We start from the raw sequence: 71,896 nt of genomic DNA, 5'->3' as shown, positions 1-71,896 counted from the left end.
GCCCTGGGAAGCGGGAGCAAGTGGAAAACACAACTTGGCCAATACTGCCTGTGCCGGAAGCAAATGGAAAGAGAATTGGGGTGTGAAAACCCAAGGTTGTTTATTTACATAAGAACAGCAATGAAAACACAGAACACATTTACTTTTGTAAGAATATTTGTAATAACAACAATTTATAGAATGTATATACCTAAGAACATATCTAACAACAATATTTGAAATGTATTTACAGAAGACAAAACGAAGCCCTAAAACCTATATGGCAAAAACAAGAACAAACTCTAAAAACTATGTACAAAAGGGTGCCATTTCAGTCCAGGATCTCCATCAGTCCGGGAAGAAAAGCAGGTGCCATGGTCACTCCAGTCAGGCACAGAGGGCTCTTCCGTGTGTCCCCAGGCTGGCACACTGGGACTCTGCTGCCAGAGCTGAGGCTGGCTGGGTCTGGGGGCTGGGCCCCAGGCACTGCCATGGGGCTTGTGTGGCCCAAAGCAAGCACAGGACAGGCCGGGCATGGCCAGCAGAACCCAAGGCACTGGGTACCACGTGCCTGAGCAGGGACCACCCAGCCCAATCCCGCCCCAGCCTGGCTGCAGGGAACCCATTGTGCCTGTGGGGACCACATGCCTGTCGTGCTGCTGGCATTGCTCTTCATCCCAGGACCATGGCCTCCTCTTCATCTTCCTCATCAATGTCCATCTCCTCGGTGTACTCTTCCATTTCCACGTCCATCTCCTCATCCTCATCAACCTCCATCTCTTCCTCTCCAGTCTGTTCTCCATCCACCTCCATCTCCTCCTCCGTATCCATTATTGTGTCCACCTCCATCTCTTCATCTCCTCTCTTTTCTCCCTCCACTTCCATCTTCTCCTCTCTATCAGTCTGTCTGTCCACCTCCATCTTGTCTTCTCTACCTGCAACAGCCTGCAGAGGTAGCAAAACCTCAGAGTGGGGTCCCTGTCCCACCCCATCCCCCCAGAACTCCAGCCCACACCCGGGCAGCTGGGGGGATCCACCTCCATGGAATGGCACCGTACCTTCCTCAGGACAAATGTGAGCATCCTGCAGGGATGGATGACACAATCCAGGCCTTAGGCAGCTTTTGAGACTGATGAGATGAGGTCTCGGGGACAGGAACAAGAAGGGTGACAGGAGCAGCAGGAGCAGCGTGCAGCGTGTGCTGAGCCCAGGGCCAACGGTCGTGTTGTGCTGCTTGCTGGCTGCTGGCAGTTCCAGATGGGACATGGATTGTGACATGACCACTGAGCTAGAGAGCCTTTGGTTCCATGCTTAGCAACGTTCCCCCAGACCATGGTGCTCAGAGCCCTGTTCCCAAGGATGGAGCATCCACAGCCTGGGCCAGTGCCTCAGCACCCTCAGTGGAAGAGAGCAGCTTCCTCAGATCCAACTTCAATCAGCCTCCTGCAGCTGAAAGCCGTCCCCCCTTGTCCTGTTGCCACAGGCCCTGTGGAACACCCTGTCCCAATCTTTCTTGTGGCACCCTTGCAGTCCTGCAGAGCTGCAGTGAGGCCTCCCCAGGGTCTCCTCTTTCCAGGCTGAGCATCCCCAGCCCCACGTGGAAAGCAGGCAGTGTGATCTGGGGGAGTCCAGGCTGGAGTCAAATGGCATCAGGAACTGAGAGACGGAAGCTTTAGGCCCAGGTTTGCCTCTCAATGTACAAAATTAATAAGAGTGGAGGGCAAGATGGTGGGACACTGCTTCTGCTCTAATTGGTGAATATAGTCTCTGTTTTTTTTCTTTTTTTCTCTCATGCCGTTGCAGTTTTGGCTGTTTGAAAGGAAGCTTGGCACAATATCCATTGTCTTCTCCATTTGTGAATCACCGAGCAGAGTCTGGGCAAGCTGATGTTGCAGAGCAAATCCTGCAAATGTACTGGTCATCCTGAGCCTGGAGAATGCAGTTAAACCCAGCCAAAAGTAATTTCTGGAAAGTCAAGCCTGGTGTACATTCTCTTGACTTCGGCTATGCCAACTTCACCTGAGTCTTATGAAAAAGCAAACAAAAGACTCAAACCAAAACAGACAAAACCTAGAAACAAACAAACCCATGCTAACCAATCAAACAAAGAGACTAAAAAAACCCCAAATAAAACCAAAGGGAATGAAGAGTTAGTATTAGTTTTGAGTTCATCACAGCAGGTAAATGGCTGCTTTCCACAGGATCACCATAAAAAGCCACAGATAACAGCTGCTCCAAAATACACCCAACAGGAGAACCATCAAAGTGATACATAGCAACTCTGGGGGCAGCTCCCCATTAAGGTGAGGGATGAGCACACAGTGCTACAGCTCCAGCCTTCCCCACCCTGCAGGCTGCTCTTTGCTCCTGATGTAAGAGCCTTGCAGGACTGTGGCCCCTCTCGGTGCATTATAAATCATTCCCACAGCTCTCACTTGAGCCACTGGCATGTCCAGAGCGAGATCCAGGCACAATCCTACTGCCCACTGAGCCTCTCTGGGAGATCCTGAGCATCTTCCTGCCCAGAGCCACAAAAGAGCTCAGGCTCTGCCTGAACTGGGTTTTCAGGGGAGGTTTCCATATCCCTGCGAGATGTGCTCATCCTTCATCAGGCTGTGCCCAGCCTGGATCAGGGCAGGTTGGATGCCACATGGGATCCATCCTTTGCCCTGCCATGTGATCCTCCATGCAGTGGGGATAAAAAGCCCAGCACTGGGGAACCCCAGGTGCTGCAGCAGTGATAGTTTTGGGAGAAACATGGAGCTGTGCATGGCCAGCTTGAAGTGTGCACTGCTGCGAGCACCAGGCCTGTCATGCTGAGCCCAGGGCCACAACCAGTGCTCACCCGGGCTGGGACATTGAGTCCCAACATGGGATCCCATGGGACAGGGCACGCTGGGATTCGCCCCTGCAGCTCCCCAGTGTGTCCAGAGAGACAGCAAGGAGACAGTGACCTCTGTCAGCGGGACCCTCTGAGTGGGACAACCACTGCTGGGGTGGCTGTGCCAGCTCCCCCATGAACCTCCAGCCCTGGGAACCGGGAGCAAGTGGAAAACACAACTTGGCCAATACTGCCTGTGCCGGAAGCAAATGGAAAGAGAATTGGGGTGTGAAAACCCAAGGTTGTTTATTTACATAAAAACAGCAATGAAAACACAGAACACATTTACTTTTGTAAGAATATTTGTAATAACAACAATTTATAGAATGTATATACCTAAGAACATATCTAACAACAATATTTGAAATGTATTTACAGAAGACAAAACGAAGCCCTAAAACCTATATGGCAAAAACAAGAACAAACTGTAAAAACTATGTACAAAAGGGTGCCATTTCAGTCCAGGATCTCCATCAGTCCGGGAAGAAAAGCAGGTGCCATGGTCACTCCAGTCAGGCACAGAGGGCTCTGCCGTGTGTCCCCAGGCTGGCACACTGGGACTCTGCTGCCAGAGCTGAGGCTGGCTGGGTCTGGGGGCTGGGCCCCAGGCACTGCCATGGGGCTTGTGTGGCCCAAAGCAAGAACAGGACAGGCTGGGCATGGCCAGCAGAACCCAAGGCACTGGGTACCACGTGCCTGAGCAGGGACCAGCCAGCCCAATCCCGCCCCAGCCTGGCTGCAGGGAACCCATTGTGCCTGTGGGGACCACATGCCTGTCGTGCTGCTGGCATTGCTCTTCATCCCAGGACCATGGCCTCCTCTTCATCTTCCTCATCAATGTCCATCTCCTCGGTGTACTCTTCCATTTCCACGTCCATCTCCTCATCCTCATCAACCTCCATCTCTTCCTCTCCAGTCTGTTCTCCATCCACCTCCATCTCCTCCTCCGTATCCATTATTGTGTCCACCTCCATCTCTTCATCTCCTCTCTTTTCTCCCTCCACTTCCATCTTCTCCTCTCTATCAGTCTGTCTGTCCACCTCCATCTTGTCTTCTCTACCTGCAACAGCCTGCAGAGGTAGCAAAACCTCAGAGTGGGGTCCCTGTCCCACCCCATCCCCCCAGAACTCCAGCCCACACCCGGGCAGCTGGGGGGATCCACCTTCATGGAATGGCACCGTACCTTCCTCAGGACAAATGTGAGCATCCTGCAGGGATGGATGACACAATCCAGGCCTTAGGCAGCTTTTGAGACTGATGAGATGAGGTCTCGGGGACAGGAACAAGAAGGGTGACAGGAGCAGCAGGAGCAGCGTGCAGCGTGTGCTGAGCCCAGGGCCAACGGTCGTGTTGTGCTGCTTGCTGGCTGCTGGCAGTTCCAGATGGGACATGGATTGTGACATGACCACTGAGCTAGAGAGCCTTTGGTTCCATGCTTAGCAACGTTCCCCCAGACCATGGTGCTCAGAGCCCTGTTCCCAAGGATGGAGCATCCACAGCCTGGGCCAGTGCCTCAGCACCCTCAGTGGAAGAGAGCAGCTTCCTCAGATCCAACTTCAATCAGCCTCCTGCAGCTGAAAGCCGTCCCCCCTTGTCCTGTTGCCACAGGCCCTGTGGAACACCCTGTCCCAATCTTTCTTGTGGCACCCTTGCAGTCCTGCAGAGCTGCAGTGAGGCCTCCCCAGGGTCTCCTCTTTCCAGGCTGAGCATCCCCAGCCCCACGTGGAAAGCAGGCAGTGTGATCAGGGGGAGTCCAGGCTGGAGTCAAATGGCATCAGGAACTGAGAGACGGAAGCTTTAGGCCCAGGTTTGCCTCTCAATGTACAAAATTAATAAGAGTGGAGGGCAAGATGGTGGGACACTGCTTCTGCTCTAATTGGTGAATATAGTCTCTGTTTTTTTTCTTTTTTTCTCTCATGCCGTTGCAGTTTTGGCTGTTTGAAAGGAAGCTTGGCACAATATCCATTGTCTTCTCCATTTGTGAATCACCGAGCAGAGTCTGGGCAAGCTGATGTTGCAGAGCAAATCCTGCAAATGTACTGGTCATCCTGAGCCTGGAGAATGCAGTTAAACCCAGCCAAAAGTAATTTCTGGAAAGTCAAGCCTGGTGTACATTCTCTTGACTTCGGCTATGCCAACTTCACCTGAGTCTTATGAAAAAGCAAACAAAAGACTCAAACCAAAACAGACAAAACCTAGAAACAAACAAACCCATGCAAACCAATCAAACAAAGAGACTAAAAAAACCCCAAATAAAACCAAAGGGAATGAAGAGTTAGTATTAGTTTTGAGTTCATCACAGCGGGTAAATGGCTGCTTTCCACAGGATCACCATAAAAAGCCACAGATAACAGCTGCTCCAAAATACACCCAACAGGAGAACCATCAAAGTGATACATAGCAACTCTGGGGGCAGCTCCCCATTAAGGTGAGGGATGAGCACACAGTGCTACAGCTCCAGCCTTCCCCACCCTGCAGGCTGCTCTTTGCTCCTGATGTAAGAGCCTTGCAGGACGGTGGCCCCTCTCGGTGCATTATAAATCATTCCCACAGCTGTCACTTGAGCCACTGGCATGTCCAGAGCGAGATCCAGGCACAATCCTACTGCCCACTGAGCCTCTCTGGGAGATCCTGAGCATCTTCCTGCCCAGAGCCACAAAAGAGCTCAGGCTCTGCCTGAACTGGGTTTTCAGGGGAGGTTTCCATATCCCTGCGAGATGTGCTCATCCTTCATCAGGCTGTGCCCAGCCTGGATCAGGGAAGGTTGGATGGGATGCCACATGGGATCCATCCTTTGCCCTGCCATGTGATCCTCCATGCAGTGGGGATAAAAAGCCCAGCACTGGGGAACCCCAGGTGCTGCAGCAGTGATAGTTTTGGGAGAAACATGGAGCTGTGCATGGCCAGCAAGAAGTCTGCACTGCTGCGAGCACCAGGCCTGCCATGCTGAGCCCAGGGCCACAACCAGTGCTCACCCGGGCTGGGACATTGAGTCCCAACATGGGATCCCATGGGACAGGGCACGCTGGGATTCGCCCCTGCAGCTCCCCAGTGTGTCCAGAGAGACAGCAAGGAGACAGTGACCTCTGTCAGCGGGACCCTCTGAGTGGGACAACCACTGCTGGGGTGGCTGTGCCAGCTCCCCCATGAACCTCCAGACCTGGGAACCGGGAGCAAGTGGAAAACACAACTTGGCCAATACTGCCTGTGCCGGAAGCAAATGGAAAGAGAACTGGGGTGTGAAAACCCAAGGTTGTTTATTTACATAAGAACAGCAATGAAAACACAGAACACATTTACTTTTGTAAGAATATTTGTAATAACAACAATTTATAGAATGTATATACCTAAGAACATATCTAACAACAATATTTGAAATGTATTTACAGAAGACAAAACGACGCCCTAAAACCTATATGGCAAAAACAAGAACAAACTCTAAAAACTATGTACAAAAGGGTGCCATTTCAGTCCAGGATCTCCATCAGTCCGGGAAGAAAAGCAGGTGCCATGGTCACTCCAGTCAGGCACAGAGGGCTCTGCCGTGTGTCCCCAGGCTGGCACACTGGGACTCTGCTGCCAGAGCTGAGGCTGGCTGGGTCTGGGGGCTGGGCCCCAGGCACTGCCATGGGGCTTGTGTGGCCCAAAGCAAGAACAGGACAGGCTGGGCATGGCCAGCAGAACCCAAGGCACTGGGTACCACGTGCCTGAGCAGGGACCAGCCAGCCCAATCCCGCCCCAGCCTGGCTGCAGGGAACCCATTGTGCCTGTGGGGACCACATGCCTGTCGTGCTGCTGGCATTGCTCTTCATCCCAGGACCATGGCCTCCTCTTCATCTTCCTCATCAATGTCCATCTCCTCGGTGTACTCTTCCATTTCCACGTCCATCTCCTCATCCTCATCAACCTCCATCTCTTCCTCTCCAGTCTGTTCTCCATCCACCTCCATCTCCTCCTCCATATCCATTATTGTGTCCACCTCCATCTCTTCATCTCCTCGCTTTTCTCCCTCCACTTCCATCTTCTCCTCTCTATCAGTCTGTCTGTCCACCTCCATCTTGTCTTCTCTACCTGCAACAGCCTGCAGAGGTAGCAAAACCTCAGAGTGGGGTCCCTGTCCCACCCCATCCCCCCAGAACTCCAGCCCACACCCGGGCAGCTGGGGGGATCCACCTTCATGGAATGGCACCGTACCTTCCTCAGGACAAATGTGAGCATCCTGCAGGGATGGATGACACAATCCAGGCCTTAGGCAGCTTTTGAGACTGATGAGATGAGGTCTCGGGGACAGGAACAAGAAGGGTGACAGGAGCAGCAGGAGCAGCGTGCAGCGTGTGCTGAGCCCAGGGCCAACGGTCGTGTTGTGCTGCTTGCTGGCTGCTGGCAGTTCCAGATGGGACATGGATTGTGACATGACCACTGAGCTAGAGAGCCTTTGGTTCCATGCTTAGCAACGTTCCCCCAGACCATGGTGCTCAGAGCCCTGTTCCCAAGGATGGAGCATCCACAGCCTGGGCCAGTGCCTCAGCACCCTCAGTGGAAGAGAGCAGCTTCCTCAGATCCAACTTCAATCAGCCTCCTGCAGCTGAAAGCCGTCCCCCCCTTGTCCTGTTGCCACAGGCCCTGTGGAACACCCTGTCCCAATCTTTCTTGTGGCACCCTTGCAGTCCTGCAGAGCTGCAGTGAGGCCTCCCCAGGGTCTCCTCTTTCCAGGCTGAGCATCCCCAGCCCCACGTGGAAAGCAGGCAGTGTGATCAGGGGGAGTCCAGGCTGGAGTCAAATGGCATCAGGAACTGAGAGACGGAAGCTTTAGGCCCAGGTTTGCCTCTCAATGTACAAAATTAATAAGAGTGGAGGGCAAGATGGTGGGACACTGCTTCTGCTCTAATTGGTGAATATAGTCTCTGTTTTTTTTCTTTTTTTCTCTCATGCCGTTGCAGTTTTGGCTGTTTGAAAGGAAGCTTGGCACAATATCCATTGTCTTCTCCATTTGTGAATCACCGAGCAGAGTCTGGGCAAGCTGATGTTGCAGAGCAAATCCTGCAAATGTACTGGTCATCCTGAGCCTGGAGAATGCAGTTAAACCCAGCCAAAAGTAATTTCTGGAAAGTCAAGCCTGGTGTACATTCTCTTGACTTCGGCTATGCCAACTTCACCTGAGTCTTATGAAAAAGCAAACAAAGACTCAAACCAAAACAGACAAAACCTAGAAACAAACAAACCCATGCTAACCAATCAAACAAAGAGACTAAAAAAACCCCAAATAAAACCAAAGGGAATGAAGAGTTAGTATTAGTTTTGAGTTCATCACAGCAGGTAAATGGCTGCTTTCCACAGGATCACCATAAAAAGCCACAGATAACAGCTGCTCCAAAATACACCCAACAGGAGAACCATCAAAGTGATACATAGCAACTCTGGGGGCAGCTCCCCATTAAGGTGAGGGATGAGCACACAGTGCTACAGCTCCAGCCTTCCCCACCCTGCAGGCTGCTCTTTGCTCCTGATGTAAGAGCCTTGCAGGACTGTGGCCCCTCTCGGTGCATTATAAATCATTCCCACAGCTGTCACTTGAGCCACTGGCATGTCCAGAGCGAGATGCAGGCACAATCCTACTGCCCGCTGAGCCTCTCTGGGAGATCCTGAGCATCTTCCTGCCCAGAGCCACAAAAGAGCTCAGGCTCTGCCTGAACTGGGTTTTCAGGGGAGGTTTCCATATCTCTGCGAGATGTGCTCATCCTTCATCAGGCTGTGCCCAGCCTGGATCAGGGCAGGTTGGATGCCACATGGGATCCATCCTTTGCCCTGCCATGTGATCCTCCATGCAGTGGGGATAAAAAGCCCAGCACTGGGGAACCCCATGTGCTGCAGCAGTGATATTTTTGGGAGAAACACGGAGCTGTGCATGGCCAGCTTGAAGTCTGCACTGCTGCGAGCACCAGGCCTGCCATGCTGAGCCCAGGGCCACAACCAGTGCTCACCCGGGCTGGGACATTGAGTCCCAACATGGGATCCCATGGGACAGGGCACGCTGGGATTCGCCCCTGCAGCTCCCCAGTGTGTCCAGAGAGACAGCAAGGAGACAGTGACCTCTGTCAGCGGGACCCTCTGAGTGGGACAACCACTGCTGGGGTGGCTGTGCCAGCTCCCCCATGAACCTCCAGCCCTGGGAAGCGGGAGCAAGTGGAAAACACAACTTGGCCAATACTGCCTGTGCCGGAAGCAAATGGAAAGAGAATTGGGGTGTGAAAACCCAAGGTTGTTTATTTACATAAAAACAGCAATGAAAACACAGAACACATTTACTTTTGTAAGAATATTTGTAATAACAACAATTTATAGAATGTATATACCTAAGAACATATCTAACAACAATATTTGAAATGTATTTACAGAAGACAAAACGAAGCCCTAAAACCTATATGGCAAAAACAAGAACAAACTCTAAAAACTATGTACAAAAGGGTGCCATTTCAGTCCAGGATCTCCATCAGTCCGGGAAGAAAAGCAGGTGCCATGGTCACTCCAGTCAGGCACAGAGGGCTCTGCCGTGTGTCCCCAGGCTGGCACACTGGGACTCTGCTGCCAGAGCTGAGGCTGGCTGGGTCTGGGGGCTGGGCCCCAGGCACTGCCATGGGGCTTGTGTGGCCCAAAGCAAGAACAGGACAGGCTGGGCATGGCCAGCAGAACCCAAGGCACTGGGTACCACGTGCCTGAGCAGGGACCAGCCAGCCCAATCCCGCCCCAGCCTGGCTGCAGGGAACCCACTGTGCCTGTGGGGACCACATGCCTGTCCTGCTGCTGGCATTGCTCTTCATCCCAGGACCATGGCCTCCTCTTCATCTTCCTCATCAATGTCCATCTCCTCGGTGTACTCTTCCATTTCCACGTCCATCTCCTCATCCTCATCAACCTCCATCTCTTCCTCTCCAGTCTGTTCTCCATCCACCTCCATCTCCTCCTCCGTATCCATTATTGTGTCCACCTCCATCTCTTCATCTCCTCTCTTTTCTCCCTCCACTTCCATCTTCTCCTCTCTATCAGTCTGTCTGTCCACCTCCATCTTGTCTTCTCTACCTGCAACAGCCTGCAGAGGTAGCAAAACCTCAGAGTGGGGTCCCTGTCCCACCCCATCCCCCCAGAACTCCAGCCCACACCCGGGCAGCTGGGGGGATCCACCTCCATGGAATGGCACCGTACCTTCCTCAGGACAAATGTGAGCATCCTGCAGGGATGGATGACACAATCCAGGCCTTAGGCAGCTTTTGAGACTGATGAGATGAGGTCTCGGGGACAGGAACAAGAAGGGTGACAGGAGCAGCAGGAGCAGCGTGCAGCGTGTGCTGAGCCCAGGGCCAACGGTCGTGTTGTGCTGCTTGCTGGCTGCTGGCAGTTCCAGATGGGACATGGATTGTGACATGACCACTGAGCTAGAGAGCCTTTGGTTCCATGCTTAGCAACGTTCCCCCAGACCATGGTGCTCAGAGCCCTGTTCCCAAGGATGGAGCATCCACAGCCTGGGCCAGTGCCTCAGCACCCTCAGTGGAAGAGAGCAGCTTCCTCAGATCCAACTTCAATCAGCCTCCTGCAGCTGAAATCCGTCCCCCCTTGTCCTGTTGCCACAGGCCCTGTGGAACACCCTGTCCCAATCTTTCTTGTGGCACCCTTGCAGTCCTGCAGAGCTGCAGTGAGGCCTCCCCAGGGTCTCCTCTTTCCAGGCTGAGCATCCCCAGCCCCACGTGGAAAGCAGGCAGTGTGATCTGGGGGAGTCCAGGCTGGAGTCAAATGGCATCAGGAACTGAGAGACGGAAGCTTTAGGCCCAGGTTTGCCTCTCAATGTACAAAATTAATAAGAGTGGAGGGCAAGATGGTGGGACACTGCTTCTGCTCTAATTGGTGAATATAGTCTCTGTTTTTTTTCTTTTTTTCTCTCATGCCGTTGCAGTTTTGGCTGTTTGAAAGGAAGCTTGGCACAATATCCATTGTCTTCTCCATTTGTGAATCACCGAGCAGAGTCTGGGCAAGCTGATGTTGCAGAGCAAATCCTGCAAATGTACTGGTCATCCTGAGCCTGGAGAATGCAGTTAAACCCAGCCAAAAGGAATTTCTGGAAAGTCAAGCCTGGTGTACATTCTCTTGACTTCGGCTATGCCAACTTCACCTGAGTCTTATGAAAAAGCAAACAAAGACTCAAACCAAAACAGACAAAACCTAGAAACAAACAAACCCATGCTAACCAATCAAACAAAGAGACTAAAAAAACCCCAAATAAAACCAAAGGGAATGAAGAGTTAGTATTAGTTTTGAGTTCATCACAGCAGGTAAATGGCTGCTTTCCACAGGATCACCATAAAAAGCCACAGATAACAGCTGCTCCAAAATACACCCAACAGGAGAACCATCAAAGTGATACATAGCAACTCTGGGGGCAGCTCCCCATTAAGGTGAGGGATGAGCACACAGTGCTACAGCTCCAGCCTTCCCCACCCTGCAGGCTGCTCTTTGCTCCTGATGTAAGAGCCTTGCAGGACTGTGGCCCCTCTCGGTGCATTATAAATCATTCCCACAGCTCTCACTTGAGCCACTGGCATGTCCAGAGCGAGATGCAGGCACAATCCTACTGCCCGCTGAGCCTCTCTGGGAGATCCTGAGCATCTTCCTGCCCAGAGCCACAAAAGAGCTCAGGCTCTGCCTGAACTGGGTTTTCAGGGGAGGTTTCCATATCCCTGCGAGATGTGCTCATCCTTCATCAGGCTGTGCCCAGCCTGGATCAGGGCAGGTTGGATGCCACATGGGATCCATCCTTTGCCCTGCCATGTGATCCTCCATGCAGTGGGGATAAAAAGCCCAGCACTGGGGAACCCCAGGTGCTGCAGCAGTGATAGTTTTGGGAGAAACACGGAGCTGTGCATGGCCAGCTTGAAGTGTGCACTGCTGCGAGCACCAGGCCTGCCATGCTGAGCCCAGGGCCACAACCTGTGCTCACCCGGGCTGGGACATTGAGTCCCAACATGGGATCCCATGGGACAGGGCACGCTGGGATTCGCCCCTGCAGCTCCCCAGTGTGTCCAGAGAGACAGCAAGGAGACAGTGACCTCTGTCAGCGGGACCCTCTGAGTGGGACAACCACTGCTGGGGTGGCTGTGCCAGCTCCCCCATGAACCTCCAGCCCTGGGAACCGGGAGCAAGTGGAAAACACAACTTGGCCAATACTGCCTGTGCCGGAAGCAAATGGAAAGAGAATTGGGGTGTGAAAACCCAAGGTTGTTTATTTACATAAAAACAGCAATGAAAACACAGAACACATTTACTTTTGTAAGAATATTTGTAATAACAACAATTTATAGAATGTATATACCTAAGAACATATCTAACAACAATATTTGAAATGTATTTACAGAAGACAAAACGAAGCCCTAAAACCTATATGGCAAAAACAAGAACAAACTCTAAAAACTATGTACAAAAGGGTGCCATTTCAGTCCAGGATCTCCATCAGTCCGGGAAGAAAAGCAGGTGCCATGGTCACTCCAGTCAGGCACAGAGGGCTCTTCCGTGTGTCCCCAGGCTGGCACACTGGGACTCTGCTGCCAGAGCTGAGGCTGGCTGGGTCTGGGGGCTGGGCCCCAGGCACTGCCATGGGGCTTGTGTGGCCCAAAGCAAGAACAGGACAGGCTGGGCATGGCCAGCAGAACCCAAGGCACTGGGTACCACGTGCCTGAGCAGGGACCAGCCAGCCCAATCCCGCCCCAGCCTGGCTGCAGGGAACCCACTGTGCCTGTGGGGACCACATGCCTGTTGTGCTGCTGGCATTGCTCTTCATCCCAGGACCATGGCCTCCTCTTCATCTTCCTCATCAATGTCCATCTCCTCGGTGTACTCTTCCATTTCCACGTCCATCTCCTCATCCTCATCAACCTCCATCTCTTCCTCTCCAGTCTGTTCTCCATCCACCTCCATCTCCTCCTCCGTATCCATTATTGTGTCCACCTCCATCTCTTCATCTCCTCTCTTTTCTCCCTCCACTTCCATCTTCTCCTCTCTATCAGTCTGTCTGTCCACCTCCATCTTGTCTTCTCTACCTGCAACAGCCTGCAGAGGTAGCAAAACCTCAGAGTGGGGTCCCTGTCCCACCCCATCCCCCCAGAACTCCAGCCCACACCCGGGCAGCTGGGGGGATCCACCTCCATGGAATGGCACCGTACCTTCCTCAGGACAAATGTGAGCATCCTGCAGGGATGGATGACACAATCCAGGCCTTAGGCAGCTTTTGAGACTGATGAGATGAGGTCTCGGGGACAGGAACAAGAAGGGTGACAGGAGCAGCAGGAGCAGCGTGCAGCGTGTGCTGAGCCCAGGGCCAACGGTCGTGTTGTGCTGCTTGCTGGCTGCTGGCAGTTCCAGATGGGACATGGATTGTGACATGACCACTGAGCTAGAGAGCCTTTGGTTCCATGCTTAGCAACGTTCCCCCAGACCATGGTGCTCAGAGCCCTGTTCCCAAGGATGGAGCATCCACAGCCTGGGCCAGTGCCTCAGCACCCTCAGTGGAAGAGAGCAGCTTCCTCAGATCCAACTTCAATCAGCCTCCTGCAGCTGAAAGCCGTCCCCCCTTGTCCTGTTGCCACAGGCCCTGTGGAACACCCTGTCCCAATCTTTCTTGTGGCACCCTTGCAGTCCTGCAGAGCTGCAGTGAGGCCTCCCCAGGGTCTCCTCTTTCCAGGCTGAGCATCCCCAGCCCCACGTGGAAAGCAGGCAGTGTGATCTGGGGGAGTCCAGGCTGGAGTCAAATGGCATCAGGAACTGAGAGACGGAAGCTTTAGGCCCAGGTTTGCCTCTCAATGTACAAAATTAATAAGAGTGGAGGGCAAGATGGTGGGACACTGCTTCTGCTCTAATTGGTGAATATAGTCTCTGTTTTTTTTCTTTTTTTCTCTCATGCCGTTGCAGTTTTGGCTGTTTGAAAGGAAGCTTGGCACAATATCCATTGTCTTCTCCATTTGTGAATCACCGAGCAGAGTCTGGGCAAGCTGATGTTGCAGAGCAAATCCTGCAAATGTACTGGTCATCCTGAGCCTGGAGAATGCAGTTAAACCCAGCCAAAAGTAATTTCTGGAAAGTCAAGCCTGGTGTACATTCTCTTGACTTTGGCTATGCCAACTTCACCTGAGTCTTATGAAAAAGCAAACAAAAGACTCAAACCAAAACAGACAAAACCTAGAAACAAACAAACCCATGCAAACCAATCAAAGAAAGAGACTAAAAAAACCCCAAATAAAACCAAAGGGAATGAAGAGTTAGTATTAGTTTTGAGTTCATCACAGCAGGTAAATGGCTGCTTTCCACAGGATCACCATAAAAAGCCACAGATAACAGCTGCTCCAAAATACACCCAACAGGAGAACCATCAAAGTGATACATAGCAACTCTGGGGGCAGCTCCCCATTAAGGTGAGGGATGAGCACACAGTGCTACAGCTCCAGCCTTCCCCACCCTGCAGGCTGCTCTTTGCTCCTGATGTAAGAGCCTTGCAGGACTGTGGCCCCTCTCGGTGCATTATAAATCATTCCCACAGCTGTCACTTGAGCCACTGGCATGTCCAGAGCGAGATGCAGGCACAATCCTACTGCCCACTGAGCCTCTCTGGGAGATCCTGAGCATCTTCCTGCCCAGAGCCACAAAAGAGCTCAGGCTCTGCCTGAACTGTGTTTTCAGGGGAGGTTTCCATATCCCTGCGAGATGTGCTCATCCTTCATCAGGCTGTGCCCAGCCTGGATCAGGGCAGGTTGGATGCCACATGGGATCCATCCTTTGCCCTGCCATGTGATCCTCCATGCAGTGGGGATAAAAAGCCCAGCACTGGGGAACCCCAGGTGCTGCAGCAGTGATATTTTTGGGAGAAACACGGAGCTGTGCATGGCCAGCTTGAAGTCTGCACTGCTGCGAGCACCAGGCCTGCCATGCTGAGCCCAGGGCCACAACCTGTGCTCACCCGGGCTGGGACATTGAGTCCCAACATGGGATCCCATGGGACAGGGCACGCTGGGATTCGCCCCTGCAGCTCCCCAGTGTGTCCAGAGAGACAGCAAGGAGACAGTGACCTCTGTCAGCGGGACCCTCTGAGTGGGACAACCACTGCTGGGGTGGCTGTGCCAGCTCCCCCATGAACCTCCAGCCCTGGGAACCGGGAGCAAGTGGAAAACACAACTTGGCCAATACTGCCTGTGCCGGAAGCAAATGGAAAGAGAATTGGGGTGTGAAAACCCAAGGTTGTTTATTTACATAAAAACAGCAATGAAAACACAGAACACATTTACTTTTGTAAGAATATTTGTAATAACAACAATTTATAGAATGTATATACCTAAGAACATATCTAACAACAATATTTGAAATGTATTTACAGAAGACAAAACGAAGCCCTAAAACCTATATGGCAAAAACAAGAACAAACTCTAAAAACTATGTACAAAAGGGTGCCATTTCAGTCCAGGATCTCCATCAGTCCGGGAAGAAAAGCAGGTGCCATGGTCACTCCAGTCAGGCACAGAGGGCTCTGCCGTGTGTCCCCAGGCTGGCACACTGGGACTCTGCTGCCAGAGCTGAGGATGGCTGGGTCTGGGGGCTGGGCCCCAGGCACTGCCATGGGGCTTGTGTGGCCCAAAGCAAGAACAGGACAGGCTGGGCATGGCCAGCAGAACCCAAGGCACTGGGTACCACGTGCCTGAGCAGGGACCACCCAGCCCAATCCCGCCCCAGCCTGGCTGCAGGGAACCCATTGTGCCTGTGGGGACCACATGCCTGTCGTGCTGCTGGCATTGCTCTTCATCCCAGGACCATGGCCTCCTCTTCATCTTCCTCATCAATGTCCATCTCCTCGGTGTACTCTTCCATTTCCACGTCCATCTCCTCATCCTCATCAACCTCCATCTCTTCCTCTCCAGTCTGTTCTCCATCCACCTCCATCTCCTCCTCCGTATCCATTATTGTGTCCACCTCCATCTCTTCATCTCCTCTCTTTTCTCCCTCCACTTCCATCTTCTCCTCTCTATCAGTCTGTCTGTCCACCTCCATCTTGTCTTCTCTACCTGCAACAGCCTGCAGAGGTAGCAAAACCTCAGAGTGGGGTCCCTGTCCCACCCCATCCCCCCAGAACTCCAGCCCACACCCGGGCAGCTGGGGGGATCCACCTTCATGGAATGGCACCGTACCTTCCTCAGGACAAATGTGAGCATCCTGCAGGGATGGATGACACAATCCAGGCCTTAGGCAGCTTTTGAGACTGATGAGATGAGGTCTCGGGGACAGGAACAAGAAGGGTGACAGGAGCAGCAGGAGCAGCGTGCAGCGTGTGCTGAGCCCAGGGCCAACGGTCGTGTTGTGCTGCTTGCTGGCTGCTGGCAGTTCCAGATGGGACATGGATTGTGACATGACCACTGAGCTAGAGAGCCTTTGGTTCCATGCTTAGCAACGTTCCCCCAGACCATGGTGCTCAGAGCCCTGTTCCCAAGGATGGAGCATCCACAGCCTGGGCCAGTGCCTCAGCACCCTCAGTGGAAGAGAGCAGCTTCCTCAGATCCAACTTCAATCAGCCTCCTGCAGCTGAAAGCCGTCCCCCCTTGTCCTGTTGCCACAGGCCCTGTGGAACACCCTGTCCCAATCTTTCTTGTGGCACCCTTGCAGTCCTGCAGAGCTGCAGTGAGGCCTCCCCAGGGTCTCCTCTTTCCAGGCTGAGCATCCCCAGCCCCACGTGGAAAGCAGGCAGTGTGATCAGGGGGAGTCCAGGCTGGAGTCAAATGGCATCAGGAACTGAGAGACGGAAGCTTTAGGCCCAGGTTTGCCTCTCAATGTACAAAATTAATAAGAGTGGAGGGCAAGATGGTGGGACACTGCTTCTGCTCTAATTGGTGAATATAGTCTCTGTTTTTTTTCTTTTTTTCTCTCATGCCGTTGCAGTTTTGGCTGTTTGAAAGGAAGCTTGGCACAATATCCATTGTCTTCTCCATTTGTGAATCACTGAGCAGAGTCTGGGCAAGCTGATGTTGCAGAGCAAATCCTGCAAATGTACTGGTCATCCTGAGCCTGGAGAATGCAGTTAAACCCAGCCAAAAGTAATTTCTGGAAAGTCAAGCCTGGTGTACATTCTCTTGACTTCGGCTATGCCAACTTCACCTGAGTCTTATGAAAAAGCAAACAAAAGACTCAAACCAAAACAGACAAAACCTAGAAACAAACAAACCCATGCAAACCAATCAAACAAAGAGACTAAAAAAACCCCAAATAAAACCAAAGGGAATGAAGAGTTAGTATTAGTTTTGAGTTCATCACAGCAGGTAAATGGCTGCTTTCCACAGGATCACCATAAAAAGCCACAGATAACAGCTGCTCCAAAATACACCCAACAGGAGAACCATCAAAGTGATACATAGCAAGTCTGGGGGCAGCTCCCCATTAAGATGAGGGATGAGCACACAGTGCTACAGCTCCAGCCTTCCCCACCCTGCAGGCTGCTCTTTGCTCCTGATGTAAGAGCCTTGCAGGACGGTGGCCCCTCTCGGTGCATTATAAATCATTCCCACAGCTCTCACTTGAGCCACTGGCATGTCCAGAGCGAGATCCAGGCACAATCCTACTGCCCACTGAGCCTCTCTGGGAGATCCTGAGCATCTTCCTGCCCAGAGCCACAAAAGAGCTCAGGCTCTGCCTGAACTGGGTTTTCAGGGGAGGTTTCCATATCCCTGCGAGATGTGCTCATCCTTCATCAGGCTGTGCCCAGCCTGGATCAGAGCAGGCTGGATGCCACATGGGATCCATCCTTTGCCCTGCCATGTGATCCTCCATGCAGTGGGGATAAAAAGCCCAGCACTGGGGAACCCCAGGTGCTGCAGCAGTGATAGTTTTGGGAGAAACATGGAGCTGTGCATGGCCAGCTTGAAGTCTGCACTGCTGCGAGCACCAGGCCTGCCATGCTGAGCCCAGGGCCACAAGCAGTGCTCACCCGGGCTGGGACATTGAGTCCCAACATGGGATCCCATGGGACAGGGCACGCTGGGATTCGCCCCTGCAGCTCCCCAGTGTGTCCAGAGAGACAGCAAGGAGACAGTGACCTCTGTCAGCGGGACCCTCTGAGTGGGACAACCACCGCTGGGGTGGCTGTGCCAGCTCCCCCATGAAACTCCAGACCTGGGAACCGGGAGCAAGTGGAAAACACAACTTGGCCAATACTGCCTGTGCCGGAAGCAAATGGAAAGAGAACTGGGGTGTGAAAACCCAAGGTTGTTTATTTACATAAAAACAGCAATGAAAACACAGAACACATTTACTTTTGTAAGAATATTTGTAATAACAACAATTTATAGAATGTATATACCTAAGAACATATCTAACAACAATATTTGAAATGTATTTACAGAAGACAAAACGAAGCCCTAAAACCTATATGGCAAAAACAAGAACAAACTCTAAAAACTATGTACAAAAGGGTGCCATTTCAGTCCAGGATCTCCATCAGTCCGGGAAGAAAAGCAGGTGCCATGGTCACTCCAGTCAGGCACAGAGGGCTCTTCCGTGTGTCCCCAGGCTGGCACACTGGGACTCTGCTGCCAGAGCTGAGGCTGGCTGGGTCTGGGGGCTGGGCCCCAGGCACTGCCATGGGGCTTGTGTGGCCCAAAGCAAGAACAGGACAGGCTGGGCATGGCCACCAGAACCCAAGGCACTGGGTACCACGTGCCTGAGCAGGGACCACCCAGCCCAATCCCGCCCCAGCCTGGCTGCAGGGAACCCATTGTGCCTGTGGGGACCACATGCCTGTCCTGCTGCTGGCATTGATCTTCATCCCAGGACCATGGCCTCCTCTTCATCTTCCTCATCAATGTCCATCTCCTCGGTGTACTCTTCCATTTCCACGTCCATCTCCTCATCCTCATCAACCTCCATCTCTTCCTCTCCAGTCTGTTCTCCATCCACCTCCATCTCCTCCTCCATATCCATTATTGTGTCCACCTCCATCTCTTCATCTCCTCTCTTTTCTCCCTCCACTTCCATCTTCTCCTCTCTATCAGTCTGTCTGTCCACCTCCATCTTGTCTTCTCTACCTGCAACAGCCTGCAGAGGTAGCAAAACCTCAGAGTGGGGTCCCTGTCCCACCCCATCCCCCCAGAACTCCAGCCCACACCCGGGCAGCTGGGGGGATCCACCTTCATGGAATGGCACCGTACCTTCCTCAGGACAAATGTGAGCATCCTGCAGGGATGGATGACACAATCCAGGCCTTAGGCAGCTTTTGAGACTGATGAGATGAGGTCTCGGGGACAGGAACAAGAAGGGTGACAGGAGCAGCAGGAGCAGCGTGCAGCGTGTGCTGAGCCCAGGGCCAACGGTCGTGTTGTGCTGCTTGCTGGCTGCTGGCAGTTCCAGATGGGACATGGATTGTGACATGACCACTGAGCTAGAGAGCCTTTGGTTCCATGCTTAGCAACGTTCCCCCAGACCATGGTGCTCAGAGCCCTGTTCCCAAGGATGGAGCATCCACAGCCTGGGCCAGTGCCTCAGCACCCTCAGTGGAAGAGAGCAGCTTCCTCAGATCCAACTTCAATCAGCCTCCTGCAGCTGAAAGCCGTCCCCCCTTGTCCTGTTGCCACAGGCCCTGTGGAACACCCTGTCCCAATCTTTCTTGTGGCACCCTTGCAGTCCTGCAGAGCTGCAGTGAGGCCTCCCCAGGGTCTCCTCTTTCCAGGCTGAGCATCCCCAGCCCCACGTGGAAAGCAGGCAGTGTGATCAGGGGGAGTCCAGGCTGGAGTCAAATGGCATCAGGAACTGAGAGACGGAAGCTTTAGGCCCAGGTTTGCCTCTCAATGTACAAAATTAATAAGAGTGGAGGGCAAGATGGTGGGACACTGCTTCTGCTCTAATTGGTGAATATAGTCTCTGTTTTTTTTCTTTTTTTCTCTCATGCCGTTGCAGTTTTGGCTGTTTGAAAGGAAGCTTGGCACAATATCCATTGTCTTCTCCATTTGTGAATCACCGAGCAGAGTCTGGGCAAGCTGATGTTGCAGAGCAAATCCTGCAAATGTACTGGTCATCCTGAGCCTGGAGAATGCAGTTAAACCCAGCCAAAAGGAATTTCTGGAAAGTCAAGCCTGGTGTACATTCTCTTGACTTCGGCTATGCCAACTTCACCTGAGTCTTATGAAAAAGCAAACAAAGCCTCAAACCAAAACAGACAAAACCTAGAAACAAACAAACCCATGCTAACCAATCAAACAAAGAGACTAAAAAAACCCCAAATAAAACCAAAGGGAATGAAGAGTTAGTATTAGTTTTGAGTTCATCACAGCAGGTAAATGGCTGCTTTCCACAGGATCACCATAAAAAGCCACAGATAACAGCTGCTCCAAAATACACCCAACAGGAGAACCATCAAAGTGATACATAGCAACTCTGGGGGCAGCTCCCCATTAAGGTGAGGGATGAGCACACAGTGCTACAGCTCCAGCCTTCCCCACCCTGCAGGCTGCTCTTTGCTCCTGATGTAAGAGACTTGCAGGACTGTGGCCCCTCTCGGTGCATTATAAATCATTCCCACAGCTGTCACTTGAGCCACTGGCATGTCCAGAGCGAGATGCAGGCACAATCCTACTGCCCGCTGAGCCTCTCTGGGAGATCCTGAGCATCTTCCTGCCCAGAGCCACAAAAGAGCTCAGGCTCTGCCTGAACTGGGTTTTCAGGGGAGGTTTCCATATCCCTGCGAGATGTGCTCATCCTTCATCAGGCTGTGCCCAGCCTGGATCAGGGCAGGTTGGATGCCACATGGGATCCATCCTTTGCCCTGCCATGTGATCCTCCATGCAGTGGGGATAAAAAGCCCAGCACTGGGGAACCCCAGGTGCTGCAGCAGTGATATTTTTGGGAGAAACACGGAGCTGTGCATGGCCAGCTTGAAGTCTGCACTGCTGCGAGCACCAGGCCTGCCATGCTGAGCCCAGGGCCACAACCTGTGCTCACCCGGGCTGGGACATTGAGTCCCAACATGGGATCCCATGGGACAGGGCACGCTGGGATTCGCCCCTGCAGCTCCCCAGTGTGTCCAGAGAGACAGCAAGGAGACAGTGACCTCTGTCAGCGGGACCCTCTGAGTGGGACAACCACTGCTGGGGTGGCTGTGCCAGCTCCCCCATGAACCTCCAGCCCTGGGAACCGGGAGCAAGTGGAAAACACAACTTGGCCAATACTGCCTGTGCCGGAAGCAAATGGAAAGAGAATTGGGGTGTGAAAACCCAAGGTTGTTTATTTACATAAAAACAGCAATGAAAACACAGAACACATTTACTTTTGTAAGAATATTTGTAATAACAACAATTTATAGAATGTATATACCTAAGAACATATCTAACAACAATATTTGAAATGTATTTACAGAAGACAAAACGAAGCCCTAAAACCTATATGGCAAAAACAAGAACAAACTCTAAAAACTATGTACAAAAGGGTGCCATTTCAGTCCAGGATCTCCATCAGTCCGGGAAGAAAAGCAGGTGCCATGGTCACTCCAGTCAGGCACAGAGGGCTCTGCCGTGTGTCCCCAGGCTGGCACACTGGGACTCTGCTGCCAGAGCTGAGGCTGGCTGGGTCTGGGGGCTGGGCCCCAGGCACTGCCATGGGGCTTGTGTGGCCCAAAGCAAGAACAGGACAGGCTGGGCATGGCCAGCAGAACCCAAGGCACTGGGTACCACGTGCCTGAGCAGGGACCACCCAGCCCAATCCCGCCCCAGCCTGGCTGCAGGGAACCCATTGTGCCTGTGGGGACCACATGCCTGTCGTGCTGCTGGCATTGCTCTTCATCCCAGGACCATGGCCTCCTCTTCATCTTCCTCATCAATGTCCATCTCCTCGGTGTACTCTTCCATTTCCACGTCCATCTCCTCATCCTCATCAACCTCCATCTCTTCCTCTCCAGTCTGTTCTCCATCCACCTCCATCTCCTCCTCCGTATCCATTATTGTGTCCACCTCCATCTCTTCATCTCCTCTCTTTTCTCCCTCCACTTCCATCTTCTCCTCTCTATCAGTCTGTCTGTCCACCTCCATCTTGTCTTCTCTACCTGCAACAGCCTGCAGAGGTAGCAAAACCTCAGAGTGGGGTCCCTGTCCCACCCCATCCCCCCAGAACTCCAGCCCACACCCGGGCAGCTGGGGGGATCCACCTTCATGGAATGGCACCGTACCTTCCTCAGGACAAATGTGAGCATCCTGCAGGGATGGATGACACAATCCAGGCCTTAGGCAGCTTTTGAGACTGATGAGATGAGGTCTCGGGGACAGGAACAAGAAGGGTGACAGGAGCAGCAGGAGCAGCGTGCAGCGTGTGCTGAGCCCAGGGCCAACGGTCGTGTTGTGCTGCTTGCTGGCTGCTGGCAGTTCCAGATGGGACATGGATTGTGACATGACCACTGAGCTAGAGAGCCTTTGGTTCCATGCTTAGCAACGTTCCCCCAGACCATGGTGCTCAGAGCCCTGTTCCCAAGGATGGAGCATCCACAGCCTGGGCCAGTGCCTCAGCACCCTCAGTGGAAGAGAGCAGCTTCCTCAGATCCAACTTCAATCAGCCTCCTGCAGCTGAAAGCCGTCCCCCCTTGTCCTGTTGCCACAGGCCCTGTGGAACACCCTGTCCCAATCTTTCTTGTGGCACCCTTGCAGTCCTGCAGAGCTGCAGTGAGGCCTCCCCAGGGTCTCCTCTTTCCAGGCTGAGCATCCCCAGCCCCACGTGGAAAGCAGGCAGTGTGATCAGGGGGAGTCCAGGCTGGAGTCAAATGGCATCAGGAACTGAGAGACGGAAGCTTTAGGCCCAGGTTTGCCTCTCAATGTACAAAATTAATAAGAGTGGAGGGCAAGATGGTGGGACACTGCTTCTGCTCTAATTGGTGAATATAGTCTCTGTTTTTTTTCTTTTTTTCTCTCATGCCGTTGCAGTTTTGGCTGTTTGAAAGGAAGCTTGGCACAATATCCATTGTCTTCTCCATTTGTGAATCACCGAGCAGAGTCTGGGCAAGCTGATGTTGCAGAGCAAATCCTGCAAATGTACTGGTCATCCTGAGCCTGGAGAATGCAGTTAAACCCAGCCAAAAGTAATTTCTGGAAAGTCAAGCCTGGTGTACATTCTCTTGACTTTGGCTATGCCAACTTCACCTGAGTCTTATGAAAAAGCAAACAAAAGACTCAAACCAAAACAGACAAAACCTAGAAACAAACAAACCCATGCTAACCAATCAAACAAAGAGACTAAAAAAACCCCAAATAAAACCAAAGGGAATGAAGAGTTAGTATTAGTTTTGAGTTCATCACAGCGGGTAAATGGCTGCTTTCCACAGGATCACCATAAAAAGCCACAGATAACAGCTGCTCCAAAATACACCCAACAGGAGAACCATCAAAGTGATACATAGCAACTCTGGGGGCAGCTCCCCATTAAGGTGAGGGATGAGCACACAGTGCTACAGCTCCAGCCTTCCCCACCCTGCAGGCTGCTCTTTGCTCCTGATGTAAGAGCCTTGCAGGACGGTGGCCCCTCTCGGTGCATTATAAATCATTCCCACAGCTGTCACTTGAGCCACTGGCATGTCCAGAGCGAGATCCAGGCACAATCCTACTGCCCACTGAGCCTCTCTGGGAGATCCTGAGCATCTTCCTGCCCAGAGCCACAAAAGAGCTCAGGCTCTGCCTGAACTGGGTTTTCAGGGGAGGTTTCCATATCCCTGCGAGATGTGCTCATCCTTCATCAGGCTGTGCCCAGCCTGGATCAGGGCAGGTTGGATGCCACATGGGATCCATCCTTTGCCCTGCCATGTGATCCTCCATGCAGTGGGGATAAAAAGCCCAGCACTGGGGAACCCCAGGTGCTGCAGCAGTGATAGTTTTGGGAGAAACATGGAGCTGTGCATGGCCAGCTTGAAGTGTGCACTGCTGCGAGCACCAGGCCTGCCATGCTGAGCCCAGGGCCACAACCAGTGCTCACCCGGGCTGGGACATTGAGTCCCAACATGGGATCCCATGGGACAGGGCACGCTGGGATTCGCCCCTGCAGCTCCCCAGTGTGTCCAGAGAGACAGCAAGGAGACAGTGACCTCTGTCAGCGGGACCCTCTGAGTGGGACAACCACTGCTGGGGTGGCTGTGCCAGCTCCCCCATGAACCTCCAGACCTGGGAACCGGGAGCAAGTGGAAAACACAACTTGGCCAATACTGCCTGTGCCGGAAGCAAATGGAAAGAGAACTGGGGTGTGAAAACCCAAGGTTGTTTATTTACATAAGAACAGCAATGAAAACACAGAACACATTTACTTTTGTAAGAATATTTGTAATAACAACAATTTATAGAATGTATATACCTAAGAACATATCTAACAACAATATTTGAAATGTATTTACAGAAGACAAAACGAAGCCCTAAAACCTATATGCCAAAAACAAGAACAAACTCTAAAAACTATGTACAAAAGGGTGCCATTTCAGTCCAGGATCTCCATCAGTCCGGGAAGAAAAGCAGGTGCCATGGTCACTCCAGTCAGGCACAGAGGGCTCTGCCGTGTGTCCCCAGGCTGGCACACTGGGACTCTGCTGCCAGAGCTGAGGATGGCTGGGTCTGGGGGCTGGGCCCCAGGCACTGCCATGGGGCTTGTGTGGCCCAAAGCAAGAACAGGACAGGCTGGGCATGGCCACCAGAACCCAAGGCACTGGGTACCACGTGCCTGAGCAGGGACCAGCCAGCCCAATCCCGCCCCAGCCTGGCTGCAGGGAACCCATTGTGCCTGTGGGGACCACATGCCTGTCCTGCTGCTGGCATTGCTCTTCATCCCAGGACCATGGCCTCCTCTTCATCTTCCTCATCAATGTCCATCTCCTCGGTGTACTCTTCCATTTCCACGTCCATCTCCTCATCCTCATCAACCTCCATCTCTTCCTCTCCAGTCTGTTCTCCATCCACCTCCATCTCCTCCTCCATATCCATTATTGTGTCCACCTCCATCTCTTCATCTCCTCGCTTTTCTCCCTCCACTTCCATCTTCTCCTCTCTATCAGTCTGTCTGTCCACCTCCATCTTGTCTTCTCTACCTGCAACAGCCTGCAGAGGTAGCAAAACCTCAGAGTGGGGTCCCTGTCCCACCCCATCCCCCCAGAACTCCAGCCCACACCCGGGCAGCTGGGGGGATCCACCTTCATGGAATGGCACCGTACCTTCCTCAGGACAAATGTGAGCATCCTGCAGGGATGGATGACACAATCCAGGCCTTAGGCAGCTTTTGAGACTGATGAGATGAGGTCTCGGGGACAGGAACAAGAAGGGTGACAGGAGCAGCAGGAGCAGCGTGCAGCGTGTGCTGAGCCCAGGGCCAACGGTCGTGTTGTGCTGCTTGCTGGCTGCTGGCAGTTCCAGATGGGACATGGATTGTGACATGACCACTGAGCTAGAGAGCCTTTGGTTCCATGCTTAGCAACGTTCCCCCAGACCATGGTGCTCAGAGCCCTGTTCCCAAGGATGGAGCATCCACAGCCTGGGCCAGTGCCTCAGCACCCTCAGTGGAAGAGAGCAGCTTCCTCAGATCCAACTTCAATCAGCCTCCTGCAGCTGAAAGCCGTCCCCCCTTGTCCTGTTGCCACAGGCCCTGTGGAACACCCTGTCCCAATCTTTCTTGTGGCACCCTTGCAGTCCTGCAGAGCTGCAGTGAGGCCTCCCCAGGGTCTCCTCTTTCCAGGCTGAGCATCCCCAGCCCCACGTGGAAAGCAGGCAGTGTGATCAGGGGGAGTCCAGGCTGGAGTCAAATGGCATCAGGAACTGAGAGACGGAAGCTTTAGGCCCAGGTTTGCCTCTCAATGTACAAAATTAATAAGAGTGGAGGGCAAGATGGTGGGACACTGCTTCTGCTCTAATTGGTGAATATAGTCTCTGTTTTTTTTCTTTTTTTCTCTCATGCCGTTGCAGTTTTGGCTGTTTGAAAGGAAGCTTGGCACAATATCCATTGTCTTCTCCATTTGTGAATCACCGAGCAGAGTCTGGGCAAGCTGATGTTGCAGAGCAAATCCTGCAAATGTACTGGTCATCCTGAGCCTGGAGAATGCAGTTAAACCCAGCCAAAAGTAATTTCTGGAAAGTCAAGCCTGGTGTACATTCTCTTGACTTCGGCTATGCCAACTTCACCTGAGTCTTATGAAAAAGCAAACAAAGACTCAAACCAAAACAGACAAAACCTAGAAACAAACAAACCCATGCTAACCAATCAAACAAAGAGACTAAAAAAACCCCAAATAAAACCAAAGGGAATGAAGAGTTAGTATTAGTTTTGAGTTCATCACAGCGGGTAAATGGCTGCTTTCCACAGGATCACCATAAAAAGCCACAGATAACAGCTGCTCCAAAATACACCCAACAGGAGAACCATCAAAGTGATACATAGCAACTCTGGGGGCAGCTCCCCATTAAGGTGAGGGATGAGCACACAGTGCTACAGCTCCAGCCTTCCCCACCCTGCAGGCTGCTCTTTGCTCCTGATGTAAGAGCCTTGCAGGACTGTGGCCCCTCTCGGTGCATTATAAATCATTCCCACAGCTCTCACTTGAGCCACTGGCATGTCCAGAGCGAGATGCAGGCACAATCCTACTGCCCGCTGAGCCTCTCTGGGAGATCCTGAGCATCTTCCTGCCCAGAGCCACAAAAGAGCTCAGGCTCTGCCTGAACTGGGTTTTCAGGGGAGGTTTCCATATCCCTGCGAGATGTGCTCATCCTTCATCAGGCTGTGCCCAGCCTGGATCAGGGCAGGTTGGAGGCCACATGGGATCCAATCCTTTGCCCTGCCATGTGATCCTCCATGCAGTGGGGATAAAAAGCCCAGCACTGGGGAACCCCATGTGCTGCAGCAGTGATATTTTTGGGAGAAACACGGAGCTGTGCATGGCCAGCTTGAAGTCTGCACTGCTGTGAGCACCAGGCCTGCCATGCTGAGCCCAGGGCCACAACCTGTGCTCACCCGGGCTGGGACATTGAGTCCCAACATGGGATCCCATGGGACAGGGCACGCTGGGATTCGCCCCTGCAGCTCCCCAGTGTGTCCAGAGAGACAGCAAGGAGACAGTGACCTCTGTCAGCGGAACCCTCTGAGTGGGACAACCACCGCTGGGGTGGCTGTGCCAGCTCCCCCATGAACCTCCAGCCCTGGGAACCGGGAGCAAGTGGAAAACACAACTTGGCCAATACTGCCTGTGCCGGAAGGAAATGGAAAGAGAACTGGGGTGTGAAAACCCAAGGTTGTTTATTTACATAAGAACAGCAATGAAAACACAGAACACATTTACTTTTGTAAGAATATTTGTAATAACAACAATTTATAGAAGGTATATACCTAAGAACATATCTAACAACAATATTTGAAATGTATTTACAGAAGACAAAAGGAAGCCCTAAAACCTATATGGCAAAAACAAGAACAAACTCTAAAAACTATGTACAAAAAGGTGCCATTTCAGTCCAGGATCTCCATCAGTCCGGGAAGAAAAGCAGGTGCCATGGTCACTCCAGTCAGGCACAGAGGGCTCTTCCGTGTGTCCCCAGGCTGGCACACTGGGACTCTGCTGCCAGAGCTGAGGCTGGCTGGGTCTGGGGGCTGGGCCCCAGGCACTGCCATGGGGCTTGTGTGGCCCAAAGCAAGAACAGGACAGGCTGGGCATGGCCAGCAGAACCCAAGGCACTGGGTACCACGTGCCTGAGCAGGGACCAGCCAGCCCAATCCCACCCCAGCCTGGCTGCAGGGAACCCATTGTGCCTGTGGGGACCACATGCCTGTCGTGCTGCTGGCATTGCTCTTCATCCCAGGACCATGGCCTCCTCTTCATCTTCCTCATCAATGTCCATCTCCTCGGTGTACTCTTCCATTTCCACGTCCATCTCCTCATCCTCATCAACCTCCATCTCTTCCTCTCCAGTCTGTTCTCCATCCACCTCCATCTCCTCCTCCGTATCCATTATTGTGTCCACCTCCATCTCTTCATCTCCTCTCTTTTCTCCCTCCACTTCCATCTTCTCCTCTCTATCAGTCTGTCTGTCCACCTCCATCTTGTCTTCTCTACCTGCAACAGCCTGCAGAGGTAGCAAAACCTCAGAGTGGGGTCCCTGTCCCACCCCATCCCCCCAGAACTCCAGCCCACACCCGGGCAGCTGGGGGGATCCACCTTCATGGAATGGCACCGTACCTTCCTCAGGACAAATGTGAGCATCCTGCAGGGATGGATGACACAATCCAGGCCTTAGGCAGCTTTTGAGACTGATGAGATGAGGTCTCGGGGACAGGAACAAGAAGGGTGACAGGAGCAGCAGGAGCAGCGTGCAGCGTGTGCTGAGCCCAGGGCCAACGGTCGTGTTGTGCTGCTTGCTGGCTGCTGGCAGTTCCAGATGGGACATGGATTGTGACATGACCACTGAGCTAGAGAGCCTTTGGTTCCATGCTTAGCAACGTTCCCCCAGACCATGGTGCTCAGAGCCCTGTTCCCAAGGATGGAGCATCCACAGCCTGGGCCAGTGCCTCAGCACCCTCAGTGGAAGAGAGCAGCTTCCTCAGATCCAACTTCAATCAGCCTCCTGCAGCTGAAAGCCGTCCCCCCTTGTCCTGTTGCCACAGGCCCTGTGGAACACCCTGTCCCAATCTTTCTTGTGGCACCCTTGCAGTCCTGCAGAGCTGCAGTGAGGCCTCCCCAGGGTCTCCTCTTTCCAGGCTGAGCATCCCCAGCCCCACGTGGAAAGCAGGCAGTGTGATCAGGGGGAGTCCAGGCTGGAGTCAAATGGCATCAGGAACTGAGAGACGGAAGCTTTAGGCCCAGGTTTGCCTCTCAATGTACAAAATTAATAAGAGTGGAGGGCAAGATGGTGGGACACTGCTTCTGCTCTAATTGGTGAATATAGTCTCTGTTTTTTTTCTTTTTTTCTCTCATGCCGTTGCAGTTTTGGCTGTTTGAAAGGAAGCTTGGCACAATATCCATTGTCTTCTCCATTTGTGAATCACCGAGCAGAGTCTGGGCAAGCTGATGTTGCAGAGCAAATCCTGCAAATGGACTGGTCATCCTGAGCCTGGAGAATGCAGTTAAACCCAGCCAAAAGTAATTTCTGGAAAGTCAAGCCTGGTGTACATTCTCTTGACTTCGGCTATGCCAACTTCACCTGAGTCTTATGAAAAAGCAAACAAAAGACTCAAACCAAAACAGACAAAACCTAGAAACAAACGAACCCATGCTAACCAATCAAAGAAAGAGACTAAAAAAACCCCAAATAAAACCAAAGGGAATGAAGAGTTAGTATTAGTTTTGAGTTCATCACAGCAGGTAAATGGCTGCTTTCCACAGGATCACCATAAAAAGCCACAGATAACAGCTGCTCCAAAATACACCCAACAGGAGAACCATCAAAGTGATACATAGCAACTCTGGGGGCAGCTCCCCATTAAGGTGAGGGATGAGCACACAGTGCTACAGCTCCAGCCTTCCCCACCCTGCAGGCTGCTCTTTGCTCCTGATGTAAGAGCCTTGCAGGACTGTGGCCCCTCTCGGTGCATTATAAATCATTCCCACAGCTGTCACTTGAGCCACTGGCATGTCCAGAGCGAGATGCAGGCACAATCCTACTGCCCGCTGAGCCTCTCTGGGAGATCCTGAGCATCTTCCTGCCCAGAGCCACAAAAGAGCTCAGGCTCTGCCTGAACTGTGTTTTCAGGGGAGGTTTCCATATCCCTGCGAGATGTGCTCATCCTTCATCAGGCTGTGCCCAGCCTGGATCAGGGCATGTTGGATGCCACATGGGATCCATCCTTTGCCCTGCCATGTGATCCTCCATGCAGTGGGGATAAAAAGCCCAGCACTGGGGAACCCCAGGTGCTGCAGCAGTGATAGTTTTGGGAGAAACACGGAGCTGTGCATGGCCAGCTTGAAGTGTGCACTGCTGCGAGCACCAGGCCTGCCATGCTGAGCCCAGGGCCACAACCAGTGCTCACCCGGGCTGGGACATTGAGTCCAAACATGGGATCCCATGGGACAGGGCACGCTGGGATTCGCCCCTGCAGCTCCCCAGTGTGTCCAGAGAGACAGCAAGGAGACAGTGACCTCTGTCAGCGGGACCCTCTGAGTGGGACAACCACTGCTGGGGTGGCTGTGCCAGCTCCCCCATGAACCTCCAGCCCTGGGAACCGGGAGCAAGTGGAAAACACAACTTGGCCAATACTGCCTGTGCCGGAAGCAAATGGAAAGAGAATTGGGGTGTGAAAATGCAAGGTTGTTTATTTACATAAAAACAGCAATGAAAACACAGAACACATTTACTTTTGTAAGAATATTTGTAATAACAACAATTTATAGAATGTATATACCTAAGAACATATCTAACAACAATATTTGAAATGTATTTACAGAAGACAAAACGAAGCCCTAAAACCTATATGGCAAAAACAAGAACAAACTCTAAAAACTATGTACAAAAGGGTGCCATTTCAGTCCAGGATCTCCATCAGTCCAGGAAGAAAAGCAGGTGCCATGGTCACTCCAGTCAGGTACAGAGGGCTCTTCCGTGTGTCCCCAGGCTGGCACACTGGGACTCTGCTGCCAGAGCTGAGGCTGGCTGGGTCTGGGGGCTGGGCCCCAGGCACTGCCATGGGGCTTGTGTGGCCCAAAGCAAGAACAGGACAGGCTGGGCATGGCCAGCAGAACCCAAGGCACTGGGTACCACGTGCCTGAGCAGGGACCAGCCAGCCCAATCCCGCCCCAGCCTGGCTGCAGGGAACCCATTGTGCCTGTGGGGACCACATGCCTGTCGTGCTGCTGGCATTGCTCTTCATCCCAGGACCATGGCCTCCTCTTCATCTTCCTCATCAATGTCCATCTCCTGGGTGTACTCTTCCATTTCCACGTCCATCTCCTCATCCTCATCAACCTCCATCTCTTCCTCTCCAGTCTGTTCTCCATCCACCTCCATCTCCTCCTCCGTATCCATTATTGTGTCCACCTCCATCTCTTCATCTCCTCTCTTTTCTCCCTCCACTTCCATCTTCTCCTCTCTATCAGTCTGTCTGTCCACCTCCATCTTGTCTTCTCTACCTGCAACAGCCTGCAGAGGTAGCAAAACCTCAGAGTGGGGTCCCTGTCCCACCCCATCCCCCCAGAACTCCAGCCCACACCCGGGCAGCTGGGGGGATCCACCTCCATGGAATGGCACCGTACCTTCCTCAGGACAAATGTGAGCATCCTGCAGGGATGGATGACACAATCCAGGCCTTAGGCTGCTTTTGAGACTGATGAGATGAGGTCTCGGGGACAGGAACAAGAAGGGTGACAGGAGCAGCAGGAGCAGCGTGCAGCGTGTGCTGAGCCCAGGGCCAACGGTCGTGTTGTGCTGCTTGCTGGCTGCTGGCAGTTCCAGATGGGACATGGATTGTGACATGACCACTGAGCTAGAGAGCCTTTGGTTCCATGCTTAGCAACGTTCCCCCAGACCATGGTGCTCAGAGCCCTGTTCCCAAGGATGGAGCATCCACAGCCTGGGCCAGTGCCTCAGCACCCTCAGTGGAAGAGAGCAGCTTCCTCAGATCCAACTTCAATCAGCCTCCTGCAGCTGAAAGCCGTCCCCCCTTGTCCTGTTGCCACAGGCCCTGTGGAACACCCTGTCCCAATCTTTCTTGTGGCACCCTTGCAGTCCTGCAGAGCTGCAGTGAGGCCTCCCCAGGGTCTCCTCTTTCCAGGCTGAGCATCCCCAGCCCCACGTGGAAAGCAGGCAGTGTGATCAGGGGGAGTCCAGGCTGGAGTCAAATGGCATCAGGAACTGAGAGACGGAAGCTTTAGGCCCAGGTTTGCCTCTCAATGTACAAAATTAATAAGAGTGGAGGGCAAGATGGTGGGACACTGCTTCTGCTCTAATTGGTGAATATAGTCTCTGTTTTTTTTCTTTTTTTCTCTCATGCCGTTGCAGTTTTGGCTGTTTGAAAGGAAGCTTGGCACAATATCCATTGTCTTCTCCATTTGTGAATCACCGAGCAGAGTCTGGGCAAGCTGATGTTGCAGAGCAAATCCTGCAAATGTACTGGTCATCCTGAGCCTGGAGAATGCAGTTAAACCCAGCCAAAAGGAATTTCTGGAAAGTCAAGCCTGGTGTACATTCTCTTGACTTTGGCTATGCCAACTTCACCTGAGTCTTATGAAAAAGCAAACAAAAGACTCAAACCAAAACAGACAAAACCTAGAAACAAACGAACCCATGCTAACCAATCAAAGAAAGAGACTAAAAAAACCCCAAATAAAACCAAAGGGAATGAAGAGTTAGTATTAGTTTTGAGTTCATCACAGCAGGTAAATGGCTGCTTTCCACAGGATCACCATAAAAAGCCACAGATAACAGCTGCTCCAAAATACACCCAACAGGAGAACCATCAAAGTGATACATAGCAACTCTGGGGGCAGCTCCCCATTAAGGTGAGGGATGAGCACACAGTGCTACAGCTCCAGCCTTCCCCACCCTGCAGGCTGCTCTTTGCTCCTGATGTAAGAGCCTTGCAGGACTGTGGCCCCTCTCGGTGCATTATAAATCATTCCCACAGCTCTCACTTGAGCCACTGGCATGTCCAGAGCGAGATCCAGGCACAATCCTACTGCCCGCTGAGCCTCTCTGGGAGATCCTGAGCATCTTCCTGCCCAGAGCCACAAAAGAGCTCAGGCTCTGCCTGAACTGTGTTTTCAGGGGAGGTTTCCATATCCCTGCGAGATGTGCTCATCCTTCATCAGGCTGTGCCCAGCCTGGATCAGGGCATGTTGGAGGCCACATGGGATCCCATCCTTTGCCCTGCCATGTGATCCTCCATGCAGTGGGGATAAAAAGCCCAGCACTGGGGAACCCCATGTGCTGCAGCAGTGATATTTTTGGGAGAAACACGGAGCTGTGCATGGCCAGCTTGAAGTCTGCACTGCTGCGAGCACCAGGCCTGCCATGCTGAGCCCAGGGCCACAACCAGTGCTCACCCGGGCTGGGACATTGAGTCCCAACATGGGATCCCATGGGACAGGGCACGCTGGGATTCGCCCCTGCAGCTCCCCAGCGTGTCCAGAGAGACAGCAAGGAGACAGTGACCTCTGTCAGCGGAACCCTCTGAGTGGGACGACCACTGCTGGGGTGGCTGTGCCAGCTCCCCCATGAACCTCCAGCCCTGGGAACCGGGAGCAAGTGGAAAACACAACTTGGCCAATACTGCCTGTGCCGGAAGCAAATGGAAAGAGAATTGGGGTGTGAAAACCCAAGGTTGTTTATTTACATAAGAACAGCAATGAAAACACAGAACACATTTACTTTTGTAAGAATATTTGTAATAACAACAATTTATAGAAGGTATATACCTAAGAACATATCTAACAACAATATTTGAAATGTATTTACAGAAGACAAAACGAAGCCCTAAAACCTATATTGCAAAAACAAGAACAAACTCTAAAAACTATGTACAAAAGGGTGCCATTTCAGTCCAGGATCTCCATCAGTCCGGGAAGAAAAGCAGGTGCCATGGTCACTCCAGTCAGGCACAGAGGGCTCTTCTGTGTGTCCCCAGGCTGGCACACTGGGACTCTGCTGCCAGAGCTGAGGCTGGCTGGGTCTGGGGGCTGGGCCCCAGGCACTGCCATGGGGCTTGTGTGGCCCAAAGCAAGAACAGGACAGGCTGGGCATGGCCAGCAGAACCCAAGGCACTGGGTACCACGTGCCTGAGCAGGGACCAGCCAGCCCAATCCCACCCCAGCCTGGCTGCAGGGAACCCATTGTGCCTGTGGGGACCACATGCCTGTCGTGCTGCTGGCATTGCTCTTCATCCCAGGACCATGGCCTCCTCTTCATCTTCCTCATCAATATCCATCTCCTCGGTGTACTCTTCCATTTCCACGTCCATCTCCTCATCCTCATCAACCTCCATCTCTTCCTCTCCAGTCTGTTCTCCATCCACCTCCATCTCCTCCTCCGTATCCATTATTGTGTCCACCTCCATCTCTTCATCTCCTCTCTTTTCTCCCTCCACTTCCATCTTCTCCTCTCTATCAGTCTGTCTGTCCACCTCCATCTTGTCTTCTCTACCTGCAACAGCCTGCAGAGGTAGCAAAACCTCAGAGTGGGGTCCCTGTCCCACCCCATCCCCCCAGAACTCCAGCCCACACCCGGGCAGCTGGGGGGATCCACCTTCATGGAATGGCACCGTACCTTCCTCAGGACAAATGTGAGCATCCTGCAGGGATGGATGACACAATCCAGGCCTTAGGCAGCTTTTGAGACTGATGAGATGAGGTCTCGGGGACAGGAACAAGAAGGGTGACAGGAGCAGCAGGAGCAGCGTGCAGCGTGTGCTGAGCCCAGGGCCAACGGTCGTGTTGTGCTGCTTGCTGGCTGCTGGCAGTTCCAGATGGGACATGGATTGTGACATGACCACTGAGCTAGAGAGCCTTTGGTTCCATGCTTAGCAACGTTCCCCCAGACCATGGTGCTCAGAGCCCTGTTCCCAAGGATGGAGCATCCACAGCCTGGGCCAGTGCCTCAGCACCCTCAGTGGAAGAGAGCAGCTTCCTCAGATCCAACTTCAATCAGCCTCCTGCAGCTGAAAGCCGTCCCCCCTTGTCCTGTTGCCACAGGCCCTGTGGAACACCCTGTCCCAATCTTTCTTGTGGCACCCTTGCAGTCCTGCAGAGCTGCAGTGAGGCCTCCCCAGGGTCTCCTCTTTCCAGGCTGAGCATCCCCAGCCCCACGTGGAAAGCAGGCAGTGTGATCAGGGGGAGTCCAGGCTGGAGTCAAATGGCATCAGGAACTGAGAGACGGAAGCTTTAGGCCCAGGTTTGCCTCTCAATGTACAAAATTAATAAGAGTGGAGGGCAAGATGGTGGGACACTGCTTCTGCTCTAATTGGTGAATATAGTCTCTGTTTTTTTTCTTTTTTTCTCTCATGCCGTTGCAGTTTTGGCTGTTTGAAAGGAAGCTTGGCACAATATCCATTGTCTTCTCCATTTGTGAATCACCGAGCAGAGTCTGGGCAAGCTGATGTTGCAGAGCAAATCCTGCAAATGTACTGGTCATCCTGAGCCTGGAGAATGCAGTTAAACCCAGCCAAAAGTAATTTCTGGAAAGTCAAGCCTGGTGTACATTCTCTTGACTTCGGCTATGCCAACTTCACCTGAGTCTTATGAAAAAGCAAACAAAAGACTCAAACCAAAACAGACAAAACCTAGAAACAAACAAACCCATGCAAACCAATCAAACAAAGAGACTAAAAAAACCCCAAATAAAACCAAAGGGAATGAAGAGTTAGTATTAGTTTTGAGTTCATCACAGCAGGTAAATGGCTGCTTTCCACAGGATCACCATAAAAAGCCACAGATAACAGCTGCTCCAAAATACACCCAACAGGAGAACCATCAAAGTGATACATAGCAAGTCTGGGGGCAGCTCCCCATGAAGGTGAGGGATGAGCACACAGTGCTACAGCTCCAGCCTTCCCCACCCTGCAGGCTGCTCTTTGCTCCTGATGTAAGAGCCTTGCAGGACTGTGGCCCCTCTCGGTGCATTATAAATCATTCCCACAGCTCTCACTTGAGCCACTGGCATGTCCAGAGCGAGATCCAGGCACAATCCTACTGCCCGCTGAGCCTCTCTGGGAGATCCTGAGCATCTTCCTGCCCAGAGCCACAAAAGAGCTCAGGCTCTGCCTGAACTGGGTTTTCAGGGGAGGTTTCCATATCCCTGCGAGATGTGCTCATCCTTCATCAGGCTGTGCCCAGCCTGGATCAGGGCAGGTTGGATGCCACATGGGATCCATCCTTTGCCCTGCCATGTGATCCTCCATGCAGTGGGGATAAAAAGCCCAGCACTGGGGAACCCCAGGTGCTGCAGCAGTGATAGTTTTGGGAGAAACACGGAGCTGTGCATGGCCAGCTTGAAGTGTGCACTGCTGCGAGCACCAGGCCTGCCATGCTGAGCCCAGGGCCACAAGCAGTGCTCACCCGGGCTGGGACATTGAGTCCCAACATGGGATCCCATGGGACAGGGCACGCTGGGATTCGCCCCTGCAGCTCCCCAGTGTGTCCAGAGAGACAGCAAGGAGACAGTGACCTCTGTCAGCGGGACCCTCTGAGTGGGACAACCACTGCTGGGGTGGCTGTGCCAGCTCCCCCATGAACCTCCAGCCCTGGGAACCGGGAGCAAGTGGAAAACACAACTTGGCCAATACTGCCTGTGCCGGAAGCAAATGGAAAGAGAATTGGGGTGTGAAAACGCAAGGTTGTTTATTTACATAAAAACAGCAATGAAAACACAGAACACATTTACTTTTGTAAGAATATTTGCAATAACAACAATTTATAGAATGTATATACCTAAGAACATATCTAACAACAATATTTGAAATGTATTTACAGAAGACAAAACGAAGCCCTAAAACCTATATGGCAAAAACAAGAACAAACTCTAAAAACTATGTACAAAAGGGTGCCATTTCAGTCCAGGATCTCCATCAGTCCGGGAAGAAAAGCAGGTGCCATGGTCACTCCAGTCAGGCACAGAGGGCTCTTCCGTGTGTCCCCAGGCTGGCACACTGGGACTCTGCTGCCAGAGCTGAGGCTGGCTGGGTCTGGGGGCTGGGCCCCAGGCACTGCCATGGGGCTTGTGTGGCCCAAAGCAAGAACAGGACAGGCTGGGCATGGCCAGCAGAACCCAAGGCACTGGGTACCACGTGCCTGAGCAGGGACCAGCCAGCCCAATCCCGCCCCAGCCTGGCTGCAGGGAACCCATTGTGCCTGTGGGGACCACATGCCTGTCCTGCTGCTGGCATTGCTCTTCATCCCAGGACCATGGCCTCCTCTTCATCTTCCTCATCAATGTCCATCTCCTCGGTGTACTCTTCCATTTCCACGTCCATCTCCTCATCCTCATCAACCTCCATCTCTTCCTCTCCAGTCTGTTCTCCATCCACCTCCATCTCCTCCTCCGTATCCATTATTGTGTCCACCTCCATCTCTTCATCTCCTCTCTTTTCTCCCTCCACTTCCATCTTCTCCTCTCTATCAGTCTGTCTGTCCACCTCCATCTTGTCTTCTCTACCTGCAACAGCCTGCAGAGGTAGCAAAACCTCAGAGTGGGGTCCCTGTCCCACCCCATCCCCCCAGAACTCCAGCCCACACCCGGGCAGCTGGGGGGATCCACCTCCATGGAATGGCACCGTACCTTCCTCAGGACAAATGTGAGCATCCTGCAGGGATGGATGACACAATCCAGGCCTTAGGCTGCTTTTGAGACTGATGAGATGAGGTCTCGGGGACAGGAACAAGAAGGGTGACAGGAGCAGCAGGAGCAGCGTGCAGCGTGTGCTGAGCCCAGGGCCAACGGCTGTGTTGTGCTGCTTGCTGGCTGCTGGCAGTTCCAGATGGGACATGGATTGTGACATGACCATTGAGCTAGAGAGCCTTTGGTTCCATGCTTAGCAACGTTCCCCCAGACCATGGTGCTCAGAGCCCTGTTCCCAAGGATGGAGCATCCACAGCCTGGGCCAGTGCCTCAGCACCCTCAGTGGAAGAGAGCAGCTTCCTCAGATCCAACTTCAATCAGCCTCCTGCAGCTGAAATCCGTCCCCCCTTGTCCTGTTGCCACAGGCCCTGTGCAACACCCTGTCCCAATCTTTCTTGTGGCACCCTTGCAGTCCTGCAGAGCTGCAGTGAGGCCTCCCCAGGGTCTCCTCTTTCCAGGCTGAGCATCCCCAGCCCCACGTGGAAAGCAGGCAGTGTGATCAGGGGGAGTCCAGGCTGGAGTCAAATGGCATCAGGAACTGAGAGACGGAAGCTTTAGGCCCAGGTTTGCCTCTCAATGTACAAAATTAATAAGAGTGGAGGGCAAGATGGTGGGACACTGCTTCTGCTCTAATTGGTGAATATAGTCTCTGTTTTTTTTCTTTTTTTCTCTCATGCCGTTGCAGTTTTGGCTGTTTGAAAGGAAGCTTGGCACAATATCCATTGTCTTCTCCATTTGTGAATCACCGAGCAGAGTCTGGGCAAGCTGATGTTGCAGAGCAAATCCTGCAAATGTACTGGTCATCCTGAGCCTGGAGAATGCAGTTAAACCCAGCCAAAAGGAATTTCTGGAAAGTCAAGCCTGGTGTACATTCTCTTGACTTTGGCTATGCCAACTTCACCTGAGTCTTATGAAAAAGCAAACAAAAGACTCAAACCAAAACAGACAAAACCTAGAAACAAACGAACCCATGCTAACCAATCAAAGAAAGAGACTAAAAAAACCCCAAATAAAACCAAAGGGAATGAAGAGTTAGTATTAGTTTTGAGTTCATCACAGCAGGTAAATGGCTGCTTTCCACAGGATCACCATAAAAAGCCACAGATAACAGCTGCTCCAAAATACACCCAACAGGAGAACCATCAAAGTGATACATAGCAACTCTGGGGGCAGCTCCCCATTAAGGTGAGGGATGAGCACACAGTGCTACAGCTCCAGCCTTCCCCACCCTGCAGGCTGCTCTTTGCTCCTGATGTAAGAGCCTTGCAGGACTGTGGCCCCTCTCGGTGCATTATAAATCATTCCCACAGCTGTCACTTGAGCCACTGGCATGTCCAGAGCGAGATGCAGGCACAATCCTACTGCCCGCTGAGCCTCTCTGGGAGATCCTGAGCATCTTCCTGCCCAGAGCCACAAAAGAGCTCAGGCTCTGCCTGAACTGGGTTTTCAGGGGAGGTTTCCATATCCCTGCGAGATGTGCTCATCCTTCATCAGGCTGTGCCCAGCCTGGATCAGGGCAGGTTGGAGGCCACATGGGATCCCATCCTTTGCCCTGCCATGTGATCCTCCATGCAGTGGGGATAAAAAGCCCAGCACTGGGGAACCCCATGTGCTGCAGCAGTGATATTTTTGGGAGAAACACGGAGCTGTGCATGGCCAGCTTGAAGTCTGCACTGCTGTGAGCACCAGGCCTGCCATGCTGAGCCCAGGGCCACAAGCAGTGCTCACCCGGGCTGGGACATTGAGTCCCAACATGGGATCCCATGGGACAGGGCACGCTGGAATTCGCCCCTGCAGCTCCCCAGTGTGTCCAGAGAGACAGCAAGGAGACAGTGACCTCTGTCAGCGGAACCCTCTGAGTGGGACGACCACTGCTGGGGTGGCTGTGCCAGCTCCCCCATGAACCTCCAGCCCTGGGAACCGGGAGCAAGTGGAAAACACAACTTGGCCAATACTGCCTGTGCCGGAAGCAAATGGAAAGAGAACTGGGGTGTGAAAACCCAAGGTTGTTTATTTACATAAGAACAGCAATGAAAACACAGAACACATTTACTTTTGTAAGAATATTTGTAATAACAACAATTTATAGAAGGTATATACCTAAGAATATATCTAACAACAATATTTGAAATGTATTTACAGAAGACAAAACGAAGCCCTAAAACCTATATTGCAAAAACAAGAACAAACTCTAAAAACTATGTACAAAAGGGTGCCATTTCAGTCCAGGATCTCCATCAGTCCGGGAAGAAAAGCAGGTGCCATGGTCACTCCAGTCAGGCACAGAGGGCTCTTCTGTGTGTCCCCAGGCTGGCACACTGGGACTCTGCTGCCAGAGCTGAGGCTGGCTGGGTCTGGGGGCTGGGCCCCAGGCACTGCCATGGGGCTTGTGTGGCCCAAAGCAAGAACAGGACAGGCTGGGCATGGCCAGCAGAACCCAAGGCACTGGGTACCACGTGCCTGAGCAGGGACCAGCCAGCCCAATCCCACCCCAGCCTGGCTGCAGGGAACCCATTGTGCCTGTGGGGACCACATGCCTGTCGTGCTGCTGGCATTGCTCTTCATCCCAGGACCATGGCCTCCTCTTCATCTTCCTCATCAATATCCATCTCCTCGGTGTACTCTTCCATTTCCACGTCCATCTCCTCATCCTCATCAACCTCCATCTCTTCCTCTCCAGTCTGTTCTCCATCCACCTCCATCTCCTCCTCCGTATCCATTATTGTGTCCACCTCCATCTCTTCATCTCCTCTCTTTTCTCCCTCCACTTCCATCTTCTCCTCTCTATCAGTCTGTCTGTCCACCTCCATCTTGTCTTCTCTACCTGCAACAGCCTGCAGAGGTAGCAAAACCTCAGAGTGGGGTCCCTGTCCCACCCCATCTCCCCAGAACTCCAGCCCACACCCGGGCAGCTGGGGGGATCCACCTCCATGGAATGGCACCGTACCTTCCTCAGGACAAATGTGAGCATCCTGCAGGGATGGATGACACAATCCAGGCCTTAGGCTGCTTTTGAGACTGATGAGATGAGGTCTCGGGGACAGGAACAAGAAGGGTGACAGGAGCAGCAGGAGCAGCGTGCAGCGTGTGCTGAGCCCAGGGCCAAAGGTTGTGTTGTGCTGCTTGCTGGCTGCTGGCAGTTCCAGATGGGACATGGATTGTGACATGACCATTGAGCTAGAGAGCCTTTGGTTCCATGCTTAGCAACGTTCCCCCAGACCATGGTGCTCAGAGCCCTGTTCCCAAGGATGGAGCATCCACAGCCTGGGCCAGTGCCTCAGCACCCTCAGTGGAAGAGAGCAGCTTCCTCAGATCCAACTTCAATCAGCCTCCTGCAGCTGAAAGCCGTCCCCCCTTGTCCTGTTGCCACAGGCCCTGTGCAACACCCTGTCCCAATCTTTCTTGTGGCACCCTTGCAGTCCTGCAGAGCTGCAGTGAGGCCTCCCCAGGGTCTCCTCTTTCCAGGCTGAGCATCCCCAGCCCCACGTGGAAAGCAGGCAGTGTGATCAGGGGGAGTCCAGGCTGGAGTCAAATGGCATCAGGAACTGAGAGACGGAAGCTTTAGGCCCAGGTTTGCCTCTCAATGTACAAAATTAATAAGAGTGGAGGGCAAGATGGTGGGACACTGCTTCTGCTCTAATTGGTGAATATAGTCTCTGTTTTTTTTCTTTTTTTCTCTCATGCCGTTGCAGTTTTGGCTGTTTGAAAGGAAGCTTGGCACAATATCCATTGTCTTCTCCATTTGTGAATCACCGAGCAGAGTCTGGGCAAGCTGATGTTGCAGAGCAAATCCTGCAAATGTACTGGTCATCCTGAGCCTGGAGAATGCAGTTAAACCCAGCCAAAAGGAATTTCTGGAAAGTCAAGCCTGGTGTACATTCTCTTGACTTTGGCTATGCCAACTTCACCTGAGTCTTATGAAAAAGCAAACAAAAGACTCAAACCAAAACAGACAAAACCTAGAAACAAACGAACCCATGCTAACCAATCAAAGAAAGAGACTAAAAAAACCCCAAATAAAACCAAAGGGAATGAAGAGTTAGTATTAGTTTTGAGTTCATCACAGCAGGTAAATGGCTGCTTTCCACAGGATCACCATAAAAAGCCACAGATAACAGCTGCTCCAAAATACACCCAACAGGAGAACCATCAAAGTGATACATAGCAACTCTGGGGGCAGCTCCCCATTAAGGTGAGGGATGAGCACACAGTGCTACAGCTCCAGCCTTCCCCACCCTGCAGGCTGCTCTTTGCTCCTGATGTAAGAGCCTTGCAGGACTGTGGCCCCTCTCGGTGCATTATAAATCATTCCCACAGCTCTCACTTGAGCCACTGGCATGTCCAGAGCGAGATGCAGGCACAATCCTACTGCCCGCTGAGCCTCTCTGGGAGATCCTGAGCATCTTCCTGCCCAGAGCCACAAAAGAGCTCAGGCTCTGCCTGAACTGGGTTTTCAGGGGAGGTTTCCATATCCCTGCGAGATGTGCTCATCCTTCATCAGGCTGTGCCCAGCCTGGATCAGGGCAGGTTGGAGGCCACATGGGATCCCATCCTTTGCCCTGCCATGTGATCCTCCATGCAGTGGGGATAAAAAGCCCAGCACTGGGGAACCCCATGTGCTGCAGCAGTGATATTTTTGGGAGAAACACGGAGCTGTGCATGGCCAGCTTGAAGTCTGCACTGCTGTGAGCACCAGGCCTGCCATGCTGAGCCCAGGGCCACAAGCAGTGCTCACCCGGGCTGGGACATTGAGTCCCAACATGGGATCCCATGGGACAGGGCACGCTGGAATTCGCCCCTGCAGCTCCCCAGTGTGTCCAGAGAGACAGCAAGGAGACAGTGACCTCTGTCAGCGGAACCCTCTGAGTGGGACGACCACTGCTGGGGTGGCTGTGCCAGCTCCCCCATGAACCTCCAGCCCTGGGAACCGGGAGCAAGTGGAAAACACAACTTGGCCAATACTGCCTGTGCCGGAAGCAAATGGAAAGAGAACTGGGGTGTGAAAACCCAAGGTTGTTTATTTACATAAGAACAGCAATGAAAACACAGAACACATTTACTTTTGTAAGAATATTTGTAATAACAACAATTTATAGAAGGTATATACCTAAGAATATATCTAACAACAATATTTGAAATGTATTTACAGAAGACAAAACGAAGCCCTAAAACCTATATTGCAAAAACAAGAACAAACTCTAAAAACTATGTACAAAAGGGTGCCATTTCAGTCCAGGATCTCCATCAGTCCGGGAAGAAAAGCAGGTGCCATGGTCACTCCAGTCAGGCACAGAGGGCTCTTCTGTGTGTCCCCAGGCTGGCACACTGGGACTCTGCTGCCAGAGCTGAGGCTGGCTGGGTCTGGGGGCTGGGCCCCAGGCACTGCCATGGGGCTTGTGTGGCCCAAAGCAAGAACAGGACAGGCTGGGCATGGCCAGCAGAACCCAAGGCACTGGGTACCACGTGCCTGAGCAGGGACCAGCCAGCCCAATCCCACCCCAGCCTGGCTGCAGGGAACCCATTGTGCCTGTGGGGACCACATGCCTGTCGTGCTGCTGGCATTGCTCTTCATCCCAGGACCATGGCCTCCTCTTCATCTTCCTCATCAATATCCATCTCCTCGGTGTACTCTTCCATTTCCACGTCCATCTCCTCATCCTCATCAACCTCCATCTCTTCCTCTCCAGTCTGTTCTCCATCCACCTCCATCTCCTCCTCCGTATCCATTATTGTGTCCACCTCCATCTCTTCATCTCCTCTCTTTTCTCCCTCCACTTCCATCTTCTCCTCTCTATCAGTCTGTCTGTCCACCTCCATCTTGTCTTCTCTACCTGCAACAGCCTGCAGAGGTAGCAAAACCTCAGAGTGGGGTCCCTGTCCCACCCCATCCCCCCAGAACTCCAGCCCACACCCGGGCAGCTGGGGGGATCCACCTCCATGGAATGGCACCGTACCTTCCTCAGGACAAATGTGAGCATCCTGCAGGGATGGATGACACAATCCAGGCCTTAGGCTGCTTTTGAGACTGATGAGATGAGGTCTCGGGGACAGGAACAAGAAGGGTGACAGGAGCAGCAGGAGCAGCGTGCAGCGTGTGCTGAGCCCAGGGCCAACGGCTGTGTTGTGCTGCTTGCTGGCTGCTGGCAGTTCCAGATGGGACATGGATTGTGACATGACCATTGAGCTAGAGAGCCTTTGGTTCCATGCTTAGCAACGTTCCCCCAGACCATGGTGCTCAGAGCCCTGTTCCCAAGGATGGAGCATCCACAGCCTGGGCCAGTGCCTCAGCACCCTCAGTGGAAGAGAGCAGCTTCCTCAGATCCAACTTCAATCAGCCTCCTGCAGCTGAAATCCGTCCCCCCTTGTCCTGTTGCCACAGGCCCTGTGCAACACCCTGTCCCAATCTTTCTTGTGGCACCCTTGCAGTCCTGCAGAGCTGCAGTGAGGCCTCCCCAGGGTCTCCTCTTTCCAGGCTGAGCATCCCCAGCCCCACGTGGAAAGCAGGCAGTGTGATCAGGGGGAGTCCAGGCTGGAGTCAAATGGCATCAGGAACTGAGAGACGGAAGCTTTAGGCCCAGGTTTGCCTCTCAATGTACAAAATTAATAAGAGTGGAGGGCAAGATGGTGGGACACTGCTTCTGCTCTAATTGGTGAATATAGTCTCTGTTTTTTTTCTTTTTTTCTCTCATGCCGTTGCAGTTTTGGCTGTTTGAAAGGAAGCTTGGCACAATATCCATTGTCTTCTCCATTTGTGAATCACCGAGCAGAGTCTGGGCAAGCTGATGTTGCAGAGCAAATCCTGCAAATGGACTGGTCATCCTGAGCCTGGAGAATGCAGTTAAACCCAGCCAAAAGGAATTTCTGGAAAGTCAAGCCTGGTGTACATTCTCTTGACTTTGGCTATGCCAACTTCACCTGAGTCTTATGAAAAAGCAAACAAAAGACTCAAACCAAAACAGACAAAACCTAGAAACAAACGAACCCATGCTAACCAATCAAAGAAAGAGACTAAAAAAACCCCAAATAAAACCAAAGGGAATGAAGAGTTAGTATTAGTTTTGAGTTCATCACAGCAGGTAAATGGCTGCTTTCCACAGGATCACCATAAAAAGCCACAGATAACAGCTGCTCCAAAATACACCCAACAGGAGAACCATCAAAGTGATACATAGCAACTCTGGGGGCAGCTCCCCATTAAGGTGAGGGATGAGCACACAGTGCTACAGCTCCAGCCTTCCCCACCCTGCAGGCTGCTCTTTGCTCCTGATGTAAGAGCCTTGCAGGACTGTGGCCCCTCTCGGTGCATTATAAATCATTCCCACAGCTCTCACTTGAGCCACTGGCATGTCCAGAGCGAGATGCAGGCACAATCCTACTGCCCGCTGAGCCTCTCTGGGAGATCCTGAGCATCTTCCTGCCCAGAGCCACAAAAGAGCTCAGGCTCTGCCTGAACTGGGTTTTCAGGGGAGGTTTCCATATCCCTGCGAGATGTGCTCATCCTTCATCAGGCTGTGCCCAGCCTGGATCAGGGCAGGTTGGAGGCCACATGGGATCCCATCCTTTGCCCTGCCATGTGATCCTCCATGCAGTGGGGATAAAAAGCCCAGCACTGGGGAACCCCATGTGCTGCAGCAGTGATATTTTTGGGAGAAACACGGAGCTGTGCATGGCCAGCTTGAAGTCTGCACTGCTGTGAGCACCAGGCCTGCCATGCTGAGCCCAGGGCCACAAGCAGTGCTCACCCGGGCTGGGACATTGAGTCCCAACATGGGATCCCATGGGACAGGGCACGCTGGAATTCGCCCCTGCAGCTCCCCAGTGTGTCCAGAGAGACAGCAAGGAGACAGTGACCTCTGTCAGCGGAACCCTCTGAGTGGGACGACCACTGCTGGGGTGGCTGTGCCAGCTCCCCCATGAACCTCCAGCCCTGGGAACCGGGAGCAAGTGGAAAACACAACTTGGCCAATACTGCCTGTGCCGGAAGCAAATGGAAAGAGAACTGGGGTGTGAAAACCCAAGGTTGTTTATTTACATAAGAACAGCAATGAAAACACAGAACACATTTACTTTTGTAAGAATATTTGTAATAACAACAATTTATAGAAGGTATATACCTAAGAATATATCTAACAACAATATTTGAAATGTATTTACAGAAGACAAAACGAAGCCCTAAAACCTATATTGCAAAAACAAGAACAAACTCTAAAAACTATGTACAAAAGGGTGCCATTTCAGTCCAGGATCTCCATCAGTCCGGGAAGAAAAGCAGGTGCCATGGTCACTCCAGTCAGGCACAGAGGGCTCTTCTGTGTGTCCCCAGGCTGGCACACTGGGACTCTGCTGCCAGAGCTGAGGCTGGCTGGGTCTGGGGGCTGGGCCCCAGGCACTGCCATGGGGCTTGTGTGGCCCAAAGCAAGAACAGGACAGGCTGGGCATGGCCAGCAGAACCCAAGGCACTGGGTACCACGTGCCTGAGCAGGGACCAGCCAGCCCAATCCCACCCCAGCCTGGCTGCAGGGAACCCATTGTGCCTGTGGGGACCACATGCCTGTCGTGCTGCTGGCATTGCTCTTCATCCCAGGACCATGGCCTCCTCTTCATCTTCCTCATCAATATCCATCTCCTCGGTGTACTCTTCCATTTCCACGTCCATCTCCTCATCCTCATCAACCTCCATCTCTTCCTCTCCAGTCTGTTCTCCATCCACCTCCATCTCCTCCTCCGTATCCATTATTGTGTCCACCTCCATCTCTTCATCTCCTCTCTTTTCTCCCTCCACTTCCATCTTCTCCTCTCTATCCGTCTGTCTGTCCACCTCCATCTTGTCTTCTCTACCTGCAACAGCCTGCAGAGGTAGCAAAACCTCAGAGTGGGGTCCCTGTCCCACCCCATCCCCCCAGAACTCCAGCCCACACCCGGGCAGCTGGGGGGATCCACCTCCATGGAATGGCACCGTACCTTCCTCAGGACAAATGTGAGCATCCTGCAGGGATGGATGACACAATCCAGGCCTTAGGCTGCTTTTGAGACTGATGAGATGAGGTCTCGGGGACAGGAACAAGAAGGGTGACAGGAGCAGCAGGAGCAGCGTGCAGCGTGTGCTGAGCCCAGGGCCAACGGCTGTGTTGTGCTGCTTGCTGGCTGCTGGCAGTTCCAGATGGGACATGGATTGTGACATGACCATTGAGCTAGAGAGCCTTTGGTTCCATGCTTAGCAACGTTCCCCCAGACCATGGTGCTCAGAGCCCTGTTCCCAAGGATGGAGCATCCACAGCCTGGGCCAGTGCCTCAGCACCCTCAGTGGAAGAGAGCAGCTTCCTCAGATCCAACTTCAATCAGCCTCCTGCAGCTGAAATCCGTCCCCCCTTGTCCTGTTGCCACAGGCCCTGTGCAACACCCTGTCCCAATCTTTCTTGTGGCACCCTTGCAGTCCTGCAGAGCTGCAGTGAGGCCTCCCCAGGGTCTCCTCTTTCCAGGCTGAGCATCCCCAGCCCCACGTGGAAAGCAGGCAGTGTGATCAGGGGGAGTCCAGGCTGGAGTCAAATGGCATCAGGAACTGAGAGACGGAAGCTTTAGGCCCAGGTTTGCCTCTCAATGTACAAAATTAATAAGAGTGGAGGGCAAGATGGTGGGACACTGCTTCTGCTCTAATTGGTGAATATAGTCTCTGTTTTTTTTCTTTTTTTCTCTCATGCCGTTGCAGTTTTGGCTGTTTGAAAGGAAGCTTGGCACAATATCCATTGTCTTCTCCATTTGTGAATCACCGAGCAGAGTCTGGGCAAGCTGATGTTGCAGAGCAAATCCTGCAAATGTACTGGTCATCCTGAGCCTGGAGAATGCAGTTAAACCCAGCCAAAAGGAATTTCTGGAAAGTCAAGCCTGGTGTACATTCTCTTGACTTTGGCTATGCCAACTTCACCTGAGTCTTATGAAAAAGCAAACAAAAGACTCAAACCAAAACAGACAAAACCTAGAAACAAACGAACCCATGCTAACCAATCAAAGAAAGAGACTAAAAAAACCCCAAATAAAACCAAAGGGAATGAAGAGTTAGTATTAGTTTTGAGTTCATCACAGCAGGTAAATGGCTGCTTTCCACAGGATCACCATAAAAAGCCACAGATAACAGCTGCTCCAAAATACACCCAACAGGAGAACCATCAAAGTGATACATAGCAACTCTGGGGGCAGCTCCCCATTAAGGTGAGGGATGAGCACACAGTGCTACAGCTCCAGCCTTCCCCACCCTGCAGGCTGCTCTTTGCTCCTGATGTAAGAGCCTTGCAGGACTGTGGCCCCTCTCGGTGCATTATAAATCATTCCCACAGCTCTCACTTGAGCCACTGGCATGTCCAGAGCGAGATGCAGGCACAATCCTACTGCCCGCTGAGCCTCTCTGGGAGATCCTGAGCATCTTCCTGCCCAGAGCCACAAAAGAGCTCAGGCTCTGCCTGAACTGGGTTTTCAGGGGAGGTTTCCATATCCCTGCGAGATGTGCTCATCCTTCATCAGGCTGTGCCCAGCCTGGATCAGGGCAGGTTGGAGGCCACATGGGATCCCATCCTTTGCCCTGCCATGTGATCCTCCATGCAGTGGGGATAAAAAGCCCAGCACTGGGGAACCCCATGTGCTGCAGCAGTGATATTTTTGGGAGAAACACGGAGCTGTGCATGGCCAGCTTGAAGTCTGCACTGCTGTGAGCACCAGGCCTGCCATGCTGAGCCCAGGGCCACAAGCAGTGCTCACCCGGGCTGGGACATTGAGTCCCAACATGGGATCCCATGGGACAGGGCACGCTGGAATTCGCCCCTGCAGCTCCCCAGCGTGTCCAGAGAGACAGCAAGGAGACAGTGACCTCTGTCAGCGGAACCCTCTGAGTGGGACGACCACTGCTGGGGTGGCTGTGCCAGCTCCCCCATGAACCTCCAGCCCTGGGAACCGGGAGCAAGTGGAAAACACAACTTGGCCAATACTGCCTGTGCCGGAAGCAAATGGAAAGAGAACTGGGGTGTGAAAACCCAAGGTTGTTTATTTACATAAGAACAGCAATGAAAACACAGAACACATTTACTTTTGTAAGAATATTTGTAATAACAACAATTTATAGAAGGTATATACCTAAGAACATATCTAACAACAATATTTGAAATGTATTTACAGAAGACAAAACGAAGCCCTAAAACCTATATGCCAAAAACAAGAACAAACTCTAAAAACTATGTACAAAAAGGTGCCATTTCAGTCCAGGATCTCCATCAGTCCGGGAAGAAAACCAGGTGCCATGGTCACTCCAGTCAGGCACAGAGGGCTCTTCCGTGTGTCCCCAGGCTGGCACACTGGGACTCTGCTGCCAGAGCTGAGGCTGGCTGGGTCTGGGGGCTGGGCCCCAGGCACTGCCATGGGGCTTGTGTGGCCCAAAGCAAGAACAGGACAGGCTGGGCATGGCCAGCAGAACCCAAGGCACTGGGTACCACGTGCCTGAGCAGGGACCAGCCAGCCCAATCCCGCCCCAGCCTGGCTGCAGGGAACCCACTGTGCCTGTGGGGACCACATGCCTGTCCTGCTGCTGGCATTGCTCTTCATCCCAGGACCATGGCCTCCTCTTCATCTTCCTCATCAATGTCCATCTCCTGGGTGTACTCTTCCATTTCCACGTCCATCTCCTCATCCTCATCAACCTCCATCTCTTCCTCTCCAGTCTGTTCTCCATCCACCTCCATCTCCTCCTCCGTATCCATTATGGTGCCCACCTCCATCTCTTCCTCTCCTCTCTTTTCTCCCTCCACTTCCATCTTCTCCTCTCTATCAGTCTGTCTGTCCACCTCCATCTTGTCTTCTCTACCTGCAACAGCCTGCAGAGGTAGCAAAACCTCAGAGTGGGGTCCCTGTCCCACCCCATCCCCCCAGAACTCCAGCCCACACCCGGGCAGCTGGGGGGATCCACCTCCATGGAATGGCACCGTACCTTCCTCAGGACAAATGTGAGCATCCTGCAGGGATGGATGACACAATCCAGGCCTTAGGCAGCTTTTGAGACTGATGAGATGAGGTCTCGGGGGCAGGAACAAGAAGGGTGACAGGAGCAGCAGGAGCAGCGTGCAGCGTGTGCTGAGCCCAGGGCCAACGGTCGTGTTGTGCTGCTTGCTGGCTGCTGGCAGTTCCAGATGGGACATGGATTGTGACATGACCACTGAGCTAGAGAGCCTTTGGTTCCATGCTTAGCAACGTTCCCCCAGACCATGGTGCTCAGAGCCCTGTTCCCAAGGATGGAGCATCCACAGCCTGGGCCAGTGCCTCAGCACCCTCAGTGGAAGAGAGCAGCTTCCTCAGATCCAACTTCAATCAGCCTCCTGCAGCTGAAAGCCGTCCCCCCCTTGTCCTGTTGCCACAGGCCCTGTGGAACACCCTGTCCCAATCTTTCTTGTGGCACCCTTGCAGTCCTGCAGAGCTGCAGTGAGGCCTCCCCAGGGTCTCCTCTTTCCAGGCTGAGCATCCCCAGCCCCACGTGGAAAGCAGGCAGTGTGATCAGGGGGAGTCCAGGCTGGAGTCAAATGGCATCAGGAACTGAGAGACGGAAGCTTTAGGCCCAGGATTGCCTCTCAATGTACAAAATTAATAAGAGTGGAGGGCAAGATGGTGGGACACTGCTTCTGCTCTAATTGGTGAATATAGTCTCTGTTTTTTTCTTTTTTTCTCTCATGCCGTTGCAGTTTTGGCTGTTTGAAAGGAAGCTTGGCACAATATCCATTGTCTTCTCCATTTGTGAATCACCGAGCAGAGTCTGGGCAAGCTGATGTTGCAGAGCAAATCCTGCAAATGTACTGGTCATCCTGAGCCTGGAGAATGCAGTTAAACCCAGCCAAAAGGAATTTCTGGAAAGTCAAGCCTGGTGTACATTCTCTTGACTTTGGCTATGCCAACTTCACCTGAGTCTTATGAAAAAGCAAACAAAAGACTCAAACCAAAACAGACAAAACCTAGAAACAAATGATCCCATGCAAACCAATCAAACAAAGAGACTAAAAACCCCAAATAAAACCAAAGGGAATGAAGAGTTAGTATTAGTTTTGAGTTCATCACAGCAGGTAAATGGCTGCTTTCCACAGGATCACCATAAAAAGCCACAGATAACAGCTGCTCCAAAATACACCCAACAGGAGAACCATCAAAGTGATACATAGCAACTCTGGGGGCAGCTCCCCATTAAGGTGAGGGATGAGCACACAGTGCTACAGCTCCAGCCTTCCCCACCCTGCAGGCTGCTCTTTGCTCCTGATGTAAGAGCCTTGCAGGACTGTGGCCCCTCTCGGTGCATTATAAATCATTCCCACAGCTCTCACTTGAGCCACTGGCATGTCCAGAGCGAGATGCAGGCACAATCCTACTGCCCACTGAGCCTCTCTGGGAGATCCTGAGCATCTTCCTGCCCAGAGCCACAAAAGAGCTCAGGCTCTGCCTGAACTGTGTTTTCAGGGGAGGTTTCCATATCCCTGCGAGATGTGCTCATCCTTCATCAGGCTGTGCCCAGCCTGGATCAGGGCAGGTTGGAGGCCACATGGGATCCCATCCTTTGCCCTGCCATGTGATCCTCCATGCAGTGGGGATAAAAAGCCCAGCACTGGGGAACCCCATGTGCTGCAGCAGTGATATTTTTGGGAGAAACACGGAGCTGTGCATGGCCAGCTTGAAGTCTGCACTGCTGTGAGCACCAGGCCTGCCATGCTGAGCCCAGGGCCACAACCAGTGCTCACCCGGGCTGGGACATTGAGTCCCAACATGGGATCCCATGGGACAGGGCACGCTGGGATTCGCCCCTGCAGCTCCCCAGTGTGTCCAGAGAGACAGCAAGGAGACAGTGACCTCTGTCAGCGGAACCCTCTGAGTGGGACGACCACTGCTGGGGTGGCTGTGCCAGCTCCCCCATGAACCTCCAGCCCTGGGAACCGGGAGCAAGTGGAAAACACAACTTGGCCAATACTGCCTGTGCCGGAAGCAAATGGAAAGAGAACTGGGGTGTGAAAACCCAAGGTTGTTTATTTACATAAGAACAGCAATGAAAACACAGAACACATTTACTTTTGTAAGAATATTTGTAATAACAACAATTTATAGAAGGTATATACCTAAGAACATATCTAACAACAATATTTGAAATGTATTTACAGAAGACAAAACGAAGCCCTAAATCCTATATGCCAAAAACAAGAACAAACTCTAAAAACTATGTACAAAAAGGTGCCATTTCAGTCCAGGATCTCCATCAGTCCGGGAAGAAAAGCAGGTGCCATGGTCACTCCAGTCAGGCACAGAGGGCTCTTCCGTGTGTCCCCAGGCTGGCACACTGGGACTCTGCTGCCAGAGCTGAGGCTGGCTGGGTCTGGGGGCTGGGCCCCAGGCACTGCCATGGGGCTTGTGTGGCCCAAAGCAAGAACAGGACAGGCTGGGCATGGCCAGCAGAACCCAAGGCACTGGGTACCACGTGCCTGAGCAGGGACCAGCCAGCCCAATCCCGCCCCAGCCTGGCTGCAGGGAACCCACTGTGCCTGTGGGGACCACATGCCTGTCGTGCTGCTGGCATTGCTCTTCATCCCAGGACCATGGCCTCCTCTTCATCTTCCTCATCAATGTCCATCTCCTCGGTGTACTCTTCCATTTCCACGTCCATCTCCTCATCCTCATCAACCTCCATCTCTTCCTCTCCAGTCTGTTCTCCATCCACCTCCATCTCCTCCTCCGTATCCATTATGGTGCCCACCTCCATCTCTTCCTCTCCTCTCTTTTCTCCCTCCACTTCCATCTTCTCCTCTCTATCAGTCTGTCTGTCCACCTCCATCTTGTCTTCTCTACCTGCAACAGCCTGCAGAGGTAGCAAAACCTCAGAGTGGGGTCCCTGTCCCACCCCATCCCCCCAGAACTCCAGCCCACACCCGGGCAGCTGGGGGGATCCACCTCCATGGAATGGCACCGTACCTTCCTCAGGACAAATGTGAGCATCCTGCAGGGATGGATGACACAATCCAGGCCTTAGGCAGCTTTTGAGACTGATGAGATGAGGTCTCGGGGGCAGGAACAAGAAGGGTAACAGGAGCAGCAGGAGCAGCGTGCAGCGTGTGCTGAGCCCAGGGCCAACGGCTGTGTTGTGCTGCTTGCTGGCTGCTGGCAGTTCCAGATGGGACATGGATTGTGACATGACCACTGAGCTAGAGAGCCTTTGGTTCCATGCTTAGCAACGTTCCCCCAGACCATGGTGCTCAGAGCCCTGTTCCCAAGGATGGAGCATCCACAGCCTGGGCCAGTGCCTCAGCACCCTCAGTGGAAGAGAGCAGCTTCCTCAGATCCAACTTCAATCAGCCTCCTGCAGCTGAAAGCCGTCCCCCCCTTGTCCTGTTGCCACAGGCCCTGTGGAACACCCTGTCCCAATCTTTCTTGTGGCACCCTTGCAGTCCTGCAGAGCTGCAGTGAGGCCTCCCCAGGGTCTCCTCTTTCCAGGCTGAGCATCCCCAGCCCCACGTGGAAAGCAGGCAGTGTGATCAGGGGGAGTCCAGGCTGGAGTCAAATGGCATCAGGAACTGAGAGACGGAAGCTTTAGGCCCAGGATTGCCTCTCAATGTACAAAATTAATAAGAGTGGAGGGCAAGATGGTGGGACACTGCTTCTGCTCTAATTGGTGAATATAGTCTCTGTTTTTTTCTTTTTTTCTCTCATGCCATTGCAGTTTTGGCTGTTTGAAAGGAAGCTTGGCACAATATCCATTGTCTTCTCCATTTGTGAATCACCGAGCAGAGTCTGGGCAAGCTGATGTTGCAGAGCAAATCCTGCAAATGTACTGGTCATCCTGAGCCTGGAGAATGCAGTTAAACCCAGCCAAAAGGAATTTCTGGAAAGTCAAGCCTGGTGTACATTCTCTTGACTTTGGCTATGCCAACTTCACCTGAGTCTTATGAAAAAGCAAACAAAAGACTCAAACCAAAACAGACAAAACCTAGAAACAAACGAACCCATGCAAACCAATCAAACAAAGAGACTAAAAAAACCCCAAATAAAACCAAAGGGAATGAAGAGTTAGTATTAGTTTTGAGTTCATCACAGCAGGTAAATGGCTGCTTTCCACAGGATCACCATAAAAAGCCACAGATAACAGCTGCTCCAAAATACACCCAACAGGAGAACCATCAAAGTGATACATAGCAACTCTGGGGGCAGCTCCCCATTAAGGTGAGGGATGAGCACACAGTGCTACAGCTCCAGCCTTCCCCACCCTGCAGGCTGCTCTTTGCTCCTGATGTAAGAGCCTTGCAGGACTGTGGCCCTTCTCGGTGCATTATAAATCATTCCCACAGCTCTCACTTGAGCCACTGGCATGTCCAGAGCGAGATGCAGGCACAATCCTACTGCCCGCTGAGCCTCTCTGGGAGATCCTGAGCATCTTCCTGCCCAGAGCCACAAAAGAGCTCAGGCTCTGCCTGAACTGGGTTTTCAGGGGAGGTTTCCATATCCCTGCGAGATGTGCTCATCCTTCATCAGGCTGTGCCCAGCCTGGATCAGGGCAGGTTGGAGGCCACATGGGATCCCATCCTTTGCCCTGCCATGTGATCCTCCATGCAGTGAGGATAAAAAGCCCAGCACTGGGGAACCCCAGGTGCTGCAGCAGTGATATTTTTGGGAGAAACACGGAGCTGTGCATGGCCAGCTTGAAGTCTGCACTGCTGTGAGCACCAGGCCTGCCATGCTGAGCCCAGGGCCACAAGCAGTGCTCACCCGGGCTGGGACATTGAGTCCCAACATGGGATCCCATGGGACAGGGCACGCTGGGATTCGCCCCTGCAGCTCCCCAGTGTGTCCAGAGAGACAGCAAGGAGACAGTGACCTCTGTCAGCGGAACCCTCTGAGTGGGACGACCACTGCTGGGGTGGCTGTGCCAGCTCCCCCATGAACCTCCAGCCCTGGGAACCGGGAGCAAGTGGAAAACACAACTTGGCCAATACTGCCTGTGCCGGAAGCAAATGGAAAGAGAACTGGGGTGTGAAAACCCAAGGTTGTTTATTTACATAAGAACAGCAATGAAAACACAGAACACATTTACTTTTGTAAGAATATTTGTAATAACAACAATTTATAGAATGTATATACCTAAGAACATATCTAACAACAATATTTGAAATGTATTTACAGAAGACAAAACGAAGCCCTAAAACCTATATGCCAAAAACAAGAACAAACTCTAAAAACTATGTACAAAAAGGTGCCATTTCAGTCCAGGATCTCCATCAGTCCAGGAAGAAAAGCAGGTGCCATGGTCACTCCAGTCAGGCACAGAGGGCTCTTCCGTGTGTCCCCAGGCTGGCACACTGGGACTCTGCTGCCAGAGCTGAGGCTGGCTGGGTCTGGGGGCTGGGCCCCAGGCACTGCCATGGGGCTTGTGTGGCCCAAAGCAAGAACAGGACAGGCTGGGCATGGCCAGCAGAACCCAAGGCACTGGGTACCACGTGCCTGAGCAGGGACCAGCCAGCCCAATCCCGCCCCAGCCTGGCTGCAGGGAACCCACTGTGCCTGTGGGGACCACATGCCTGTCCTGCTGCTGGCATTGCTCTTCATCCCAGGACCATGGCCTCCTCTTCATCTTCCTCATCAATGTCCATCTCCTCGGTGTACTCTTCCATTTCCACGTCCATCTCCTCATCCTCATCAACCTCCATCTCTTCCTCTCCAGTCTGTTCTCCATCCACCTCCATCTCCTCCTCCGTATCCATTATGGTGCCCACCTCCATCTCTTCCTCTCCTCTCTTTTCTCCCTCCACTTCCATCTTCTCCTCTCTATCAGTCTGTCTGTCCACCTCCATCTTGTCTTCTCTACCTGCAACAGCCTGCAGAGGTAGCAAAACCTCAGAGTGGGGTCCCTGTCCCACCCCATCCCCCCAGAACTCCAGCCCACACCCGGGCAGCTGGGGGGATCCACCTCCATGGAATGGCACCGTACCTTCCTCAGGACAAATGTGAGCATCCTGCAGGGATGGATGACACAATCCAGGCCTTAGGCAGCTTTTGAGACTGATGAGATGAGGTCTCGGGGGCAGGAACAAGAAGGGTAACAGGAGCAGCAGGAGCAGCGTGCAGCGTGTGCTGAGCCCAGGGCCAACGGCTGTGTTGTGCTGCTTGCTGGCTGCTGGCAGTTCCAGATGGGACATGGATTGTGACATGACCACTGAGCTAGAGAGCCTTTGGTTCCATGCTTAGCAACGTTCCCCCAGACCATGGTGCTCAGAGCCCTGTTCCCAAGGATGGAGCATCCACAGCCTGGGCCAGTGCCTCAGCACCCTCAGTGGAAGAGAGCAGCTTCCTCAGATCCAACTTCAATCAGCCTCCTGCAGCTGAAAGCCGTCCCCCCCTTGTCCTGTTGCCACAGGCCCTGTGGAACACCCTGTCCCAATCTTTCTTGTGGCACCCTTGCAGTCCTGCAGAGCTGCAGTGAGGCCTCCCCAGGGTCTCCTCTTTCCAGGCTGAGCATCCCCAGCCCCAGGTGGAAAGCAGGCAGTGTGATCAGGGGGAGTCCAGGCTGGAGTCAAATGGCATCAGGAACTGAGAGACGGAAGCTTTAGGCCCAGGATTGCCTCTCAATGTACAAAATTAATAAGAGTGGAGGGCAAGATGGTGGGACACTGCTTCTGCTCTAATTGGTGAATATAGTCTCTGTTTTTTTCTTTTTTTCTCTCATGCCATTGCAGTTTTGGCTGTTTGAAAGGAAGCTTGGCACAATATCCATTGTCTTCTCCATTTGTGAATCACCGAGCAGAGTCTGGGCAAGCTGATGTTGCAGAGCAAATCCTGCAAATGTACTGGTCATCCTGAGCCTGGAGAATGCAGTTAAACCCAGCCAAAAGGAATTTCTGGAAAGTCAAGCCTGGTGTACATTCTCTTGACTTTGGCTATGCCAACTTCACCTGAGTCTTATGAAAAAGCAAACAAAAGACTCAAACCAAAACAGACAAAACCTAGAAACAAACGAACCCATGCAAACCAATCAAACAAAGAGACTAAAAAAACCCCAAATAAAACCAAAGGGAATGAAGAGTTAGTATTAGTTTTGAGTTCATCACAGCAGGTAAATGGCTGCTTTCCACAGGATCACCATAAAAAGCCACAGATAACAGCTGCTCCAAAATACACCCAACAGGAGAACCATCAAAGTGATACATAGCAACTCTGGGGGCAGCTCCCCATTAAGGTGAGGGATGAGCACACAGTGCTACAGCTCCAGCCTTCCCCACCCTGCAGGCTGCTCTTTGCTCCTGATGTAAGAGCCTTGCAGGACTGTGGCCCTTCTCGGTGCATTATAAATCATTCCCACAGCTCTCACTTGAGCCACTGGCATGTCCAGAGCGAGATGCAGGCACAATCCTACTGCCCGCTGAGCCTCTCTGGGAGATCCTGAGCATCTTCCTGCCCAGAGCCACAAAAGAGCTCAGGCTCTGCCTGAACTGGGTTTTCAGGGGAGGTTTCCATATCCCTGCGAGATGTGCTCATCCTTCATCAGGCTGTGCCCAGCCTGGATCAGGGCAGGTTGGAGGCCACATGGGATCCCATCCTTTGCCCTGCCATGTGATCCTCCATGCAGTGAGGATAAAAAGCCCAGCACTGGGGAACCCCAGGTGCTGCAGCAGTGATATTTTTGGGAGAAACACGGAGCTGTGCATGGCCAGCTTGAAGTCTGCACTGCTGTGAGCACCAGGCCTGCCATGCTGAGCCCAGGGCCACAACCAGTGCTCACCCGGGCTGGGACATTGAGTCCCAACATGGGATCCCATGGGACAGGGCACGCTGGGATTCGCCCCTGCAGCTCCCCAGTGTGTCCAGAGAGACAGCAAGGAGACAGTGACCTCTGTCAGCGGAACCCTCTGAGTGGGACGACCACTGCTGGGGTGGCTGTGCCAGCTCCCCCATGAACCTCCAGCCCTGGGAACCGGGAGCAAGTGGAAAACACAACTTGGCCAATACTGCCTGTGCCGGAAGCAAATGGAAAGAGAACTGGGGTGTGAAAACCCAAGGTTGTTTATTTACATAAGAACAGCAATGAAAACACAGAACACATTTACTTTTGTAAGAATATTTGTAATAACAACAATTTATAGAAGGTATATACCTAAGAACATATCTAACAACAATATTTGAAATGTATTTACAGAAGACAAAACGAAGCCCTAAAACCTATATGCCAAAAACAAGAACAAACTCTAAAAACTATGTACAAAAAGGTGCCATTTCAGTCCAGGATCTCCATCAGTCCGGGAAGAAAAGCAGGTGCCATGGTCACTCCAGTCAGGCACAGAGGGCTCTTCCGTGTGTCCCCAGGCTGGCACACTGGGACTCTGCTGCCAGAGCTGAGGCTGGCTGGGTCTGGGGGCTGGGCCCCAGGCACTGCCATGGGGCTTGTGTGGCCCAAAGCAAGAACAGGACAGGCTGGGCATGGCCAGCAGAACCCAAGGCACTGGGTACCACGTGCCTGAGCAGGGACCAGCCAGCCCAATCCCGCCCCAGCCTGGCTGCAGGGAACCCACTGTGCCTGTGGGGACCACATGCCTGTCCTGCTGCTGGCATTGCTCTTCATCCCAGGACCATGGCCTCCTCTTCATCTTCCTCATCAATGTCCATCTCCTCGGTGTACTCTTCCATTTCCACGTCCATCTCCTCATCCTCATCAACCTCCATCTCTTCCTCTCCAGTCTGTTCTCCATCCACCTCCATCTCCTCCTCCGTATCCATTATGGTGCCCACCTCCATCTCTTCCTCTCCTCTCTTTTCTCCCTCCACTTCCATCTTCTCCTCTCTATCAGTCTGTCTGTCCACCTCCATCTTGTCTTCTCTACCTGCAACAGCCTGCAGAGGTAGCAAAACCTCAGAGTGGGGTCCCTGTCCCACCCCATCCCCCCAGAACTCCAGCCCACACCCGGGCAGCTGGGGGGATCCACCTCCATGGAATGGCACCGTACCTTCCTCAGGACAAATGTGAGCATCCTGCAGGGATGGATGACACAATCCAGGCCTTAGGCAGCTTTTGAGACTGATGAGATGAGGTCTCGGGGGCAGGAACAAGAAGGGTGACAGGAGCAGCAGGAGCAGCGTGCAGCGTGTGCTGAGCCCAGGGCCAACGGCTGTGTTGTGCTGCTTGCTGGCTGCTGGCAGTTCCAGATGGGACATGGATTGTGACATGACCACTGAGCTAGAGAGCCTTTGGTTCCATGCTTAGCAACGTTCCCCCAGACCATGGTGCTCAGAGCCCTGTTCCCAAGGATGGAGCATCCACAGCCTGGGCCAGTGCCTCAGCACCCTCAGTGGAAGAGAGCAGCTTCCTCAGATCCAACTTCAATCAGCCTCCTGCAGCTGAAAGCCGTCCCCCCCTTGTCCTGTTGCCACAGGCCCTGTGGAACACCCTGTCCCAATCTTTCTTGTGGCACCCTTGCAGTCCTGCAGAGCTGCAGTGAGGCCTCCCCAGGGTCTCCTCTTTCCAGGCTGAGCATCCCCAGCCCCACGTGGAAAGCAGGCAGTGTGATCAGGGGGAGTCCAGGCTGGAGTCAAATGGCATCAGGAACTGAGAGACGGAAGCTTTAGGCCCAGGATTGCCTCTCAATGTACAAAATTAATAAGAGTGGAGGGCAAGATGGTGGGACACTGCTTCTGCTCTAATTGGTGAATATAGTCTCTGTTTTTTTCTTTTTTTCTCTCATGCCGTTGCACTTTTGGCTGTTTGAAAGGAAGCTTGGCACAATATCCATTGTCTTCTCCATTTGTGAATCACCGAGCAGAGTCTGGGCAAGCTGATGTTGCAGAGCAAATCCTGCAAATGGACTGGTCATCCTGAGCCTGGAGAATGCAGTTAAACCCAGCCAAAAGGAATTTCTGGAAAGTCAAGCCTGGTGTACATTCTCTTGACTTTGGCTATGCCAACTTCACCTGAGTCTTATGAAAAAGCAAACAAAAGACTCAAACCAAAACAGACAAAACCTAGAAACAAATGATCCCATGCAAACCAATCAAACAAAGAGACTAAAAACCCCAAATAAAACCAAAGGGAATGAAGAGTTAGTATTAGTTTTGAGTTCATCACAGCAGGTAAATGGCTGCTTTCCACAGGATCACCATAAAAAGCCACAGATAACAGCTGCTCCAAAATACACCCAACAGGAGAACCATCAAAGTGATACATAGCAACTCTGGGGGCAGCTCCCCATTAAGGTGAGGGATGAGCACACAGTGCTACAGCTCCAGCCTTCCCCACCCTGCAGGCTGCTCTTTGCTCCTGATGTAAGAGCCTTGCAGGACTGTGGCCCCTCTCGGTGCATTATAAATCATTCCCACAGCTCTCACTTGAGCCACTGGCATGTCCAGAGCGAGATGCAGGCACAATCCTACTGCCCACTGAGCCTCTCTGGGAGATCCTGAGCATCTTCCTGCCCAGAGCCACAAAAGAGCTCAGGCTCTGCCTGAACTGTGTTTTCAGGGGAGGTTTCCATATCCCTGCGAGATGTGCTCATCCTTCATCAGGCTGTGCCCAGCCTGGATCAGGGCAGGTTGGAGGCCACATGGGATCCCATCCTTTGCCCTGCCATGTGATCCTCCATGCAGTGGGGATAAAAAGCCCAGCACTGGGGAACCCCATGTGCTGCAGCAGTGATATTTTTGGGAGAAACACGGAGCTGTGCATGGCCAGCTTGAAGTCTGCACTGCTGTGAGCACCAGGCCTGCCATGCTGAGCCCAGGGCCACAAGCAGTGCTCACCCGGGCTGGGACATTGAGTCCCAACATGGGATCCCATGGGACAGGGCACGCTGGGATTCGCCCCTGCAGCTCCCCAGTGTGTCCAGAGAGACAGCAAGGAGACAGTGACCTCTGTCAGCGGAACCCTCTGAGTGGGACGACCACTGCTGGGGTGGCTGTGCCAGCTCCCCCATGAACCTCCAGCCCTGGGAACCGGGAGCAAGTGGAAAACACAACTTGGCCAATACTGCCTGTGCCGGAAGCAAATGGAAAGAGAACTGGGGTGTGAAAACCCAAGGTTGTTTATTTACATAAGAACAGCAATGAAAACACAGAACACATTTACTTTTGTAAGAATATTTGTAATAACAACAATTTATAGAAGGTATATACCTAAGAACATATCTAACAACAATATTTGAAATGTATTTACAGAAGACAAAACGAAGCCCTAAAACCTATATGCCAAAAACAAGAACAAACTCTAAAAACTATGTACAAAAAGGTGCCATTTCAGTCCAGGATCTCCATCAGTCCGGGAAGAAAAGCAGGTGCCATGGTCACTCCAGTCAGGCACAGAGGGCTCTTCCGTGTGTCCCCAGGCTGGCACACTGGGACTCTGCTGCCAGAGCTGAGGCTGGCTGGGTCTGGGGGCTGGGCCCCAGGCACTGCCATGGGGCTTGTGTGGCCCAAAGCAAGAACAGGACAGGCTGGGCATGGCCAGCAGAACCCAAGGCACTGGGTACCACGTGCCTGAGCAGGGACCAGCCAGCCCAATCCTGCCCCAGCCTGGCTGCAGGGAACCCACTGTGCCTGTGGGGACCACATGCCTGTCCTGCTGCTGGCATTGCTCTTCATCCCAGGACCATGGCCTCCTCTTCATCTTCCTCATCAATGTCCATCTCCTGGGTGTACTCTTCCATTTCCACGTCCATCTCCTCATCCTCATCAACCTCCATCTCTTCCTCTCCAGTCTGTTCTCCATCCACCTCCATCTCCTCCTCCGTATCCATTATGGTGCCCACCTCCATCTCTTCCTCTCCTCTCTTTTCTCCCTCCACTTCCATCTTCTCCTCTCTATCAGTCTGTCTGTCCACCTCCATCTTGTCTTCTCTACCTGCAACAGCCTGCAGAGGTAGCAAAACCTCAGAGTGGTGTCCGTGTCCCACCCCATCCCCCCAGAACTCCAGCCCACACCCGGGCAGCTGGGGGGATCCACCTCCATGGAATGGCACCGTACCTTCCTCAGGACAAATGTGAGCATCCTGCAGGGATGGATGACACAATCCAGGCCTTAGGCAGCTTTTGAGACTGATGAGATGAGGTCTCGGGGGCAGGAACAAGAAGGGTGACAGGAGCAGCAGGAGCAGCGTGCAGCGTGTGCTGAGCCCAGGGCCAACGGCTGTGTTGTGCTGCTTGCTGGCTGCTGGCAGTTCCAGATGGGACATGGATTGTGACATGACCACTGAGCTAGAGAGCCTTTGGTTCCATGCTTAGCAACGTTCCCCCAGACCATGGTGCTCAGAGCCCTGTTCCCAAGGATGGAGCATCCACAGCCTGGGCCAGTGCCTCAGCACCCTCAGTGGAAGAGAGCAGCTTCCTCAGATCCAACTTCAATCAGCCTCCTGCAGCTGAAAGCCGTCCCCCCCTTGTCCTGTTGCCACAGGCCCTGTGGAACACCCTGTCCCAATCTTTCTTGTGGCACCCTTGCAGTCCTGCAGAGCTGCAGTGAGGCCTCCCCAGGGTCTCCTCTTTCCAGGCTGAGCATCCCCAGCCCCACGTGGAAAGCAGGCAGTGTGATCAGGGGGAGTCCAGGCTGGAGTCAAATGGCATCAGGAACTGAGAGACGGAAGCTTTAGGCCCAGGATTGCCTCTCAATGTACAAAATTAATAAGAGTGGAGGGCAAGATGGTGGGACACTGCTTCTGCTCTAATTGGTGAATATAGTCTCTGTTTTTTTCTTTTTTTCTCTCATGCCGTTGCAGTTTTGGCTGTTTGAAAGGAAGCTTGGCACAATATCCATTGTCTTCTCCATTTGTGAATCACCGAGCAGAGTCTGGGCAAGCTGATGTTGCAGAGCAAATCCTGCAAATGGACTGGTCATCCTGAGCCTGGAGAATGCAGTTAAACCCAGCCAAAAGGAATTTCTGGAAAGTCAAGCCTGGTGTACATTCTCTTGACTTTGGCTATGCCAACTTCACCTGAGTCTTATGAAAAAGCAAACAAAAGACTCAAACCAAAACAGACAAAACCTAGAAACAAATGATCCCATGCAAACCAATCAAACAAAGAGACTAAAAAAACCCAAATAAAACCAAAGGGAATGAAGAGTTAGTATTAGTTTTGAGTTCATCACAGCAGGTAAATGGCTGCTTTCCACAGGATCACCATAAAAAGCCACAGATAACAGCTGCTCCAAAATACACCCAACAGGAGAACCATCAAAGTGATACATAGCAACTCTGGGGGCAGCTCCCCATTAAGGTGAGGGATGAGCACACAGTGCTACAGCTCCAGCCTTCCCCACCCTGCAGGCTGCTCTTTGCTCCTGATGTAAGAGCCTTGCAGGACTGTGGCCCCTCTCGGTGCATTATAAATCATTCCCACAGCTGTCACTTGAGCCACTGGCATGTCCAGAGCGAGATGCAGGCACAATCCTACTGCCCGCTGAGCCTCTCTGGGAGATCCTGAGCATCTTCCTGCCCAGAGCCACAAAAGAGCTCAGGCTCTGCCTGAACTGGGTTTTCAGGGGAGGTTTCCATATCCCTGCGAGATGTGCTCATCCTTCATCAGGCTGTGCCCAGCCTGGATCAGGGCAGGTTGGAGGCCACATGGGATCCCATCCTTTGCCCTGCCATGTGATCCTCCATGCAGTGAGGATAAAAAGCCCAGCACTGGGGAACCCCATGTGCTGCAGCAGTGATATTTTTGGGAGAAACACGGAGCTGTGCATGGCCAGCTTGAAGTCTGCACTGCTGTGAGCACCAGGCCTGCCATGCTGAGCCCAGGGCCACAACCAGTGCTCACCCGGGCTGGGACATTGAGTCCCAACATGGGATCCCATGGGACAGGGCACGCTGGGATTCGCCCCTGCAGCTCCCCAGTGTGTCCAGAGAGACAGCAAGGAGACAGTGACCTCTGTCAGCGGAACCCTCTGAGTGGGACGACCACTGCTGGGGTGGCTGTGCCAGCTCCCCCATGAACCTCCAGCCCTGGGAACCGGGAGCAAGTGGAAAACACAACTTGGCCAATACTGCCTGTGCCGGAAGCAAATGGAAAGAGAACTGGGGTGTGAAAACCCAAGGTTGTTTATTTACATAAGAACAGCAATGAAAACACAGAACACATTTACTTTTGTAAGAATATTTGTAATAACAACAATTTATAGAAGGTATATACCTAAGAACATATCTAACAACAATATTTGAAATGTATTTACAGAAGACAAAACGAAGCCCTAAAACCTATATGCCAAAAACAAGAACAAACTCTAAAAACTATGTACAAAAAGGTGCCATTTCAGTCCAGGATCTCCATCAGTCCGGGAAGAAAAGCAGGTGCCATGGTCACTCCAGTCAGGCACAGAGGGCTCTTCCGTGTGTCCCCAGGCTGGCACACTGGGACTCTGCTGCCAGAGCTGAGGCTGGCTGGGTCTGGGGGCTGGGCCCCAGGCACTGCCATGGGGCTTGTGTGGCCCAAAGCAAGAACAGGACAGGCTGGGCATGGCCAGCAGAACCCAAGGCACTGGGTACCACGTGCCTGAGCAGGGACCAGCCAGCCCAATCCCGCCCCAGCCTGGCTGCAGGGAACCCACTGTGCCTGTGGGGACCACATGCCTGTCCTGCTGCTGGCATTGCTCTTCATCCCAGGACCATGGCCTCCTCTTCATCTTCCTCATCAATGTCCATCTCCTGGGTGTACTCTTCCATTTCCACGTCCATCTCCTCATCCTCATCAACCTCCATCTCTTCCTCTCCAGTCTGTTCTCCATCCACCTCCATCTCCTCCTCCGTATCCATTATGGTGCCCACCTCCATCTCTTCCTCTCCTCTCTTTTCTCCCTCCACTTCCATCTTCTCCTCTCTATCAGTCTGTCTGTCCACCTCCATCTTGTCTTCTCTACCTGCAACAGCCTGCAGAGGTAGCAAAACCTCAGAGTGGGGTCCCTGTCCCACCCCATCCCCCCAGAACTCCAGCCCACACCCGGGCAGCTGGGGGGATCCACCTCCATGGAATGGCACCGTACCTTCCTCAGGACAAATGTGAGCATCCTGCAGGGATGGATGACACAATCCAGGCCTTAGGCAGCTTTTGAGACTGATGAGATGAGGTCTCGGGGGCAGGAACAAGAAGGGTGACAGGAGCAGCAGGAGCAGCGTGCAGCGTGTGCTGAGCCCAGGGCCAACGGCTGTGTTGTGCTGCTTGCTGGCTGCTGGCAGTTCCAGATGGGACATGGATTGTGACATGACCACTGAGCTAGAGAGCCTTTGGTTCCATGCTTAGCAACGTTCCCCCAGACCATGGTGCTCAGAGCCCTGTTCCCAAGGATGGAGCATCCACAGCCTGGGCCAGTGCCTCAGCACCCTCAGTGGAAGAGAGCAGCTTCCTCAGATCCAACTTCAATCAGCCTCCTGCAGCTGAAAGCCGTCCCCCCCTTGTCCTGTTGCCACAGGCCCTGTGGAACACCCTGTCCCAATCTTTCTTGTGGCACCCTTGCAGTCCTGCAGAGCTGCAGTGAGGCCTCCCCAGGGTCTCCTCTTTCCAGGCTGAGCATCCCCAGCCCCACGTGGAAAGCAGGCAGTGTGATCAGGGGGAGTCCAGGCTGGAGTCAAATGGCATCAGGAACTGAGAGACGGAAGCTTTAGGCCCAGGATTGCCTCTCAATGTACAAAATTAATAAGAGTGGAGGGCAAGATGGTGGGACACTGCTTCTGCTCTAATTGGTGAATATAGTCTCTGTTTTTTTCTTTTTTTCTCTCATGCCGTTGCAGTTTTGGCTGTTTGAAAGGAAGCTTGGCACAATATCCATTGTCTTCTCCATTTGTGAATCACCGAGCAGAGTCTGGGCAAGCTGATGTTGCAGAGCAAATCCTGCAAATGGACTGGTCATCCTGAGCCTGGAGAATGCAGTTAAACCCAGCCAAAAGTAATTTCTGGAAAGTCAAGCCTGGTGTACATTCTCTTGACTTCGGCTATGCCAACTTCACCTGAGTCTTATGAAAAAGCAAACAAAAGACTCAAACCAAAACAGACAAAACCTAGAAACAAACAAACCCATGCAAACCAATCAAAGAAAGAGACTAAAAAAACCCCAAATAAAACCAAAGGGAATGAAGAGTTAGTATTAGTTTTGAGTTCATCACAGCAGGTAAATGGCTGCTTTCCACAGGATCACCATAAAAAGCCACAGATAACAGCTGCTCCAAAATACACCCAACAGGAGAACCATCAAAGTGATACATAGCAAGTCTGGGGGCAGCTCCCCATTAAGATGAGGGATGAGCACACAGTGCTACAGCTCCAGCCTTCCCCACCCTGCAGGCTGCTCTTTGCTCCTGATGTAAGAGCCTTGCAGGACGGTGGCCCCTCTCGGTGCATTATAAATCATTCCCACAGCTCTCACTTGAGCCACTGGCATGTCCAGAGCGAGATCCAGGCACAATCCTACTGCCCACTGAGCCTCTCTGGGAGATCCTGAGCATCTTCCTGCCCAGAGCCACAAAAGAGCTCAGGCTCTGCCTGAACTGGGTTTTCAGGGGAGGTTTCCATATCCCTGCGAGATGTGCTCATCCTTCATCAGGCTGTGCCCAGCCTGGATCAGAGCAGGCTGGATGCCACATGGGATCCATCCTTTGCCCTGCCATGTGATCCTCCATGCAGTGGGGATAAAAAGCCCAGCACTGGGGAACCCCAGGTGCTGCAGCAGTGATAGTTTTGGGAGAAACATGGAGCTGTGCATGGCCAGCTTGAAGTCTGCACTGCTGCGAGCACCAGGCCTGCCATGCTGAGCCCAGGGCCACAAGCAGTGCTCACCCGGGCTGGGACATTGAGTCCCAACATGGGATCCCATGGGACAGGGCACGCTGGGATTCGCCCCTGCAGCTCCCCAGTGTGTCCAGAGAGACAGCAAGGAGACAGTGACCTCTGTCAGCGGGACCCTCTGAGTGGGACAACCACCGCTGGGGTGGCTGTGCCAGCTCCCCCATGAAACTCCAGACCTGGGAACCGGGAGCAAGTGGAAAACACAACTTGGCCAATACTGCCTGTGCCGGAAGCAAATGGAAAGAGAACTGGGGTGTGAAAACCCAAGGTTGTTTATTTACATAAAAACAGCAATGAAAACACAGAACACATTTACTTTTGTAAGAATATTTGTAATAACAACAATTTATAGAATGTATATACCTAAGAACATATCTAACAACAATATTTGAAATGTATTTACAGAAGACAAAACGAAGCCCTAAAACCTATATGGCAAAAACAAGAACAAACTCTAAAAACTATGTACAAAAGGGTGCCATTTCAGTCCAGGATCTCCATCAGTCCGGGAAGAAAAGCAGGTGCCATGGTCACTCCAGTCAGGCACAGAGGGCTCTTCCGTGTGTCCCCAGGCTGGCACACTGGGACTCTGCTGCCAGAGCTGAGGCTGGCTGGGTCTGGGGGCTGGGCCCCAGGCACTGCCATGGGGCTTGTGTGGCCCAAAGCAAGAACAGGACAGGCTGGGCATGGCCACCAGAACCCAAGGCACTGGGTACCACGTGCCTGAGCAGGGACCACCCAGCCCAATCCCGCCCCAGCCTGGCTGCAGGGAACCCATTGTGCCTGTGGGGACCACATGCCTGTCCTGCTGCTGGCATTGATCTTCATCCCAGGACCATGGCCTCCTCTTCATCTTCCTCATCAATGTCCATCTCCTCGGTGTACTCTTCCATTTCCACGTCCATCTCCTCATCCTCATCAACCTCCATCTCTTCCTCTCCAGTCTGTTCTCCATCCACCTCCATCTCCTCCTCCATATCCATTATTGTGTCCACCTCCATCTCTTCATCTCCTCTCTTTTCTCCCTCCACTTCCATCTTCTCCTCTCTATCAGTCTGTCTGTCCACCTCCATCTTGTCTTCTCTACCTGCAACAGCCTGCAGAGGTAGCAAAACCTCAGAGTGGGGTCCCTGTCCCACCCCATCCCCCCAGAACTCCAGCCCACACCCGGGCAGCTGGGGGGATCCACCTTCATGGAATGGCACCGTACCTTCCTCAGGACAAATGTGAGCATCCTGCAGGGATGGATGACACAATCCAGGCCTTAGGCAGCTTTTGAGACTGATGAGATGAGGTCTCGGGGACAGGAACAAGAAGGGTGACAGGAGCAGCAGGAGCAGCGTGCAGCGTGTGCTGAGCCCAGGGCCAACGGTCGTGTTGTGCTGCTTGCTGGCTGCTGGCAGTTCCAGATGGGACATGGATTGTGACATGACCACTGAGCTAGAGAGCCTTTGGTTCCATGCTTAGCAACGTTCCCCCAGACCATGGTGCTCAGAGCCCTGTTCCCAAGGATGGAGCATCCACAGCCTGGGCCAGTGCCTCAGCACCCTCAGTGGAAGAGAGCAGCTTCCTCAGATCCAACTTCAATCAGCCTCCTGCAGCTGAAAGCCGTCCCCCCTTGTCCTGTTGCCACAGGCCCTGTGGAACACCCTGTCCCAATCTTTCTTGTGGCACCCTTGCAGTCCTGCAGAGCTGCAGTGAGGCCTCCCCAGGGTCTCCTCTTTCCAGGCTGAGCATCCCCAGCCCCACGTGGAAAGCAGGCAGTGTGATCAGGGGGAGTCCAGGCTGGAGTCAAATGGCATCAGGAACTGAGAGACGGAAGCTTTAGGCCCAGGTTTGCCTCTCAATGTACAAAATTAATAAGAGTGGAGGGCAAGATGGTGGGACACTGCTTCTGCTCTAATTGGTGAATATAGTCTCTGTTTTTTTTCTTTTTTTCTCTCATGCCGTTGCAGTTTTGGCTGTTTGAAAGGAAGCTTGGCACAATATCCATTGTCTTCTCCATTTGTGAATCACCGAGCAGAGTCTGGGCAAGCTGATGTTGCAGAGCAAATCCTGCAAATGTACTGGTCATCCTGAGCCTGGAGAATGCAGTTAAACCCAGCCAAAAGGAATTTCTGGAAAGTCAAGCCTGGTGTACATTCTCTTGACTTCGGCTATGCCAACTTCACCTGAGTCTTATGAAAAAGCAAACAAAGACTCAAACCAAAACAGACAAAACCTAGAAACAAACAAACCCATGCTAACCAATCAAACAAAGAGACTAAAAAAACCCCAAATAAAACCAAAGGGAATGAAGAGTTAGTATTAGTTTTGAGTTCATCACAGCAGGTAAATGGCTGCTTTCCACAGGATCACCATAAAAAGCCACAGATAACAGCTGCTCCAAAATACACCCAACAGGAGAACCATCAAAGTGATACATAGCAACTCTGGGGGCAGCTCCCCATTAAGGTGAGGGATGAGCACACAGTGCTACAGCTCCAGCCTTCCCCACCCTGCAGGCTGCTCTTTGCTCCTGATGTAAGAGACTTGCAGGACTGTGGCCCCTCTCGGTGCATTATAAATCATTCCCACAGCTGTCACTTGAGCCACTGGCATGTCCAGAGCGAGATGCAGGCACAATCCTACTGCCCGCTGAGCCTCTCTGGGAGATCCTGAGCATCTTCCTGCCCAGAGCCACAAAAGAGCTCAGGCTCTGCCTGAACTGGGTTTTCAGGGGAGGTTTCCATATCCCTGCGAGATGTGCTCATCCTTCATCAGGCTGTGCCCAGCCTGGATCAGGGCAGGTTGGATGCCACATGGGATCCATCCTTTGCCCTGCCATGTGATCCTCCATGCAGTGGGGATAAAAAGCCCAGCACTGGGGAACCCCAGGTGCTGCAGCAGTGATATTTTTGGGAGAAACACGGAGCTGTGCATGGCCAGCTTGAAGTCTGCACTGCTGCGAGCACCAGGCCTGCCATGCTGAGCCCAGGGCCACAACCTGTGCTCACCCGGGCTGGGACATTGAGTCCCAACATGGGATCCCATGGGACAGGGCACGCTGGGATTCGCCCCTGCAGCTCCCCAGTGTGTCCAGAGAGACAGCAAGGAGACAGTGACCTCTGTCAGCGGGACCCTCTGAGTGGGACAACCACTGCTGGGGTGGCTGTGCCAGCTCCCCCATGAACCTCCAGCCCTGGGAACCGGGAGCAAGTGGAAAACACAACTTGGCCAATACTGCCTGTGCCGGAAGCAAATGGAAAGAGAATTGGGGTGTGAAAACCCAAGGTTGTTTATTTACATAAAAACAGCAATGAAAACACAGAACACATTTACTTTTGTAAGAATATTTGTAATAACAACAATTTATAGAATGTATATACCTAAGAACATATCTAACAACAATATTTGAAATGTATTTACAGAAGACAAAACGAAGCCCTAAAACCTATATGGCAAAAACAAGAACAAACTCTAAAAACTATGTACAAAAGGGTGCCATTTCAGTCCAGGATCTCCATCAGTCCGGGAAGAAAAGCAGGTGCCATGGTCACTCCAGTCAGGCACAGAGGGCTCTGCCGTGTGTCCCCAGGCTGGCACACTGGGACTCTGCTGCCAGAGCTGAGGCTGGCTGGGTCTGGGGGCTGGGCCCCAGGCACTGCCATGGGGCTTGTGTGGCCCAAAGCAAGAACAGGACAGGCTGGGCATGGCCAGCAGAACCCAAGGCACTGGGTACCACGTGCCTGAGCAGGGACCACCCAGCCCAATCCCGCCCCAGCCTGGCTGCAGGGAACCCATTGTGCCTGTGGGGACCACATGCCTGTCGTGCTGCTGGCATTGCTCTTCATCCCAGGACCATGGCCTCCTCTTCATCTTCCTCATCAATGTCCATCTCCTCGGTGTACTCTTCCATTTCCACGTCCATCTCCTCATCCTCATCAACCTCCATCTCTTCCTCTCCAGTCTGTTCTCCATCCACCTCCATCTCCTCCTCCGTATCCATTATTGTGTCCACCTCCATCTCTTCATCTCCTCTCTTTTCTCCCTCCACTTCCATCTTCTCCTCTCTATCAGTCTGTCTGTCCACCTCCATCTTGTCTTCTCTACCTGCAACAGCCTGCAGAGGTAGCAAAACCTCAGAGTGGGGTCCCTGTCCCACCCCATCCCCCCAGAACTCCAGCCCACACCCGGGCAGCTGGGGGGATCCACCTTCATGGAATGGCACCGTACCTTCCTCAGGACAAATGTGAGCATCCTGCAGGGATGGATGACACAATCCAGGCCTTAGGCAGCTTTTGAGACTGATGAGATGAGGTCTCGGGGACAGGAACAAGAAGGGTGACAGGAGCAGCAGGAGCAGCGTGCAGCGTGTGCTGAGCCCAGGGCCAACGGTCGTGTTGTGCTGCTTGCTGGCTGCTGGCAGTTCCAGATGGGACATGGATTGTGACATGACCACTGAGCTAGAGAGCCTTTGGTTCCATGCTTAGCAACGTTCCCCCAGACCATGGTGCTCAGAGCCCTGTTCCCAAGGATGGAGCATCCACAGCCTGGGCCAGTGCCTCAGCACCCTCAGTGGAAGAGAGCAGCTTCCTCAGATCCAACTTCAATCAGCCTCCTGCAGCTGAAAGCCGTCCCCCCTTGTCCTGTTGCCACAGGCCCTGTGGAACACCCTGTCCCAATCTTTCTTGTGGCACCCTTGCAGTCCTGCAGAGCTGCAGTGAGGCCTCCCCAGGGTCTCCTCTTTCCAGGCTGAGCATCCCCAGCCCCACGTGGAAAGCAGGCAGTGTGATCAGGGGGAGTCCAGGCTGGAGTCAAATGGCATCAGGAACTGAGAGACGGAAGCTTTAGGCCCAGGTTTGCCTCTCAATGTACAAAATTAATAAGAGTGGAGGGCAAGATGGTGGGACACTGCTTCTGCTCTAATTGGTGAATATAGTCTCTGTTTTTTTTCTTTTTTTCTCTCATGCCGTTGCAGTTTTGGCTGTTTGAAAGGAAGCTTGGCACAATATCCATTGTCTTCTCCATTTGTGAATCACCGAGCAGAGTCTGGGCAAGCTGATGTTGCAGAGCAAATCCTGCAAATGTACTGGTCATCCTGAGCCTGGAGAATGCAGTTAAACCCAGCCAAAAGTAATTTCTGGAAAGTCAAGCCTGGTGTACATTCTCTTGACTTTGGCTATGCCAACTTCACCTGAGTCTTATGAAAAAGCAAACAAAAGACTCAAACCAAAACAGACAAAACCTAGAAACAAACAAACCCATGCTAACCAATCAAACAAAGAGACTAAAAAAACCCCAAATAAAACCAAAGGGAATGAAGAGTTAGTATTAGTTTTGAGTTCATCACAGCGGGTAAATGGCTGCTTTCCACAGGATCACCATAAAAAGCCACAGATAACAGCTGCTCCAAAATACACCCAACAGGAGAACCATCAAAGTGATACATAGCAACTCTGGGGGCAGCTCCCCATTAAGGTGAGGGATGAGCACACAGTGCTACAGCTCCAGCCTTCCCCACCCTGCAGGCTGCTCTTTGCTCCTGATGTAAGAGCCTTGCAGGACGGTGGCCCCTCTCGGTGCATTATAAATCATTCCCACAGCTGTCACTTGAGCCACTGGCATGTCCAGAGCGAGATCCAGGCACAATCCTACTGCCCACTGAGCCTCTCTGGGAGATCCTGAGCATCTTCCTGCCCAGAGCCACAAAAGAGCTCAGGCTCTGCCTGAACTGGGTTTTCAGGGGAGGTTTCCATATCCCTGCGAGATGTGCTCATCCTTCATCAGGCTGTGCCCAGCCTGGATCAGGGCAGGTTGGATGCCACATGGGATCCATCCTTTGCCCTGCCATGTGATCCTCCATGCAGTGGGGATAAAAAGCCCAGCACTGGGGAACCCCAGGTGCTGCAGCAGTGATAGTTTTGGGAGAAACATGGAGCTGTGCATG

This window comes from Lonchura striata, chromosome 33 (assembly GCF_050655825.1).
Source record: "Lonchura striata isolate lonStrDom1 chromosome 33, ASM5065582v1, whole genome shotgun sequence".
In the NCBI taxonomy this organism is placed as follows: domain Eukaryota; kingdom Metazoa; phylum Chordata; class Aves; order Passeriformes; family Estrildidae; genus Lonchura; species Lonchura striata.
The sequence above is the reverse complement of the archived record's forward strand: the minus strand, read 5'-3'. Positions refer to the sequence as shown.